Source organism: Salvelinus fontinalis, chromosome 28 (assembly GCF_029448725.1).
Source record: "Salvelinus fontinalis isolate EN_2023a chromosome 28, ASM2944872v1, whole genome shotgun sequence".
Taxonomy (NCBI): domain Eukaryota; kingdom Metazoa; phylum Chordata; class Actinopteri; order Salmoniformes; family Salmonidae; genus Salvelinus; species Salvelinus fontinalis.
The window spans coordinates 10311896-10372843 of record NC_074692.1 but is presented as its reverse complement, the minus strand read 5'-3'; the positions used below and the strand labels follow the sequence as shown (position 1 = coordinate 10372843).

The 60948-nt window shown below is 44.8% G+C and overlaps 1 protein-coding gene across 2 annotated transcripts; it reads right to left on the bottom strand.

Annotated features, from left to right (window-relative positions):
* Positions 1-220: 220 nt before the first annotated feature.
* Positions 221-45608, bottom strand: LOC129826112 (neurogenic locus notch homolog protein 1-like). Of its 2 annotated transcripts, none has more exons than XM_055886445.1 (34): positions 45337-45608; positions 40548-40629; positions 29138-29400; positions 28573-28911; positions 21855-21977; positions 21312-21545; positions 20884-21039; positions 20122-20307; positions 19820-19933; positions 17860-17973; positions 17497-17730; positions 17175-17285; positions 16228-16420; positions 15902-16047; positions 15644-15757; positions 14730-14849; positions 14418-14570; positions 13902-14130; positions 13407-13608; positions 12989-13142; positions 12608-12792; positions 12032-12164; positions 11212-11469; positions 10558-10670; positions 9835-10406; positions 9147-9578; positions 8711-8859; positions 7409-7622; positions 6936-7026; positions 6343-6508; positions 4621-4919; positions 4334-4481; positions 3957-4054; positions 221-3063 (listed from the first exon to the last, which is right to left on the bottom strand). In XM_055886445.1, exons 1-34 carry the CDS (start codon positions 45392-45394, stop codon positions 1681-1683), a joined length of 7566 nt encoding a protein of 2521 aa, XP_055742420.1. In that variant the 5' UTR covers positions 45395-45608; the 3' UTR covers positions 221-1680. The 2 variants fall into 2 exon arrangements, with proteins under 2 accessions (XP_055742420.1, XP_055742421.1); XM_055886446.1 differs by having other exon boundaries at positions 6343-6505.
* Between the last annotated feature and the right edge of the window lie 15340 nt (positions 45609-60948).

Below are 60948 nucleotides of genomic sequence, written 5' to 3'. Positions count from 1 at the left end.
CGAGTCCATATCGGTAAACTACAGCAGACGGTTTAGGAGACCAACGTTTCTATATTGACTACTTGGTATATTTTACAAGGAGGAGTTATTACCTCCAGTCAATTGATCTTCAGAACGCAAAGATCAAAGACGCAATGTCTTTTATTATACGATTTTTTGTATATCTTTTTTTTTTTTTTAAGTCAGGTAGAGGAAGAAAAATACTTTTTATGCAAATTGCAACTTTGCAGGAAGGTAACATTTTATTGCAGATACTACAGCCTTTAATGAATAAAATTGAGAACGTATACCATTCAGAGTGTCTCACAAATTATCAGGGAAGGACACACTATAGAAACCGGACACCTCAGTCTTCCTTTTTACATAGAGTAAAAATTCATCCAACATTTGTCCAAAATAGTAATCTGTGAATAATTTTGCATCACAGAAACAGTCAATAAATAAGTCCTCAATATTTCTGTTATTCTTTATCTGTAAGGGCTTAAAAATATCTATATTTATGTTGTTTGCATACATCTTTCAGACCTCTTTTCCTCAGTGATACGGAGTCAAATATATGTTCTGTATGTATATATATTTTTGAATTACTGTGGATCATTGTGAAACCTCTTGTCCGAATGGCATACTTAAGATTTTTGAAACAAAATCCTGTTTATAAGGGAAATGCATATTCATATTTACATTGAAACACCCTGCCACAGGCTCAAACAGTTGGAGGGCGAGGGTAAGTTAATTTCCAAATGATCCCTCAGAATAACATCTGAAACATTTTGACAACCCGGCCATTTCTTGAACGACTAAAAGTAACAAGGGACACAGACTCGAGCCCAGTCTATTAACTGCCAATCTCAAAGCTTGGGTTATGCTGTACATTACCCCACCCTGCTCCCTACCCCCAACACATACACGCTCCACACACATACAAACAATCCAATCTAGAGGCTTACGCTCCATTGATCCAAGAACTACCTACACCTACTAGCACCTAATTTAGCTGATTCTTGGTTTTGATCAGATGACCTGTTTGAAATGTTAACATGGAAACCAGCTAATGTAGTATATATAATATTCATACATACAGCATCCCTGACCACAGATGGGAAAAATAAGACTGACTTTTATGAATGTCGACAAATAAATGCAGTTCTTGAATTCGCAAGAGTATTTTACAAAACTCAAACACATTGAAATAACACTGGATTTAAGAATGTGCTCTATAGAATGACTTAAATCACGGTTGTTTTTACAAGATTATACCATTTAAAAAAAAATCAACTATAAACAAGATTTTGATGAAAGATATTATGAAAATTAAAAGGAAAAATTTCTACAAAAATAAATACCCAGTGTACGTCAGAATAACTTGGTATACTGCAGACAAAAGCACTACATTCAAAAAAATAAGCAAAGCTACAGTATGTCTATAAGTTTCACTTTCCCCTGACTATGGCCTGACACCTTGGATCCAACATTTCTGTAAGCACATGAAAAAAAGGTATAAATAAGACATTAATAAATAAAAACAGAATGAATAAAACATAGGTAATTCTTACTGTTAGTATAAAAGCATTTAAAAAGATCCTTCGGTCAAATCAGTTCATAGCTCTGTCTTTTTGTTCTGTTTTCTCGAGTGCCTTTTCATACAAAAATATCAAAATCAGTCCATCTTGTCATAACTCTCTACTTGAACTGGTCGGGGATATGTCCGATCTGAGACTGCATGCTGCTGGTTGGTGGACTCGAGATGCCCTCTGACCAGTCGGACATGTTAGAATGCGGGGAGGAGCTAGACCATTGGTCGGGAGACCCGGGGGAGGGGGTCAGAAAGGGGTGGTCGGGGACCTGTAGCTGGTGGTTCGGGGTGTTGTCCATGGGTCCGGAGTAGCTGTGCTGGGAGGGAGGGGTGAGGTACTGGGTGCTGGGCAGGTTCTGGCTCATGATCTGGGTCTCCTGGGGTAGGATGGTGTGGATAGGCATGGAGCCCTGGTTCCCTGTGCCCTGCTGGAGCTCTGAGCCACTCAGCTCGCTGCTGATGAAGTTCTGGCTGATGGAATGGCCACTGGTGCCAGTGTTAGAGTTCTGGTGCTGCAGCTGGATGCTCTGTTGCTGCTGCTGGAGCTGCTGCTGCAGGTTCTGTTGGTGCTGCATCTGCTGCTGCATCTGCTGCTGGGCCTGCTGCAGAAGGTGGGGCTGCGAGGCCAGCCGGGTGTTCTGCAGGCCCTGGTAGCTCATCATCTGGGACAGGCTGGTGGTGGGGAGCCCGTTGTGGAGGATTATGCCTTGCTGCCCGCCCCCCTGGTGCAGACCGCCCTGCCCACCGACAGGACCAACCCTCATGGGATTGAACTGGCTGGGCTGGCCCATGCTGGCGTGCATCCTGGAGAGCCAATCACACTGGCCATTCATGCCCCCCGAGCCGTTGGAACCTGACACAGGAAGGTGGGTGAGACGGGGCGGGAGTGGGTCGAACTGCATGTGTGCCAGCTCCTGCTTGTTGGGCATGCCCATGTGGTTGACCCCCATGTGGGGGTCGGACATCCCCTGGAGGTGGTTGAGCGACATGGACGGGGACTGCTGGAAGGGGGACGTCATCATGGGAGGGGACGCCACGTCAGAGATATACCCGTGTGGAGACTCCAGGGAGTCCACCGGGGACAGAACAGCTGAGCTATCCAGCACACTCCCTCCCTTCCCATCCTGGGAGGCTTTCTTCTTGTTCTTCATGTCCTTGCCGTCCTTGCAGCCGATGCCCTTGGCGCTGGGCTTGCGGGCCTTCTTGCCCTGGACCTTCATGCTGCCCAGGTAGCCATTGGGGGAGCAGAGAGGGGGGGACAAGGTCGTGCCCATGGAGCCTCCATGGCCATGGCTGTGCACGGGTGCACTGCGGACCAGGTTGTACTCATCCATGAGACGGACAATGTCGTGGTGCATCCTCTCTTGCGCAATGTCTCGGGGCAGCCGGTCCATGTGATCAGTTATCTCGCGGTTAGCAAAGTGCTCCAGCAGAACCTTGGCGGTCTCGTAGCTTCCTTCCCTGGCAGCAAGGAACAGAGGGGTCTCCTCCTGAGGAAGACACACAGTGAAAAACATGTTTACAGTGGGTCACAGACAGACAGCTCTCTCTTGCACAATTGATTGTATCTCAGTAACCACGTTTATATCCTTAGTTTTTATGCGAGCCATGTCACCATATTTTTAAGAAATCAAGACAGCTGTGATGGAAGTTTCAGGACAATTTGATAAACGCTGACAGATAATTTATTCGTTCGACATGGTGGGATGTTTTTGTGTCGGTAAAAGTAATTATGCGAGAAATGGTGGTGGAAACGCCAGAATAACCCTTATATAGAAGTAAACTCGTAGTCACGCGATGATATGGTTTATGGTCCTCCCACTACGACCCGGGAAAGCCTGCAGTTTATTAGGCTACAGATGAAATAACTTCTGATGAACTTTACAGGGTGGTGAACGTGCACGCTGATGAGCTTGATGCTCCTTTCCAATATTCTCACTCTTATCTATAATAATCTCATCATGTAGACTAGCCTACCTACACTGCATCTGTGAGCTGTTGGCTAGAGCACATGTGCCAAAACCAGATTAGGCACACTTGCTATTTAACACAACAGTTTTTGTGACAGAACTATCGGTAGAGTTGAAGATGCAATGGAAACACACTGAACTTCCGATTTGTATCCGGTAGATGAAGAAGTACTGTACATTTGTGTGCACTACGGCATCACGCACAGATTTGGAAACACACCACTGGTGGGAAAACGCGCATCTTTTTTTTTTTACAGATTTAAAAAAATATATTTGCATGAAAATGTCACCAATTGGATGGAAACCTAGCTACTGAGAATAACCTGCATGAATAACGGTTCAATAAAAAAGCAATGTAGCTTATGGAGACAGCTTATTCTATGGTGTTTTATCAGGCGGCAGAGACGCCTTACCTTGTTGTTCTGCATGTCCTTGTTGGCGCCGTTCTTCAGTAGTACGATAGCTGCTTCCACGTTGTTCACTGCTGCTGCCCAGTGCAGAGCAGATTTGCCTGGTGAAAGAGAGCGGGAGAGACAAACGTTCAGTACACATCAAGCCATGCCTGTCTAAACTGACCTAAAGAAACCTGACTATCATTTCTTTCCAAACCCCACATTATTTCAACATTTTGTAAAATAACATTTTTTATTTTATCCTGCCCATTTCCAATGACAAATGTAACTTTTGATTAAATTCATGGATCGAAAGTGCTCCACTTATAGCTCTGGTTGAAAGAGTACGATGACGCCAAGGAGCCAATAGAGATACAACATTGATATAAGAGCCCTACCGAAGTCATCGATAGCGTTGACGTCAGCGTGGCAGTTGATGAGCTCCTCCACCATGCCCTCCACTGCCAGGCGGGCTGCCAGGATCAGAGGGGTGGTGCCATCGTGCATGCGGGCATCCAGGTCTGTGGCACGATTCCTGATCAAAATCTACAGGAAGACACGAGCTGGTTAACCTTGTATGAGATTATCTATAGAGATACTAAGGAAGAAAGGTCACATTGCCAATCCAATACAGTAGATCTCTTTGCTACTCAAAACCACAAATGAGTCTGCATTTGACCCCAACCTGGAAGACGCCCTGAGCGTCGGCAGCCACGGCAGCATGTAGCGGGGTCTTGCCCATGTTGTCCTGGATGTTGGCATCTGCACTGGCCTCCAGCAGACGCTTGGCAGCGTCGGATCGGGCGTAGCGGGCAGCGAGATGGAGGGCGGTCTCCCCCGTGCGGTCCGTCTGACTGTGGAGTTTGGCACCCTGGTAGATGAAATCATTGATCACGTTGGCAGAGGCATCTTCCTCCTCCTCGCTGTTGCCGGTTTCCAGACCTCCACCACTGCAGGAGGCGATCATCAGGGGGGTGAAGCCATCTGGGCAGAGGGAGGGAGGGAGAGACCATACTTTAGGACCAGGGGAGTTGACTATACCTCAGCATTGGCAGTCAGTGCACTAGTGCAGGGTCAGCATGAGACGGAGCCCAGTTCCTGGTACAAACGGTAAGAGTCAGTACTTCAAAGCACGGGGAAGATCAAAACAAAACAACAAACAAATCGAATGTGGATTTGATGCGTTTGCCTGGGTGAATCATCACAGCTCTTTTCGATAACGGATTCTGATCAAGCCCGGCATTGGGGAGCTTGGGGAAACGGGCCAGGCTATGTGAAACCTAGGCAGCTGGAAAACTGAGCATTATCATCTCTGAGGGGAGGCTCAGCCAGTCGACCTGGATAGGTTTCTCCTCTTCAAAAGAATAGCGAGCCCCAGATCTCACAGATTCAATTCAGACTCATTGATCGGTTAGGGAGAGAAAACGTGTGTGTGCTGTGCTTTAGTTCGAGGAGCATGTTACTGTTGATTTTCTTAAAACACCCTTCAGGGGGTTTGACACTTAATAAAAGGGTGTTCTTGTATATTGGCCCGCTATTGGTTTGATTAATAAAGTATATGAAGAGATAGGCCTATTAGTGGTCCAATGATGAATGTAAGCAGGAATCAGGAAGGGAGTTTTCCCCTGGGCTCAGGGCTTCTAGCCGCATGCTTTGATCTGGATCCCCTTACCCTGAGGACACAGGGCTTTAGCTACTCCTACACACACACACACACACACACACACACACACACACACACACACACACACACACACACACACACACACACACACACACACACACACACACACACACACACACACACACACACACACACACACACACACACACACACATCTGAGGCAGAAAAATACCTTAAAATATGACCATAAGTTTAGTTTGACGTCTATACAAAGCAAGATTTTAAGGTAATATAATTCAGTTGAATAGGAATACATATTTTGTGAGTAATACAAATTATTAGAATGATCATATTTAAATACTTTGTTATTTTTTTCTTCAATATTTGTATCCACATTTTTCCTGCCACTTCTATTGACATCATTATGAAGACCTCTCATCTCTCCTTTTCTAACACCAGTACTGACAACTGAAATGTGACTCAAAAAAACTACTTGGTACATGACCTCTGCACCGTAAATATAAGAGTAGCTGGGGCAAAATACAACAATTCCATACAACAGTATTACTGAAGTCCTACACACCTGATACACACCAAATTAAATACATACATTCTATATTCACCAAAAAATAATACAATTTCATGAAATGTAATAATCAACTCAATCCTTGTCAGTAGACATTGAGGTAAAAAAAAGAAGAAAAAAACTCCCCAAAATCAGTCAAATCCACAGCTAAAATCTGTCTTAATTTCCCTAACGATGAAACAAGTGACTGAACACACCTGGTCCCCGTACGTTGACGTCCATGCAGTCGTTCTCGATCTCTCCCTGAGGGGGTGTGGGGGCGATGGAGGGGATACGGAGATCAGCCGCATCCAGGTGCTGCTGGGTCCACTGGCGGTGGTCCGTCTGGTCATCCAGGTCCAGCATCACCTGCTCCTCAAACTGCTGGAACCAGACCAAGGGGTGGACGGACAATCAATTAGCTCACACCGCATCCAAAGCATTTCATCTCAAACCTATTTGAAAACTAAGGTTTAATTAACCGACTTTTATATATTAAAATCCTGACATTCTGGACAATAAAACCAAAAGCCAATAGAAATGAGACTACATTTTCAATATCTTAATATTAAATTAAAGCGAATTAAATTCAATAGCTTATGTAAATGTATACATCTTGAAACGAAACTGAAATCAAGTGATATTTGAAGGCTATTATCAATGATGAAAAAGAGAAAATCCCTGACTGAATATATTTTCTTCATATATTTCTTTAGGTATTTCTTAAGAAATCCGTGTTCTACTCTTATTCCTGTCTTTCTCTCCAACAGTAGGTCCCAATGCCAGTATGTGGTGTCCTTAGACTTCTTACCCTAAAGCGCTTGGCGTCTGAAGGCTCCTCTTCTCCCCATTCATTCTGCTTGTTGTCCATCAGTGATATGTCCAAGGAATTTTTCAGTGGCCTGTGGTCAGACAGAAATCCCATTGAAAATCCGGATGCAGCACGTGAGCTAGCCAACTATCCCAGCTGAGCCCTCTTCCTCAGTGGCAGTGCACCAACACCGAAACAAAAGCATTGATTGAGCCCCCCCACCCTGTCCCGTCCCACCACTATCGCCCAGACAAGTCAATTAATACGCCCGTTACCTAAACCTGCTGCAACATTATCATTAATGATCCGAGCGAACACCGTTCACCCCTCTTTCTAATCGCCAACTACACCCCTCAGCCCCAAAAACTCTCGTTACCGCTCCACACCCTGCTACGACCAAATCCACGAAAAAACAAACTGTGACCCATGGTGAGAAAACAATGTGGTGCCGCATGGAAACCCGGGAAACTTACTTCAATCCCACCGAATCCTCCCCGACGGGCTCTCTCCTCTTCTTCTTGTTGGGCTCACTGGTCTTGAAGCCCTCCGGCAACCACAATTGGCCGTGCTCGCGACGACGCTTCCGTGAGGCGACCATCCCCACGCCCGCGAAGGCCAGGAGAGCCAGCCCGGCTAGGACCACGTAGATGGGATAGAGCTCCGACGGAAGCTGGGGGTCAACCTCACCTGGAGGGGAAAGGGACAACATGGTAAGGTGGACAGCAGCGGAGCCTGAGAAGCCAGGTAGGCAGGCAGGCAGGCGTTGGGTTGGTCGCAGGACTGCTAGTCCAGCTCCTCTAGTCTAGTGAAACCCCCTCCTGGAGCCTGGTCCTAGTTGTCCATGGCCAGAGCTACAACGGGAATGAGGAGCGCCGTTTGTAAAAAAAAGGTTGGTCCTATTCTGTAATCATCAGAATTGCTAACCACTTCTCATCAAATAGAGCTAGAGATAAAATAAAATATACAAAAAAACCACCACCTCCTCTCCCCTCTCAGCCCAGGGTACCAGGAGACAACTCTACCATTTCTTCTTTAAGGGGAAAAAAAGGGAGGGATTAATGAACTTCAAATTACTGCACGCGCTTTAAGCTGTAAAGACGAAGGATTTATTAGGATTTTCAAGATAACAAAGACTCCCAACTTCTAGCACACTCCCGATCAATTTTTCCCCTTCGCTTTTTTTCCACTAACGATTTTGAAATGATAAACTCTCCCAACCCAAACCCTTAGAGATGCATTAAGTCCTGGTATTACATTCAGCGAGGTGAAGGTTGCAGCAGCCTCACACTGTGGGATGAAGTGTGTGTGTGTGTGTGTGTGTGTGTGTGTGTGTGTGTGTGTGTGTGTGTGTGTGTGTGTGTGTGTGTGTGTGTGTGTGTGTGTGTGTGTGTGTGTGTGTGTGTGTGTGTGTGTGTGTGTGTGTGTGTGTGTGTGTGTGTGTGCTAGAATGGTGTGTGGATGGGGTAGGGGGGTGGATGAGTTGATTTACGGCAATTAACCATTTTGGAGCCTGAAGCCATTGGATTTAAACACAGACTGCTGCATTGATTGTTTAGTACATGTGATTCAAAAGTACATTTGTTTCATTGTTGAATACCAAATACACAATCAAAGAACACCCCATCATCACAGTGTGGTGTTGGAGGGTTAAGACCTAGGGGAAGAAAACCTTCACCGTGTGTGTGTGTGTGTGTGTGTTAGGGGTACAGTCCCGGGCTGTTTCAGCAGTACTCTTGGCCTGGTGACTGTTAGAATGGAAGAAGATAGAAACTCACTGTGAACAGCCTCTATGATGTAGGGAACGTTGAGGTTCCCACTGGAGGCCAGGGCCCCTAGGAAGGCTGCTACGTCAGTGGCACTCTGGAAGCACTCTGTGGACTGCTGGACGCACTGGCGGTTGTCAATCTCCAGGTACACTATGGAGCTGTGGAGGACAGAGTCATGTGACACACGTTAGACCTGATCTAAAAACCTCAGAGAGACGAAAGGATAGCTCAGTGGTTCCTGTTCAGGGAACTAGCAGCAGTTCTTCAAAAGATAGACACCAGTTTTCCATCACAATGGATGATTATACAACACATCGCTACCAAATACGTGAAAGGGCAGTTCACACAGAAACTAGCTCGACTTCCACGTAAATGGGAGGTTTGCATGAAAATTCCATTGAAATCCAGATTCCAAATGACGATTGTTCCCGAACATTTATCTCACCCTTTGATCTGCATGGGGTCCAGCTCCCTGCGTCTGCGTCTGCTTCCATTGGCTATAGTATACATGCTGTTCTTCATGGAGCTGAGAACGGTGTCAGGGATCTCTGTCCAGCCCACCGAGCGCTTCATGTTGTGTTTCTTCAGCTCCTGCTCACTGCCGTAATACGGGTAGATCATCGTCTGTCCCTTAGCGTCCTGCTGGAACACCACATTGGTGTGGATCACGCGGCTCAGCTCGCGCAGGAAGCCAAGCGAGTTGTTCCGGAGCTGGTCGGGCATGATGTGGACCACGATGACCAGGCGGCCCACCGCCAGCTTCTCTGGCATGTTGTTAGCACAGTCCAGACCGTCCCACTCACACTCTGCGTTGTTGCAGCCCTGGTCACAGTGGCCGTCCGCATAGTGATCTTTACAGTACTGGTCGTACAGAGGACTGGAGGGACAAGAGGAAATAGTATTATTCACTATGGCTTTTAATGGGATGTATATTGTTTAAATAGAAAGCTCAGACTGTTGTTCAGGCCTTGAACTGCTACTCAGACTTGATGTATTATCTACAGCATTAGCTGAATCAAGTGAGTTATAGTAGGTCTGGAGCAGAACCCTGCATAGCCAGTAGGTCTCAAGGTGGATTGGCCTCCCCTTATCGGGTATTGTATTCAGCCCCTGATGGCAAGCGTCTCACTCACTTGCACTGGCCCTCCAGGTTCTGACAGTCAAAGCCATCGTAGAGACACCCGGCGTTGTTGCACTGCTCGTCACACTTCCCGTCGTTGAAGTAGCGCCAGCACTGCAGGGACGACGTGCAGTTCTTCCACGGGTCGTTGAAGTTGAGCGAGCAGTCGCCCCCGTCCCAGCCACACGCGTGGTTGTTACACAACATATCACAGAACTTGTTCCCCTTCGTTTCCTCACACTGGGGGATCTCACAGCTCACCTCCACCTCCGGCGGGGGGGTGATGTCACGGCCGAACCCACCCAGGAAGCTGTAGTCCAGGATGTGACATAGCAGGCCGTTGAAGTTGGTGGGGCAGACGCAGTGGTAGTACGGAGCCTCTGAGCTGTACTCACAGGTTCCCCCGTTGTAGCAAGGGTTGGTGTTACAAGGGTTGTCTGTGGGGTATTCACACTCTGGCCCCGTGAACGAGGAGGTACAGAGACACTTCGGGTTCTTGTGTCCGGAGACGCAGGTGCCACCGTTACGACAGTGAAGATTGCCACAGGAGTGGGCATCGTACTCACAGGTGGAGCCAGTGTAGCCCTGTAGAGGGGAAGGAGAGGAAACGTGTCAATGTAGTAATACTATTAAATGTATTACAGGATGTTGAATGAATGAAAACACATCTGCTGAATGTCTCTTATACGGTGTCTTTGGCAGAACCACGGCAGCAGCCATGCTTGTGTGAACTTACAGGTGGACACTTGCAGATGAAGCCGTGAGGAGTGTTGCTGGCTACGGCACATGTCCCTCCGTTACGACAGGGTTTGCCCTTACAGCCGTCAAACACCGTGTCACAACGCTCTCCTGTAGGGTCACAGAGAGAGATGGTTACATCAAGGATATGAAACGTTCCCTTATCAATAAGACAATCACAGGTTAACGTTTAATGCCATGGAGCAGGAGTCTCCAACCCTGTTCCTGGTGAGTTACCCTCCTGTAGGGTTTCACTCCAACCCCAGGTGTAACTAAGCCGATTCAGCTTATCAACCAGTTCATTATTGGAATCGGGTCCACTAGAGTAGGGTTGGAGCGAAAACCTACAGGAAGGTAGCTCTCCAGGAACAGCATTAGAGAGTCCTGTCATATAGGGTAAATACTTATAATTTGGGACTATAGAAAAAATTAAAAGGTATTTTTGGGGGGGGACATTTCTCCTGCAAGTCCAAGGTGATTCGTCTCGAAAAAGACTATATAAAAAAAAGTCTACATTATTGTCCCCTAGTCTTTGCTTTCCCATACTCAACCCCATGAAATAACTGTTATTAACATGAAACTAAACCCAACCCTGCGCTGCAGTCACTCCAGCCAGATCCATCACATCACCCTCCTGCACGTTAAATATTACCTGTGTATCCAGTACGGCAATCGCAGCGGTAGTTGTTGGTGAGCTGGACGCAGTTGTGTGTCCCGCGGGGGTCACATGGGTTGGACAGACACTCGTTGACGTCACCCTCACAGCGCTCCCCTACGTAGCCGGCGGGACAGATACAGTGGTAACCTCCCACCCTGTCCACACACTTCCCCTTGTTGAAGCACTTGGGCTCATTGGTGACGGGGTCTGTGAAGGGGTTGCAGTCGTCTATGTTGATCTCACAGTGAACGCCTGAGAGGTAAAGGTCAGGAGGGAGGGAGGAAGAGGGGAGGCACAGTCAGCCTAAACACTCAGACGGGACACCATCAAGGCATCATAGGAGGATCCTACGACCTGCAATGGTTCAATACACATTTGTAATTTACCGTTTTGTGATGTTTGCTCTTGTTTGCTCCCTATATAACCACACTTTTTAGGGGGCAACATTCATTTCAACAGTACTTCAGCTGACCTACAAGAAACACACCCTTTGTGTCCAGGAGATAAATCAATCCTGCATTTGACGGGGAGGAGAGTTTCAGACATGTGCTGGACGCTGTTAAGCCCTAATTAATGAAGTGTGGTGGATTGAGAGAGGTAGGTAGAGAGAGAGAGAGAGAGAGAGAGAGACAAAGAGTGGGAGTACGGAGAGGAACAGAGGAGTGAGGGATAGAGAGTAAGAGAGAGTGGGAGGGTGGACAAGAGCAGAGGAGAGGAGAGAGGGATAGAGAAAGAGGGATCAGGCACCAGAGGAGAGGATGGACGGATAGAAGTGGGAGATGGTGTGTGTGGAGGTGGGTGGTGGGGCTCTGACCTTGGGTTCCCCTGGGACAGGAGCATTTGTAGGTATTGATCAGGTCAATGCAGGTGCCCCCATTCTGGCACGGCTGGGAGAAACACTCATTGATCTCGTTGGAGCAATTTGTACCGACGTATCCTGCCACGCACTGAGAGAGGAGAAAAAGCCAAATCAACGACTGACATGAAACAAGGCCGTTTCTGTTTACCTGGCTGTTTTTGCCAGTTTTCCACACAGGTCAGGAAATTCTCCTTCATCAGAGATCTCCACAAATGAGCAGTGTGTGGGTCTGTTTATAAACATCCTTCACCAGTCTAGACAGTGGGGGTTTAATAGGGAGAATCACTTAGAAAGGACACCATTACACTTATTTACACGACCCAAAAACGTGACGATCATTTCAAAGTGAGAATGTCTGACAATGTTTCTACTAGACCAAGACCAGGAAACACTTCAAAATAAACATTTCTGGGGGCGTAGAATCACTGTTCAGCCTAGGTATCGTTTCACCATCAGGTCACATTTGTTATGCGTTTCACCCAGGGCCTGAGAAATAAGTGGATAGTGCTGTGTTGCCAGTGAGCAGCCTACCTTGCAGGAGTACCCTCCTAGGAAGTCAGTGCAGGTGGCTCCATTCTGACAGGGGTTGGGGGTGCACTCATCCACCTGCTCCTCACAGTAGCTGCCAGTGTAGCCCGCCTGGCAGTGGCAGTAGTGGGTGTTCCCAGCGTCCAGACACTGGCCTGAGTTTCGACACAGAGCGACTACCTCCACACCTGGAGGCGGGAGGGCAGAGAGAGGAAGAACATGTAGTCAGGTGTTTATGTTACAGGTGTGAGATTGATACTAACACAACAAAAAAACACATCCAACCTCATACATGCAGGCGTTCACACACACACACACACACACACACACACACACACACACACACACACACACACACACACACACACACACACACAGTGTTACCTCTTTGTTTGGCTGCCACCTCGCAGGAGACGCTTGGCACATCGCAGTAGAGCCCTGTCCAGCCGGTCTGGCACTCACAGCTGTAAGTGGTGCCAGTCTGCCAACAGGTGCCCCCGTTCTTACAGGGAGACGAGTCACACCAGCGTACCAGATTCTGAGGAGAAACAGACACACCATAGACATAGTTAGTCACTAGGTGAGTAGACAGGTGAAAGTGACTGGAAATGTACACGGTTGTTTCGCAGCTACAAACATCATTATAGCGAACGTTTGTAGTGCGCGTTAACTTAAATGTATTCATACCACCTTCGTTTAGCCAAGTATTTGATTCCTAAAAGCACATTTTATTTGACAATAGCAACATGGTATATTGCCTACAGCCAGTATAAAGTCACATTTTACTGGGCCTACACTGTACCTGGCAGTTGAGTCCAATGTAGCCCTGGGGACAAGTACACTTGTACGTTCCATAGCTGTCCTGGCAGGTGCCTCCGTTCAGGCAGGGCCTGGAGTCACACTCGTTGATGTCGTGTTGGCAGTAGCTGCCAGTGAAGCCAGGTGGGCACAGGCAGGTGTAGGTGTTGATGCCGTCCAGACAAGTCCCACCGTTGAAACAAGAGCTGGGGATAAAAGACCATCAAAACATCAATAAAACAATACCAGACGTATCATGTTAAAGCCGGATTCAATGTTTTTATTAGTCCAATTAGTAAAGTGACTTAATAAGTGTGAACATCTTAGGCTATAACAGGATAGTCATTTAGTGTTATTAAACTTTCTGCCACAGGGGGCAGAAGTGGACAGGAGAAAAAAAGAGTTTGGTCAAAGCTATATTCATCGTTTGTGACAGAGACGCAACAGGCCATGTGAGGGAGATAAAACAGAAAGAAATAGGAGTCCGAGCTCTCTTCACCTCTCAGTGCAGTCAGGTGTGTTGTTCTCACAGTGTATCCCACTGAAGCCAGAGGGACAGGTGCAGGTGTAGCTGTTGACACAGTCTGTACAGTTGGCTCCATTCTTACATGGGTTACTGTCACACTCATTGATGTCTTCCTCACACTTAGTGCCACGGAAACCAGGCAGGCAGGTGCACACAAAGTTGTCCACTTCGTCCCGGCAGAAACCTCCATTGCTGCAGGGGTCTAAGGACGAGAGCGAGGAGGGAGAAAAGTTAGCTGATAGCTTAGCACACTGGCTGCGGCTCAATAGTCTCGATTAGCTTCCTTTCTTTTATTTTTTTCTCTCCTCCCACTGATCACAAGGCAGATGTTATAGAGATATTTTAGAGGCCTATCGAGTTTTTAACCTATCAGTCATAAAAAAAGAGCCCAGGAGAGGGAGCAACTTTACAGAATTGAGACATGGCCACTGTCTCATATCCACCTGTTTTCATGAGGAAGTCATGAAGATGAGAGGAAAGGAGACTTACTGGGCTTGCAGTCGTCAATGTTGGTCTCGCAGTTGCGACCAGCGTAGCCGGCCTTGCAGCCACAGCGGTAGTTGCCTTTGGTGTTCTCGCAGGTGGCCCCATTGAGACAGGGGTTCTTCACACACTCGTTAATGTCCACCTCACAGGTCTGGCCTATAGACAGTAGGGGAGAGGAGGGAGGGGCGAGGCTTACTACACATACATCACTGAGATCGTTGCCCATTTTTTTTAATAGATATTTTGTCTATTTTCATATGTGTATATAAATGCATAAGAATGACACAATCTACTATTAAGATATTGCTCCATCACCTTGCCAGCCCTCTGGACACACACAGGAGAAGTTCTCGTAGTCCTCAGACTCCTGACACACACCTGCGTTCTTGCAGGGTTTGGTGCTGCAGGGTGCCAGCAGGGTCTCACAGTTCTCACCTATCACACACACACACACAAACTTTTAGATAATGGACATTAACTATGCTCAATATTAAAATGCTCATATTATTATCATGTCTAATACTATTGTTTGTCGGAACCAGAGTATCATGACAGGAAGTAGTGGGTGTCTGGATAGACCGCCCTATGTAGATAATGCTTTCATTGGACATTTAAACACTTCATTCAGGAGGATATCAGGAGGCTTCTTGCCCACAAAGCTCTGTGAGTGTTCAAGAGCAGAGCTGTTTGGGCCTGCAGAGACAATTCCCTTTCTGTTTTCACGACACCCAGCGCGGACAGGAAGCAGGCTGACGTTTCCTGCTATTGTCAAGGCATTTGCTGTTCTGTGAGACAGGAAGTCTGCAAACAGGAAATGTGTCAAGCAGCCGGGTCGTTCGTTCCCAACCCCTATTATTTCAGGTCCCAACGCTGTGTGAATTTTTCCAAAAAGGCTGGGAATAAATAACAAATGTGCTTGCCCAAAGGCAGTCCATCATTATCTGTTTTTTCAAATAATACAACAAGGGAGGAAAGGAAAGGACGTGATAAAATATTGTGTTGTTATCAGGGACACTTGCAAAGTTGTCATGGAGGGCCAACGTCAACACACCAGACGCTGGAGTCTTTTAGCCAAGAGGAAGGATTGCTGCTGAACTTTCATCGACAGCTTGGTCTTCCTGAGCGTGTTTTTCCTGTATGTCCAATGCCGTAGAGAAGCAACAACGTAGAGCCCCACAGCAAGGGAATACAAAACAGCACACTTAGACAGACAGACACTCAGACAATACCGGTATATGGGAGTAGGCAGTTGCACTTGTAGCCAGCGACATCATCGATGCAGGTCCCTTGGTTCAGACATGGATTGGAGGCACATTCGTTGATGTTCGTCTGACAACTTGGACCTGGAATCAAAAGGTCAAGAAGATATGAAGCACATGAGTTGGAGTTTGAGTCCGGGTCAAATAGATAAAAACAGTACAATGTATTGAGGGTGGGAGTGCGATCTAGAGGACCACACACACAAAGACACACACACACTAACTCACCAGTGAAGCCCACTCTACATGAGCAGACGTATCCGCTGGTCATATCCTTGCAGGTGCCTCCGTTCATGCAGGGGTTGGACTCGCACTCGTTGTTGTTGATGTCACAGTTCTTGCCACTCCAGCCATTGTCACACAGACAGTTGTAACTAAGGACAAGATGGAAAAGCTCAGTATTAGAGAAACATACATTATCTTTCACTTTGATACTGTATATTCATAGTTCCATACCATACATGTAGGGAAGATTTCTAGATGTAAATTAAACACAATTATGTAGTTTCCTTCGGAGGAGGAGCCATGGAGACAGATGAAAGAGGCAGACTCACCCGTTGACTTTGTCTTGACAGTGGCCATGGATACAGGGGTTGCTAAGGCACTCGTTGACCTGGAAGAGGCAGGTGGTGTCATGGTAACCCTCTGGGCACAAACAGGTGAAGCTGTTGATGCCATCGATGCAGGTGCCACCATTGTGACACGGGTTGAGATCACACTCATCAATGTTGATGTTGCACATGGTCCCTGTGAAGCAGAACCCATGAACATGTTTACTTCTCTGACCACTCGTATAGTAGCGTCTCAACTTTACACCACTAGGAACGTTTGTGGTTTACAAACGCATGAAATTGGTTTAACAAAAATGATACAAATGAATAATGCTTTATGGTTAGACCTAACATAATATTATTTTGTAGTCTTTGGAGTTTGGACTTTGGTTAGATTTCTATGAAGATATCATTTTGAAGTAAAACACAAAGCACAACCCATACTACACCAGACAATGGACCACACAATGGGCTCTATGTCCCCAAAGTAAATGCATCCATCTCGAGAAACATGGGGTTTTTAAGTCTGCTTTTGTCAGCCAATTGAAGCACCGCAGCCATTCAGCATAGACCAACTTCTCCCCTTTTAAAAGATCAACTTTCAGGAATCTTTCAGGGGATCTTTTCTCCTGTGAAATCCCCGGTGGGTGTTGGTCCTTTCAGGGCCTGGCGAGAGAGGCCAGCTTGTGTGTCTAGGCAGCAGGTTGGGGACAGGGAGGGGCTGGAAAGTGACACCGCCACGGAAGGCCTCAAAAGGAGTGCGTTTGCTCACCATCTGTTACCCCTCCCTCTCTTCCATCCCTTCATGCTGCCCTCTACGCCCTTGTTGTCCTCCCCTCGCCTGAGGTCTGAATAGGAGACGCACACGCACAGCGGTAGGAGTACCCACTTCAAGTCTCCACCTGGGTTGCCACAGTCGGACAAACTGGTCCCCTACAGTATCTACTTACCGCTGTAGCCGGGCTCACAGGCACACTCGTAGCCGTTGATCTTGTCGAGGCATGTCCCGTAGTCACATGGCTTGCTCTTGCAGTCGTCCAGGTTGACTTCACAGTTTATACCTAGGGGCAAAGAAATTAGCATCAAAGCTTCTATCATTAACATTTTCACAGGTGAAAGTACATCTGGATGATTTTATTGTGAAGGACAATTTAGAGTTAAGAGGAGAAGTATTTGTGTGTGTGTGTGTGTGTGTGTGTGTGTGTGTGTGTGTGTGTGTGTGTGTGTGTGTGTGTGTGTGTGTGTGTGTGTGTGTGTGTGTGTGTGTCTGACCTGTGGTGCCCTTGGGACAGGTGCAGATATAGGAGTTCTCGCGGTCCTGGCAGATGCCTCCGTTCCGACAGGGCTGACTCAGACACTCATTAATGTTGGTCTCACACAACCGGCCCATGTAACCAGGGTGACAGTAACAGGTGAAAGAGGCCAGGCCGTCTTTACAGGTACCATAGTGACAGGGGGCTGAGAAACACTCATTGATGTCAGTCTCACAGTGTTGCCCCGTGTAACCTGGTGGAAAGAGAAGAAGTTGGTCGCTGTCTCATTTCTCCACATTCTATTCAGGATGCATAACATATTCAATCAGTGTTGGTGGATTTTTTTAAATCCTTGTTGGTGCTTTGTTGCTGCTTTGTATACCTTCAGTGCAATCACAGGTGTACTTGTTGGGGCCGTCCGTGCACTTGGCGCCATTCTTGCAAGGCGTGCTGGCGCACTCGTCAATATCTATCTGGCAGAGATTCCCAGCAAAGCCTAGAAATACAAGAAGGGGTGGGGGTGAGTTTGTGTGCACGTATGTGTGTGTGTGTGTGTGGGGGGGGGGGGGGGGGGGGGGGGGGTGATCTCACCAAGCCCAAACTATTCCCACTCTTGCCCCGGAACATACATTATGAGAGCCCGCAACGACAGAGGTGACTGCATATTAATCAACATCTCCGCCATACTACAAGCTTTCTGTTTTCCTTTATTTCTACTCCTTTTCACCACTTCTCCCCAAAAAAACTGCATCTGAGAAAGGGGGGGATAAAAAGAAGGGGAGAAAAACTTCCAAGGCCTCATGACCAGGGGTGAGAGACAAAGGGAGGACTGTCCGCTCAATGCAACGCGAAGCCGAGCCGGTTGCCTCTTTTGTCCACCAAAACTTTTCCATCACAATGTGCATTCTCCCGTCTTGCACCTCTCCCCACCCGCCGCGCCCAAAAGGGCCAGCTTGACCTCTGAACTCAGCTATTCAAATCCCTCGTCATTCAAAATCAACCAGCAGGCTCCCATTTTTTCTCTAGTTATTCTAATCTGTTTTAGTTTGTTTCTTCTTACAACTTCTGTTGCTGGAGCACATTAACATTCTAAGCGGTAAGAAGATGGATTCTGTTTGATAAAGAGATTAAGAGATCCCCCCCCCCCCCCTATTGGAACACAGGGGTCTAAGCCAAGCAGCCAGCCAGACATCCCAGTGGTCACTATCCCAGATAGGAAGTAGCTACATGTCTAGCTGTTTGCTCCGCTCCCAGTGGATTTTCACATTCACAACACAGAGTCCCTTTTGCTTTAGACTGCCCATGCTAACCTCACACACAACACAGAGAGGAGATTTAGCCCAGGCTCCTGGAATCAGACATTTCAAACCGCCCCAGTGGGGTTTCCATGGAGATGGTGTGTACAGAAATGAAAGGAGAGGACCCTACCCTACCCCAGCCTGGGCTTACACAGGAACAAATTTACATCTCAAGAAGGCAATTCCCCTCTCGCCCCCCCTTAGAGCATAACCGTCTATGTGTCTCAGTCCCCCCCAGTACCCCAACACCGCCTCCTACCCCTTCCACTTTCACCACTGTCTCATTCAGGCCTCTCTCCTGCCCTGTCCCATATACATGGGGTGGCTTTTCAGAAGCTAAGCTCTTGTGTTCTCTGCTGTACCTCCCTACAATTAATTCCTCAGCTTCCTAACTGCACTTTCTCAACACAAGGAGTCTCCTGCCTTTCTCTCTGAACGGTCTTTGATCCGAACCGACTGAGAACTGCACTATTTTCCTCCAGAAATTCTTCCAGCCCAGTAGCTCTGGCGGAAGAATGAAAACAAAAACACATTTTAGAGGGTGAGAAACCTTCCTCTGTGTCGGTCGGCCTCGCGTTTATCCATCAGAGCATTCCTCTGCCCACAAAACCCTCAATTTCTCTCGTCACATAGTCTGACCCCACTGGAACCCCTGGAGAAATACCTCATAAAATCATCGAAATTCAAAACTTTACTACACACAAAACTGAAAGCTCACAACAGCTTCTCCAACTATACAGAAATTCAATACGTGGAAACACAACACTATTTCAGCTGCTATTCTTAGTCCTTCTTTCCTTAGTTCTCAATTAACGTTATTGTGGCTAGCTACATCCAAACCAAGTTGAACTGCACACTCATCAGAGTTGAGAGTAAAAACTTGTTCAAAGTGTCAACTTCCTCATGGATTTTCCTCCTCGTCGGGAGCTGGCCTGGTAAAGCCTGCCTGAGGCAAGGATTAGAGTCCGCCTCCCGCGCCCGTCCTGTCCGGGGGGGGGGGAGTGATCGACCCCCCTCCTCCCGCTGCGACGCACCGGGGCTCACCTGTGGGGCACTGGCAGTGGAAGGTGTTGATCTTGTCGATACACTTCCCATTGTTCAGGCAGGGGTTGTTGGCGCACTCGTCCGTATTGATCTGGCAGAACAGTCCCTCGTAGCCTTTAACCAATTAGCAAGGGAAACAAGGCATGGTTAGTTAGTCTGTGTACAGTAACTTTGCCAAATTTCCTGACTTTATTAGGTTTAAAGTGTGGTCACCCTTTGATTAAAAAGGTGTCTTTAAACTTGCGAGCAAGAAGAACTTATACCGATGTTGGTAATTAACTGTGTGTGTGTATGTGTGTTACCTGGCATACAGATGCAGTGGAAGCCTCCTATCTGGTCGAGGCAGGTGGCTTCGTTCTGGCAGGGGTTGGAGAGGCACTCGTTGATGTCGTGTTCACAGCGAGCCCCAGAGAAGCCGGGCTGACACTTACACTGGAACGATCCCTTGGTGTTCAGGCACTTCCCTCCGTGCTCACAGGGGTTGCCACCTAGACACAGAGCGAGAGAGAGAGAGACATGGAGTGTACCTTAACGAACACATTGCAGGGCGTGCTCCTTCGTGCTGCTCTGTGCTGGTTGCTACCTGTCTGTGTCTCTGCCCTCTCTGGTGTTGAGCGATTCACATTTCTAGTTCAAACTAACCAAACCTATTCCTGTAGTGATCTAATGTGTGTTCATATCAAATCACATTTTATTGGTCACATACACATGGTTAGCAGATGTTAATGCGAGTGTAGCGAAATGCTTGTGCTTCTAGTTCCGACCGTGCAGTAATATCTAACAAGTAATCTAACAGTTCCACAAGAACTACCTAATATACACAAATGTAAATAAATGGTATAAGATACAGTATATGCATATGAGATGAGTGATGTAAGATATGTAAACATGATTAAAGTGGCATTTTTTAAAGTGACTATAGATCCATGTATTAACGTGACCAATGATTTGAGTCTGTATGTAGGCAGCAGCCTCTGTGTTAGTGATTGCTGTTTAACAGTCTGATGGCCTTGAGATAGAAGCTGTTTATGAAAAGCATCCGTCACTGGTCTGAGTCTACTTACCCAGCGAGCACTCGTCAACATCCTGGTCACAGGCGGCGCCAAAGTAGCCCAGGGGACAGGTGCAGATGGCCTTGCCGTTGACGGGGTTGGTATCACAGTTGGAGCCTTTCTGACAGGGGTTACTGATACAGGCGTCATCCAGGTGACACAGCAGACCTGGCACAGCACAAGAACAACAGGAGACGTTGATTGGTTTAGTTGTTGCAGTTATTTACTTCGTTAAAGTTATTTATGTAGCTGTTGCTTTTCAACCATGTAGTAACTATCTGTGCTGTCAAACACTGGACGAGGAAACACTACCTATTTAGTATCCCTAGTGACCACAAGAGATTAAGCATTAAGTAGTAGATATACAAGTGTGCAAAGCTCAGGGTCAGATAAATGGAAAATCTATGAGAAATGAAGAAGACCAAAGTCCATCGGCTCACCTGTGCGACCATGGGGACACTCGCAAAAGAAGGACGCCACACGGTCGTGGCAGACGGCCCCCTGATAGCAGGCCGCATTTGCGCAGTCGTCAATATTCTCTCCGCAGTCATCCCCCGTCCACCCGTTGACACACACACACTGGTAGGCACCGTAGATGTTGTGGCACGTTCCACCATTCTGGCATGCGTTGGGCATCAGTTGGCACTCGTCAACGTCCTCTGTACAGAACTGGCCTATAGGGGAGAACATGGGGTAAATGCCCTTATCAACAAGCCACAGTGCACACACACAAGTCAAAAGAGTCAAAGAGAGACAGAGATGAGTACTAATCATAAGAGTCAAAAGAAAGGAGGCTTCCATTATAGAGATCGGAGTAGGGTAAAAGTTACACCATAATCACTGACGCAAGGACAGATATGTTTTTATTAGCCCAATAGTCTTGGCTAGGATTGAGGGTTAGTAATCTGATCCTAGATCTGTATTTATGACAAACTTCTACTGTGAGTGTAGAAATTAGTGAGCGGGGGGGTATGTATAGTTACCTGTGAATTCAGGTTTGCATTGGCAGTTATAGGTGTTAACTCCGTCCACACAGGTTCCTCCATTCTGACACTCGTGTCTTGGACAGTCATCAATGTTGGCGTCACAGTTCTGACCTGAGAAGCCTAGAGAGCACAGGACATAATGTTAAGTACACACATATTAGACAGTGTAGTTTTTAAATAAGTCCCATCTCAACAGAAGGGGTCATGTTACATTTCCTTGGCTTCAAGTACCTTGGTGTCCTCATCACTAAGGACCTATCCTGGTCCAAACATACCAACACAGTCATGAAAAGGACACAACTCATCTCATGAGGGTGAAACGATTTGGCATGGGCCCTCAGATCCTCAAAAAGTTCTACAGCTGCACCATTGAGAGCATCTTGACTGGTTGCATCACCGCTTGGTACGGCACCTGCTCAGCATCCGACCGCAAGGCACTACAGAGGGTAGTACATACAACCCAGAACATCACTGGGGCCAGGAAAGCCCTAAAAGTGGTCAAAGACTCCAGCTACCCAAGTCATAGACTGTTCTCTCTGCTACCGCACGGCAAGTGGTACCGGGGGAACCAAGTCTGGGACCAAAAGGCTCTTTAACAGCTTCTACCCCCAAGCCATAAGAGTGCTGAACAGTTAATCAAATGGCCACCTGGACTATTTAAATTTACCCCCTTATTTTATTCTTATTTTTTGCTCGAACTCTTTTGCACAGGCTCGATGTACACTCACCGAATTCTAACCACACACACACACACACACACACACACACACACACACACACACACACACACACACACACACACACACACACACACACACACACACACACACACACACACACACACATTCCTTTGGAATTACCTGGATTTCCTCATAAATTGGTCAGCAAATTTGATTTGATCTTCATCTAAGTCACAACAATAAACAGACATAATGTGCTTAAACTAATGACACACAAATTATTGTATTTTTATTGTGTATATTGAATACATAATTTAAACATTCACAGTGTAGGTTGGGGAAAGTATGTGAACCCCTAGCCTAATGGCTTCTCCAAAACCTAATTGGAGTCAGGAATCAGTTAACCTGGAGTCCAATCAATGAGACGAGATTGGAGATGTTGGTTAGAGCTGCCCCGCCCTATAAAGAACACTCACACAATTTGAGTGTGCTATTCACAAGAAGCATTGCCTGCTGTGAACCATGCCTCGAACAAAAGAGATCTCAGAAGACTTAAGATTAAGAATTGTTGACTTGCATAAAGCTGGAAAGGGTTACAAAAGTATCTCTAAAAGCCTTGGTAAGACAAATTGTCTATAAATGGAGAAAGTTCAGCACTGTTGCTACTCTCCCTAGGAGTGGCCGTCCTGCAAAGATGACTGCAAGAGCACAGCACAGAATGCTCAATGAGGTTAAGAAGAATCCTAGAGTGTCAGCTAAAGACTTACAGAAATCTCTGAAACATGCTAACATCTCTGTTGACGAGTCTACAAAACGTAAAACACTAAACAAGAATGTTGTTCATGGAAGGACACCACGGAAGAAGCCACTGCTGTCCAAAAAAACATTGCTGCACATCTGAAGTTTGCAAAAGTGCACCTGGATGTTCCACAGCGCTACTGGCAAAATATTCTGTGGACAGATGAAACTACAGTTGAGTTGTTTGGAAGGAACACACAACACTATGTGTGGAGAAAAAAAAGCACAGCACACCAACATCAAAACCTCATCCCAACTGTAAACTATGGTGGAGGGAGGGAGCATCATGGTTTGGGGCTGCGTTGCTGCCTCAGGGCCTGGACAGCTTGCTATCATCAACAGAAAAATAAATTCCCAAGTTTATCAAAACATTTTGCAGGAGAATGTAAGGCTATCTGTCCGCCAATTGAAGCTCAACAGAAGTTGGGTGATGCAACAGGACAATGACCCAAAACACAGAAGTAAATCAACAACAAAATGGCTTCAACAGAAGAAAATACGCCTTCTGGAGTGGCCTGACCTCAACCCGATTGAGATGCTGTGGCATGACCTCAAGAGAGCAGTTCACACCAGACATCCCAAGAATATTGCTGAACTGAAACAGTTTTGTAAAGAGGAATGGTCCAAAATTCCTCCTGACCATTGTGCAGGTCTGATCCGCATCTACAGAAAACATTTGATTGAGGTTATTGCTGCCAAAGGAGGGTTAACCTGTTATTAAATCCAAGGGTTCACATACTTTTTCCAACCTGCACTGTGAATGTTTACACGGTGTGTTCAATAAAGACATGAAAATGTAGAATTGTCCGTATGTTATTAGTTTAAGCAGACTGTGTTTGTCTATTGTTGTGACCTAGATGAAGATCAGATCTAATGTTATGACCTATTTAATCAGAAATCCAGGTCATTCCAAAGGGTTCACATACTTTTTCTTGCCACTGTATCTCAATTACCTCGACTAACCCATACCCCTGCACATTGACTCGGTACCGTTACCCCTTGTATATAGCCTCGTTATTTTTATTATATTGTGTTATTATTTTTCCTTTAGTTCATAAAGCAAATTTTTTGTACTTAAAAAAAAAACACTGCTTTGTTAGTTAACGGCTCGTTAGTAAGTATTTCATGGTAAGGCCTGTTGAATACCTATTGTATTCGGCGCATGTGACAAATGCCATTTGATTTGATATCAAGGAAGCGTATTGTATATCTGAGTATATTTGTCTCTTTGCATCCCTCTCTCACACAGCCCCGCCAAAATTGCTTTGTTTTTCCTAGTTTCAAAATTGCCAGGTTGGTTCCTTTCAAAACAAGGGGAAACTATTTTACAGTTGAAGCAGTCAACGGCCTCATTTTTCAGAGGGGAATGAATGGCAGCGGTGGCATCCCTCCTTTGGTCTGTGTCAGTCAGAACAAACAGCCAGCCAGACCACAGCTTCCCTTCATATAACAGAAACCATCCTGCTCTGGCATTACACAACACACCACCACAGTATTGTCTGGCACCGTGGCTGCATAAGAAAAGAAGAGGGACATTCAGGAGGTTATACTGCCAATTTCACGTAGCTAGAATCTGAGCACCATTGGATTGTTGACAATTCTAGTACTTCTCTTGATTCACAATTATTTCTCTTTGACAGTTGCGTTTCGGTGAGAGCCATGTTTCACGGCCAAAACAGTGTGAGAGGCACAGAGAAAGTGGCGTGGTGCTTACTGGGAGCTCAGTGGAAGTCTAGCTCAACCTGGCTTTGGAGCAGGGCAGGGTGGAAGTGGTGACCTGTGGGGAGTAGGGAGAGGACAACCAGTCGCGGTAACCCTGTCTACAGGTCTAGCAGGCTCTGTTCCGAGGATGTTATAATTCAGCCATTTCCTCACGATAAGGCCCAATGCTGTCCTGCTCCCCTCTGTTCACACAACACACACATAATGCACTGTGGAGACACTACACACTGCTCACTAGGGCTGGGCGATATAACAAATCAATTTTGAATATTTTTTTTGCGCAATATTCCAAATGCCCGTATTGCAAAAAAATATGTTTTATGAGCATTTATGTCCACTTGTTCTCATGTTGTCTTTTTGGTCTTGTCTCCTTCGCTCCTTCTGTAGCATGTGCAATGACTGTAGGCTGTGTGCACCTTCCTATTTACACATGCACACCAAGCCCCTACGCCTGCCACTCAAAACAACAAACATGACAACTTCTTCCCCTCTGGCAAGTGGATTCAACTCGCTATTTGCATTTGAGGTTTGGTTCAACAGAATGGGTCCTATGGACACCGAAACACATTGAGACATTATTTTACTGTAATAAAGGAGACGTTAACCCTTCTAACGACACCTTTTTGTGTTTCAACTCTTCAAATTGCGCGCAGAGCAGACACTACTAAAACAGGATAATCAATGAACATTGATTCTGGAAAATGGATCCTCAGTTTGTTGAGTGCGGCATTGCGGCACCACGTACCGCTAGAAGCATTTTAGCCAAGGACTGTTACACTAGCTGTCTAGTCTGTGTTTTATAAATGTGCAATAAGCCTAAAACACAATTACATACGGAATTTGCAACCCATTCTTATTCTGAGAAATAAGGTAGGCCACTTGATTTCAACATCATAACAAAGTGGACATGCTAACATGCTGTTCAAACAGTTGGAGACGGACTTAAGGTTGTGTTCCTAACAATTCAACTGTTCTACCTTTGCCAATAGATCCAAGTTGGCTAAACTTGAGATATAAAGATTAGCTGGCTAGTCACTAGCATGTGGGCTTGTACTTGAGAGAGAGTTTATGAGACCTGTGTTCATCTTCTATAATACCCATTATAAGAAGTTGGTCATTATTAGTGAACGTGCATTAAGCATGGTTCTGGTTAAATTTGTAACAAAAAGGGCATTTTCATTGACAGACTTGAAAGCCAGATCGGGGATTATTGCAAAAAAAGCATGTTAAACTATTTTAATAAAATAATACTTGACCTTTAATTGTACAACAAAGCTTATTTAGAGAAAACATATCGTGAATCGATGGAAAGTAAAAAAGAATAATAATAAAGATATGATTTTTAGGCCATATCGCCCTACAGCTCACACACACACACACACACACACACACACACACACACACACACACACACACACACACACACACACACACACACACACACACACACACACACACACACACACACACACACACACACACACACACACACACACACACACACACAGCTGTTTTAGATGTTTGACCTATGATGGATAGACTGGTGGACAAAACACTTAAGCAGCCCCTAAGTGGAAATGGATTGCACAACCTGAAAGTTCATATAGGGTCAAATCCTAACTTAATATATAAAATATCACACAGAACTCAACATTCCTCATAGTTGAATGGCCTGATTGTTAATAATTCTGGATACAATCATCTGCTTAATGACCAAAACGTAATGTACAGTGCCTTCAGAAAGTATCCTCGACTTATTCCACATGTTGTTGTGTTACAACCTGAACTCAAAATGGATTCAATATATGTGTTTTCTCACCCATCTACACACAATACCCCATAATGACTATGTGAAAACATGTTGAAAATTAAATACAGAAATATCTCATTTGCACAAGTATTCACACCCATGAGTCAATACTTTGTAGAAGCACCTTAGGCAGCAATTACAGCTGTGAGTCTTTCTGGGTAAGTATTTCCACATCTGGATTGTGCAACATTTGCCCATTATTCTTTTCAATATTCTTCAAGCTCTGTCAAATTGGTTGTTGATCATCGCTGGACAACTAGTTTCAGGTCTTGCCATAGATTTTCAAGTAGATTTAAGTCGAGAAAAAAGAAGAAACCCACACGCTGCTCTTGCTACTATGACTGTTCTTTAATTATCTTTACGTATCGGCCTCAAGGACTTCCTCAAGCTCTGACGAAGGCCTCGAGGTCGATACGTAAAGCTAATTAAAGAACAGTGATACTAGCAAGAGCAGCGTGTGGGTTCCTTCTTTTTTCTCATCTTATTTAACTGTTACCATGCACCTGCAACAAAGATAGCTCAGATGTGCGAGTGCCTTTTGAATTTTGAAGTAAATTTAAGTCAAAACTGTAACTCAGCCACTCAGGAACGTTCACTGTCTTCTTGGTAAGCAACTTCAGTGTAGCCTTGTGTTTTAGGTTATTGTCCTGCTGAAAGGTGAATTCATCTCCCAGGGTCTGGTGGAAAGCAGACTGAACCAGATTTTCCTCTAAGACTTTGCCTGTGCTTAGCTCCATTCCGTTTCTTTTTTATTCTGATAAACTCCCCAGTCCTTAATGATTACAAGCATACACATAACATGATGCAGCCACCACTGTGCTTGAAAATATGGAGAGTGCTACTCAGTAATGTGTTGTATTGGATTTGCCCCAAACATAACACTGTATTCAGGACAAAAAGTAAATTGTTTTGCCACATTTTTTAGCATTACTTTAGTGCCTTGTTGCAAACAGAGTGCTTGTTTTGGAATATTTTTGATTCTGTACAGGCGTCCTTCTTTTAACTCTGTCATTTAGGTTAGTACTGTGGAGTAACTACAATGTTGTCAATCCATCCTTAGTTTTCTACTATCACAGCCATTCAACTCTGTAACTGTTTTAAAGTCACCATTGGTGAAATCCATAGGCGGTTTCCTTCCTCTCCGGCAACTGTGTTAGGAGGGACGCCTGCATCTTTGTAGTGACTGGGTATATTGATACACCATCCAAAGTGTAATTAATAACTTCACCATGCTCAAAGTAATATTCAATGTCAGTTTTTTTATTTGTACCCATCTACCAATAAGTGCCCTTCTTTGTGAGGCATTGGAAAACCTTCCTGGTCTTTGTGGTTCAATTTGTGTATGTGTGTAGTACAGAGATGAGGTAGCCATTCAAAAATCATGTTAAACACTATTATTGCACACAGAGTGAGTCCATGCAAATTATTATGTGACTTGAACGTATTTAGGCTTGCCATAACAAAGAAATTGAATACTTATTGACTCAAAAAATGTCAGCTTTTAATTTTTAATTAAACGTAAATCCACTTTGACATTATGGGGTATTGTGTTTAGGCCAGTGACCAAAAATCGCAATTTAATCCATTTTAAATTCAGGCTGTAAAATAACATTTTGAAAAGGGGTATAAATACTTTCTGAAGGCTCTGTAAATGTAGGCTTGGGCCCATAGGGGATCAGATGGGACAACATTAACAGAGCAGTACCTGGCACACAGGAGCATTCGTAGGTGGTGTCTCCCTTCTGGACGCAGGTGGCCCCGTTGTGGCAGGGGGAGGGGTTGCACGGTAGGTAGCGGGTATCGCAGTGCTTGCCCGTATACTCCTGGGGACACTGGCAGCGGTAGGTGCCCACCTCGTTCACACACACGCCTCCATTCTTGCAGGGTGAGGGGTTTTGGGCACACTCATTGACGTCCTGCTTGCAGGTCTGGCCATAGAAGAAGGGGGTGCAGGAGCAGATGTAGTGGGACTCGAAGGGGGTGCACTGCCCGCCGTTGGCACAGGGATTAGAAGCACAGGGGTCTGCCTGCTGGCACTGCTTACCTGAAAGAGACACACATCTTGTAAATTAAATCAGGATTTTGATCTTTATTTACATACATAGCACCTTGTTTCTTTTCATGCGCTACAATTAGCTGTAACCATGGTCAGCTTTAATATTTTAAAGAACATAAGACCGGTTAGTAATGTTATTTATTACTACTAGACAATGCAGCTTTCCCTCCAGTATTCTGACTACAGCGTGAGTAGTAAATATGACAGTGTTTACCAGACCAGCCAGGAGGACATCTACACTTGTACTCTTTGAGGTTGACCAGGTCGCAAGTGCCACCGTTACGGCAGGGTAAACTGAGACAGGCGTTGTCGATGGGCGTCAGACATAGGCGGTCTGTGAAGCCTGGCCGGCAGAAACATGTGAATTCCACTGAATTCCCCCGGGGCACCATGCGACACGAGCCGCCATTTTTACATGAAGAGTAAGTGCAGGGGTCCTGGTGCTGACACCGGTTCCCCACGTATCCATCCCGACATCTGGAAAGAGAGAGAGAGGCAGGTTGAGTCAGAAAAATAATAATAGCACTAAGGGATAAAGAAAAGTTGTATTCAACAGGTGCAAGTTAACACGAGTCAAGCATGTGTGGCCTGTACAATGCAACATGACTTAGTCTTGTTTTAATAGATGGAAGATATGGAAACACAGCAAGAGTGAAAGCAAATACCTACTAGTAGGCATCCACTTTCTTACTTTCACCTCTGATGCTTTCAGAGGTCAGTGCAAACAAGGAGAGGAAGCCACTGCGATGTTCCTATTGTGTGCTCATCAATATAGACCTTCAGCAGCCTGGGAAACAGGCTCAGCCTGACACTAACCTAAGTAACTAACTAGTCCGTGCTCTCTGTGAAAGATGCTCTGAGGGCTCAGTTAGGATGTTCTCTCTCTGTCCTGCCCACTGTTTTTACTACACGGCAACGCAGCCATGAGAAACTATGCAGCTAAACAGCACATTTGCCTTGTCACTGTCGTCCTTTTAGACAACGTGTTTTAGGCCATAAAACCCTGACTGCAGGATATGGGGGGGCAAGGGGGTGGGACAGGGGGCATCATCCACCCCTGTGATGTTTCTCACAGGTCCTCTTAGAGTCATAAAGTGGCCCCCAGCAAACGGTTCCCAGAGAGAATGAGGGAAGTGAAATTCCAGTGCCATCACAGCAGCAAGATTTGTGACCTGTTGCCACAAGAAAACGGGCAACCAGTGAAGAACAAACACCATTGTAAATACAACCCATATTTATGTTTATTTATTTCCCCTTTTGTACTATTTGCACTCTGTTACAACACTGTTCATAGCCATAATATCAAATTTGAAATGTCTATTCTTTTCAAATTTTTGTGAGTGTAATGTTTACTGTTCCTTTCTGATTGTTTATTTCACTTTTGTTTCTTATCTATTTAACTTGCTTGGGGAATGTAAACATATGTTTCCTACGCCAATGAAGCCATTCGAATCGAAATTGAATTGAGAGGGAACGAGAGAAGGAGAGGAAGAGAGCGGAGGTCGGCGGGGATGGATTCGCACATTTACTATTACAATGACAGGGCTTGGAGAGTCCCCCGAGGCAACACAAGGTCAACTCCCAACAAAGGGCCACACAGAGAGAGAGAGAGAGGTGGTCAGAGAGGTTTGTGCGATCAGTGAGGTGGTCAGGGTCAGTGGAAAGAGATAACCCACCACTCTGTCTAGGACCTCACTGCTACCAAATGCTCCCATTTGTCATCCAGGGGGGTTTGTGTACTGTTTTCCCAAATGGTTGGATGGTGAGGGTTGGTCATTGTGGACTGACTCCATTCATCAACACTACACAACAACATTGAGCTGGACTCTGACGAGCTGACGGAATTCTTGTACATAATCCGGTCTCATTTTTGACAAAGGTAGCCCCATGGCCCCCAACAACAGCTCTCAGCAAGAAATATGCTCCACTCCACTCCTTTTTCAGCGCTCATTCATTCAAAGGACAAGGCCGTGTCTATGCCCGTCTTTGAACTCAGAGCTAACATTATGGAGAGTTCAAAGCAGTGTTCCTTCACCTCATTGCCCTGTATTCTTCTACTGTATAGAGTCTTTCTCTCTCTCGCTCTCTGACAGCCAGAGACAAGGGATATAGAGAGATAGCGAACTCTAGAGCCACACAGACACTTTTGGTATCAGTTATCCCCCTAATGAAACTTTTGCTAATTCATTGTCAATTCCCCCAAGGCAAAACATAAAACAAAATGTAACACAAAAACAATGTTTTAAGTGAGAAGTAGGGATTGGTCTGAAGCGGAAAAATGAAGGAAATTCACATGAAAGTGAATCCCCAAAAAGCTGATTCCTTTCCATTGGAGGCTGTTGTTTTTTTTGTTCTCCAGTTGCAACTAGTATTGTATTCATTTACATCGTTAATAGTTGTTGATTATAGCTACTGTGTCTCATTCTGGGGGATTCCATAATGTAACAATGTTTCAACAACCTTTAAATACCGTTAAAAGTTCTGTCACTCCAACTATCACATAGTTGTCTATAAGTCTATTACTATTAGCCCTAAGGGGGCTAACTAAATCACCTCCCCAAACATTCCCAGGGGGCCGTTGGTTGTGTGAGCAGGGCTGGGGGCCCGGGGCCAAGCAGAGGCCCCCTGTGGGGACAGACGTGTGTTTAGACAGGGTCTCTCTCTCACAGGATTAGGGTGGCCAGGGAAAGAAAACATCACATGCTAGGCTGGGCACTAGCTACACAAACATGAAGGGCCTGATGGCATGTCACACTGCTTTAATGCTAGGCTAGGCTACCTCTGGTTTCCAATCACTGGGAAATACTAGAGAATCATCCGTCTTGGGTTACAGGGAGCATGCTTGTCAGGATGGTTTGTTCTAGAGAGATATAGAGTGCGAAGGAGGAGAAAAGGCCATCTACCAAAGTCCCAACATTGCCATATGCTATGTGAGGACTATTCTAAATCTAAACATGATCAAATGTATTTTCCTGTGGTGAGAAGAACACATGCTCGGTTCATCCTTGTTCTCCAGAGTTTCACTACAAGCCCTTTAATTGTTCAGATAATTCGCTATCTTTTTTAATTATGACAGAGATGTAGAAGCATTCTGCCTGCTAGCATTCATAGCAATGCAGTTCTGAAATAGTGGGGGTCTATAAGCCAACCCAGGTCTCCCGGAGAGGGGCACAGCGCAGACATAGTGGGAGCCTGGTGCTGGGGTCGTGAGGCGGGGCATGCGTCACACTCTGAGCCATCGTTCCCAAAAGGCTGCAGCGACTGAGCAGGTGCGCATGTAAATGAGGGGACGGCAGCTGCTGCCTGGCCAGCGCTCCCTCCATCCCCCCATTTATGTGCCCTCCATGTCCCTCTTCATCCCTTTATCCCCAGGAGAATGGCTGGGGCCTGGGCTTCAGGCGTCTGAATGCCCCCCCCCCCCCCCCCACACACATCAGCAGTGGAGGGGGTAGGATGAGTGGCTCCATTGTTTCTCCTCCCCATTCAGATCTAACCACAGGCAGGCCAGGCCGGGAGCCTCCAAGCTGAGAGTGTGCATTCAGCTGGTAAACCTTCTCCTCTCGGTTCCTTCTTCCCTCTGTCCACAAACAAGTTTTTCCTCTCCTCTCCTCTCCTCTCCTCTCCTCTCCTCTCCTCTCCTCTCCTCTCCTCTCCTCTCCTCTCTCCATTGGGCTCATCCCTGGTCTCTCTCTCTCTCTCTCCATCTGGCCTCTCTCTCTCTTTTTGGTCCTTAATTCGGTCTTCTTTATGGAGCTCTTTATGGAGCCTTCTTACGGCTGACCGTCCTTTACTCCCCCCTCCTCAATATACCTTCTTTTGCTCTCGTTCCCACCAACTGTTTCCCCCCACTCTCTCTTTTCATGGCGTCCATAGGGTTGTCTGCTTTTGTAAGCCACCATATAAGGATTTATGACTCTCTCTCGACTGGGCCTTGGCTCCAAAAACCTCAAAGTCTGGGCCTGGGTGTTACTTTTCACTGGTCAACCCAAACATACTTAAACGATGCAGAGAGAGACACAAACAAAGCTGTCTGAAAGAAAGGAAATTGAACTGGTTTTGGAGGAGGGGGTGGGATGGAGAGTTAGTGGGAAGCCAGTGAACAGAAGAGGTTGCTGGTTTGGAAGGAATGTTGGTGTTTACTCTAAAAAAGCCCCCCCCCCTAGTCTCCTGTCCCTATCCCTGAACCACAGTCCTCAATTGAGGCTCTTGGCAGCCTCACTTTACAGGGCTCTGCAAAAACTCACACCAGCTTTTTAAACCAGGCCCAGACCTGCCTGTTCATCACAAACAGCCCAATGTCTCACACTGGGGCCTCAAAGACAAATACATAAAGCACCCACTCCTCTGCCTCGGTCCACGTGGCCCCGCTGCTCAAACACACTCTGGCCCTGGCGTTTGAACAGAGTCAACCTCAGCACGCGCTAGCCAAGAATGCTAACCGTTTGCTCTTTAACTTGGCGAGAAGTCGACGAATAGGCCGTCAGCACAAAATACGTTTCACAGGACACCCACGGCTAACCGTCTTAAATGGCTCACACAGACTATAAAAGGGAAAAACAAAAGACACACAACTACTCTTCTAATTTGAACCGTTCAAAACAAACAGTGAAAGGCAGCTGCTACAACAGACTCCTGGCCACGTCATCCAGAGTACCCTAATCTTGGCAGCAGGTAAACTATCTGCTAGAAAGTTAAATAAAGAACAGTTGAAAAGAGGAGAAGAATCAGAAGCTGTTCAAATATCAGGTGTGCGGCAGGCCGGAGTGATGTTGTATAACAGGGGAACCTCTGTAATCAGGCTGATACTGTTGTTGTTATCCTGTGACTCTCGTCCCTCCCTGCCTGCCCCAGTAGCCTCCATTGTCCTGCTGAGATTGCTTTTCTTCCTGGCCACAAGTAGCCCGTGGCAAAGGGTCTGTGTGTGTGCTCATGTGTGTGTTTGTGTGCGTCTGTGCTGCAGTGTGCAGCGGGCGGCTGAGGATCAGCCCAGGCGGAGAGCAGATGTTGTCATGACACCTGACCTCGGGAGCAGACACCACTCTGGGGGTTTCTCCACTGTTGGGCCAATCTGCCATCTGTCACTCTCGGAGGTCACCATGCACAGAAAGGCACTGTGCTTTGAAGACACACAGGCACGCAGGCGTACACATGAACACACACACGCATATATAGACACACACACACAGAGACGTACAGGCTCCACTCTTCAATACAGCCTACCTATGTTCCCCATTCACCTACAGTATTGTAGTGTAGTTTCTCTAAAAGGGTCAAACACACAGCGCTGACTAACTGTAATTAGCACCCGGTGGCCGTCCTATCGCATCTGACCACTGAACATCAGCTGTCATTTTCTATTCAATTCCTGACGATTCGGGGAATGTTGAATCGCAAAACTCAGCAGATGATTAACTGCAGACGAGGGGTGTTTAGGTTGGTCTGTCTGCGCTATAAGACAAAAAGAACACTCGACTGTTCCAATTAAATGTTCACCACGACACCATGAATCATTTTGAGAATTGAACCTCTTCAACACAGTATCGAATATCGAGAAAGTGACAAACCATTTTGGGCCTAGAGCTAATTAAGTTTTTGGTTTTTCACAGTCCGTCTCTCTTTTACATGCCTCCTCCACCTCTCTCTAAACTGCCTCCAGCCTGGAGTCAAACTGTTCTAGGAACACTTTTTTCCCCTGCCTTGTTTTTCTCCACTCTCATTTCCTGGCTGTTTGGTGTCTGTGCCTCTGCTAAGTATCCTTTAGTCTTGTCTGATCAGTTTGAAAGCACTCCCTCAGGGCTTGCTGTGGTGCTGTGCCTCAGCCCCTCTCTCTCTCTAATCGTAGCTTCCCAGCCCACATCTGGTAGTGTTCATTAGAGGCCTGTTTATTTGGCCCCATTACTGACAGAGCCCATGGGAAAGGAACCGCTCCCCCAGGGACACAACACAGAGGGTCAGGAGGAGAGGCAGGGGATGCAGGGAGAGGCAGAAAGGAGATAGGAGGTGCAGGGGAGTTGTGGCGAGGCAGGAACAGGAACAGGGGAGGAGGCTGCCTGGGGGATTTCTGACTCATGCTGTCTTCTCCTAATGACTGGTGGTGGTGTTGCTACTGCCTAGCCTGCTGCTTTACGAGACTGGGAACCTCGTAAGTGATTAAATGTGGCTGAAGGTGTGTGACACGGAAGCAGACCCTGGCGAAGTAGTTACTGTACAGAGCTCAGTGTTGTGTTTGGTTGAGGTCTACCTATGAGAACATTTTATGAAGTTTAGGTGATTCAAACAGATGCTATTGGCTTTAGTTAAGACATCGTTTTACCCCATTCTTTTGCATTTTTAAAGGACCTCCTTATCACTCCATCCAGAAGAAAGCCATTAACTTATGTTTTGTGTGAATTTATGTGTGTGAAAGTTCATAGAACACCTGCCGCTGTGAGGCAGTCTTCTGTTTGGAGTTGAATGGGAAAACCACAAGTAATCATGGGTATTATGGAGTGTGCTGCCTTGTGGGTAATGCAAGTCCCTTTTAGTTGTTCAGTTATGATCCACAGACAGACAGGTGGTCGGGCTCAAATTCATCAAATGAGGAAATGCTCCTCTATTGTTGTTTTCTCTCCTGCCTCGCTGCACACGCGCACGCACACATGCACACACAGATGGCCTCGCTGTCAGTCATATTAGCAGGTGATCAAAATGTATGTGATTTTTCTTTGTTATGTGTCGCCCCTCAGACTCAAATATCTCTAATCCAGCGTTGAAGTTCCCCAACGTCAAGTCGCTTCAATCAGTCAGAAGTCAGAACAGAACAGTCAGCGGCTCAGTTCAGCCCCTCCTTCTCTCCACTGAGGTTTGTGCCAAAGGGAAGCCGACCCGGGCCCGGCGGCCCATGAAAGCCCAGGGCCCTGTGTGATGATATGATCACATACAATACAGCACCTTTTCTTCCCCCGGTCCTTCGAGGCGGTTTCCTGCGTCTGAATGAAAGGATGGGAGTGGGGGGTGGAGTGGTGGACTAAAATGCTGGGATTCATCTGCCTCGTAGCAAACAGAGGTTGCATTGAAGCATCATTGGCCAGGACAAGGGCTGGCTTTCATTCATGAGTTTCAAGTTCCTTGGTGTCTACATCACCAATGAACTATCATGGTCCAAACACACCAAGACAGTTGTGAAGAGGGCACAACAACACCTTTTCCCCCCTCAGGAGACTGAAAAGATTTTGCATGGATCCCCAGATCCTCAAAAGGTTCTACAGATGCACCATCGAGCGCATTCTAACCGGTTGCATCACTGCCTGGTATGGCAACTGCTCGGCATTTTACCGTAAGGCTCTACAGAGAGTAGTGTGTGCGGCCCAGTACATCACTGGGGCCAAGCTTCGCCCCATCCAGGACCTATATAATAAGCGGTGTCAACGGAAGGCCCAAAAAACTGTTAAAGACTCCAGACTGTTCTCTCTGCTACCGTACGGCAAGCGGTATCGTAGCGCCAAGTCTAGGACCAAAAGGCTCCTTACCACACCACACATGCCAGGGAATGAATGGGCCTGCTTCTTATTTCACTTCAGTCAGAGAGTTTTAACACACACGTAGCTAGGCCATCTAGCTAGTTATCCAAAGGGGAATTCATTAAAGCCTGGACAAACACTTGAGAGAATGATTATCCGAGGTTATATCAGTTCCAGCTCTTTGAATACAGTGCCTGCAGATTAGAACCTGTCATGGAAACCTTCGCCTCAGGCGCTAACTGGGCTATTTATGTCTTTCTGAAGGAGGGGAGACTGGCTGTTACTGCAGAAGACTTATTTCTCCAGGCAAGCAGGCTCACAGACAGGCAGCACAGGGGACATCTATGCTAAGGTTTGACTCTCCAAATACTGAGGCCTCAGCATGCATCATCACATCAAAGACTTCTCATCAGGCAAAATGTATGCACTACATAGGGAATAGGGCCCCATTTTGGACACAATCTGAGTACAGGACAGGTTGATGAGTGACAGACAGACAGCAATATTGCTCAAAATACCCTGGCTCAGTCTCATTCATACCACATCACCTCCAAATCTCCCTTCTCCAGTGGGGGACTAAGCCCTCCTCTGAAGCACAAGAGGTCACGTGACTCACTGTATCAATTGCCGGTCCCAAAAAAAGACAGATATTTTGAGGAGTCTCTTCTGTTTTCCTGCCGACTGAGGCACAGTATGTGAACCCTGGGCACGGCAGCCCTCTCCAGACAGTGCATCTCTCATCTCCCTGGCTGAGGCTCTGAAGCTAAGCCCCTTGATTCTAGCCATCCTAGAGTGTGGATCATATCTCTCTCTTGGGTTCTTATTGGCCCTACACTGCACTGCTTTCTGTTACTGTCATGTCAGCTTACTAGATGAGAGGCCTCCTTCAGATAAACTACCCTGGCCTGCCCTGATCCCAGTAGCTCTCATTCACCAGTCCAGATATGAGGGAGGACCTCAGTATTCATGGCATGGAATGTAAAGTAGGCATCCTACAGTACTACACTGAACAAAAATATAACCGCAACATGCAACCATTTCAACGATTTTACTGAGTTACAGTTCATATAAGAAAATCAGTCAATTGAAATAAATGAATTAGGCCCTAATCTATGGATTTCACATGACTGGGAATACAGATATGCATCTGTTGGTCACAGATACCTTCAAAAAAAAATAGGGGCATAGATCAGAAAACCAGCCCTTTGCCTCATGCAGCGCGACACATGTCCTTCACATAGAGTTGATCAGGCTGTTGATTGTGCCCTGTGGAATGTTGTCCCACACCTGTGTAATGATCATGCTGTTTGATCAGCTTCTTGATATGCCACACCTGTCAGGTAGATGATCTTGGCAAATGAGAAATGCTCACTAACAGGGTTGTAAACAAATATGTGCACAAAAGTTCCAGAGAAATAAGCTTGTTGTGCGTATGGAACATTTCTGGGATCTTTTATTTCAGATCATGAAACATGGGACCAACACTTTACATGTTGTGTTTATATTTTTGTTCAGTGTCTATAAAACTGAAGCATTGGATGGCACTTTACCTGGGAATACTACTTGTCTCGACTTCAGAGCAGTATTGTTTTAATTGAGGTGAAGGAAGTTCGTGATCCTGTCAGGAATGGGAACATGGCCGTGGAAATACACTTTCTGTATGCTCAGGGAAGGAATTTCATGGAGACCATCAAAACATATAACGTAGCCTATATTATTCAGACAGGTTGCAACACAGACAGACGCCACCAGACCTCACCAACCTGCTCTCTTCCGCTCTCTCTCAATTCAAAGGGATTTATTGGCAAGGGAAACTTATTTTTACATTGCCAAAGCAAGTGAAATAAACAATCAAAAATGAACAGTAAACATTACACTCACAAAAGTTCCAAAGGAATAGAGACATTTCAAATGTCTTAATATGGCTATATACAGTGTTGTAACAATGTGCAAATACTTAAAGTACAAAAGGGAAAATCAACATAAATATGGGTTGTATTGACAGTGTTGTTTGTTCTTCACTCGTTGCCCTTTTCTTGTTGCAACAGGTCACATCTTGCTGCTGTGATGCACACTGTGGTATTTCACCCAATAGATACGGGAGTTTATCAAAATTGGATGTGTCCGAGAATATTTTGTGGGTCTGTGTAATGTAAAGGAAATATGTGTCTCTAATATGGTCATACATTTGGTAGGAGGTTAGGAAGTGCAGCTCAGTTTCCACCTCATTTTGTGGCGGTGTGCTCATAGTCTTCTCTTGAGAGTTAGATCTGCCTACGGCGGCCTCTCTCAGTAGCAATGCTCACTGAGTCTGTATCTCTCTCTCTCTCTCTCTCTCTCTCTCTCTCTCTCTCTCTCTCTCATCAAACCCCCAATATGAGGCCTTGGGTCTACTGTATCTTATGGGTTCATGGGTCTTCATTAGGCCTAATTTATAACCTGAAAAGACTGAAGGGATCATGCCAATTAACCCACCTGGATGTGGTGAGTCCTCCAGTCATTAACTTATGTTGTCAACAATTCAGTAGGACCTGCCACACAATTCTTTGATTTTGAAAAGACAAAGCAAGCCAGTTTAGCCTACATGGTGAGAAACGCTTGAACATTCAGTGGAAGATTGTGGAAAGAAACTAGCAGCATTGTTGACATTAGGCCACGGTTTTAGAATTGGATTAATCTGATAGGGTGCACTTAGCTTGCTCTGTTGAATGTTCCCATTTTAGTCATCATTTCTCACATCACAGCCCTGTTTAAAGTTTGCCCAAACATACTGTATACCCATAAACAAACATTTCCAACATTGAACACTAGAGAAGACACAACACAACCTCTGACCTCTGCCTGTACATTCCAGACACATTGTGGGATTGTCAACTCTTGTTACCGTGGGATAATACAAAAAATGAAGGCATAGTAAAAGATACACAAAAGGAAGGCGTAGTAGAGAGAAAATATCAGCCCTCTCCAAAAAATAGTCTAGCAGGCCACTAATCACAATCTCCATGTTTAATTAGGAGAGTCTGAGGACAGTGACAGGCACAATGATGGCTTTGTGGCCCAACAAGGGGGGCGAAACACTGCCAGACACAATTAAGATGTGGCCCAGAGCCAAAATGGCTGCCTGGGCCTGCAGGAGCCAAGAGCTGACCTGCCCTGATTGAGCCTCTGCACCAGCCCAGTTTCATCCCACTCCACTGCAGCTCAGTAAGGCAACACTGGCACTCAAATAACAGGCTGGAAACAGAGCCAATGTTCAAGTAGCCTTTGTGCAACAGGGGGTAAGAGGGGTCAGGGAACAATCGAAGTTCTACATGTCATTGATGTGGAAGAGCTACTGAACGCTTTGTATTGACCTGCTCATTTCACTTTAAAAATGGAAAACAGCAACAACAACCTCAGATATGCATTACAACTTGTTTACTAATTTACAGTCTCTTTATGTATCTGTTCACAATTATGAAACCATCCAGTCTAATTACCCTCTACTTCCATCTGTCCTTCAGATGAAAATCTCTCAGAGAGAGAAAGCCCATTCAACAATCAACAGGGGGACAAAACCCCTTGAGCAGGGGGCGGGGGGAAGGACAGGGGCTGCAGCCAGAACTCACTGGGAAGCATCACCCAGATTAGTCACACAGAATTAATCTGACTGGAGAACAATGGCCGCCGAGCTTCTGGCAAAGCCCAGCTGTCGCTCCGTGAAAGAAAAGAGAAACAAGATTTAGGACTAAGAGTGAGTGTCTCCAACAGAGACTTCTGCCGGAGAGAGGGGAGAGGGAGCCTTCATTCAGTAGCAGTGGGCTGGGCTGAGCAGGCTTCGAGACACACAGACACAGCGACCCCCCCGGTGCAGTCCTCTTCAAAACCCACACATCTCATTCATGCGCTGGCCCAGGCCTAGGTTGTAATTGTCTTCCAAGAATAGGCATGTGCTACTCTCTTAGACAACTGAAAATGCCTTCAGAGGCCCAAGCTAAGCCTCAACTCAACATGATAAAATTAAACAACTTCATGTTCTTGGATATGTCATTTACTAAACGCTCTCTGGAATGTATAATATGTGTTTCATGCAGGTGTTTGCTGTGCATATGTATCTCATGTAAAATAAAGGGATTTGAAACTTACTTGCACTCTCCATTTCCATCAGCCGTGGCCTCACACCTCCCCAGGTTCAAACACGACTCGGTGGACATAGAGCATCTTAGGCCTGCAAACAGAATGAGTCAATACACCACACACACAACCTCAATTCTTTTCACAATTGAGGAGAGGATTTTGATATACAGTCATCAATGGATGGTTTTGGAAAAGCAACAAGACGTGAACAAAATAACATCCAAATGCTTGAGTGTTAAACAACAGAAATATCCTTCATGATGATGATTGTATGGACTAGGTGTGACTACTGCCACCTTGAAGTGCAGTTTGTGGTGAATGAGACTTGACACACCGGTAGGCGCATTCTTCCCTTTGCAGCTGTCCCAAAGAATGTACAATATTTGGGGAGTAACATAGCGCTGCAAAATGGTTCTGTGTAACTCGACTCAAACCTGCCTCAATGGTTAATGCTCGAGTTTTCATATTCCTGTGAAGTTATGGGCTGAACAGTGAACTTTCTTGCAAACGCAGAGCGAATGGCGCAAGCCGCATCTGTGAGCCGAGAGCACAACGGTTAGTGCTATCCAGGATCCTATGATGACAATACAATATCCTGCCTGGCTATCTGTAAATACAAGATAAATGTGAAGGTGCAATATGCAGAAATTGCTCCACCATTTCCTGGTTGCAAAAATTCTAATTGTTTGCCTAATTTCAGTTTATGTGACAAAACAAGAATGTATAGTGTACAAAATCATTGTACCACCTAAAGCACTGCGAAATATATTTTCAATAACCAAAAATGTTGTATTTTCAGCTGTTTGAAGCTGGTGTACAAAACCGAAAGTAAAATGCAAAAACTAAACTTAAGAACTGTAATTATAGAAATAGCGCACATAGAAGAGATCTATCGCGTCTTAGACTTGCTTTCATTGAGAATGACAGATCTATAACTCACATTGCTATGTCAATTTGGTGGGGTCACCCACAAAGTTACATATCCTCCTGAGATCCATCATTTCTGTCCTCTAGTGGACATCAGATCTTGGTCCGTACCTGAGGCCATACAAGCCACTGTATTGAGTCCTGCTGTCCCCTTGAGAGGACATCCTTGCCAACTTTATCTTCCTGGTTCTTAAAATAATGTCTGCTTCACATTTTATGGAAATTTAAAAAAGTGTGTGTAATTATAATTTATCATTTTTGTGAGTTTGATATTTAAATTGTTTCTAGTAAGTGAACATCTCAGGAATAGTTACGTGAGTAGTCAGGACTGTGTCACATTAAATAATAGTTCAATAAGAGCTTATCAGGAAATGTCCTCTGTAGTGGACACCCGGATTCCGCAACTATGTTTTTCACCTACTGTACCCACTGACTAATGTAAATGTTATCATATTTACGTCCTAATGACCACTAAAGAGGGCAATTTTACACTTAAAATAACTGATAAAAAACATTTAAAAATAATAATAATAATGTTGGTAACATGTTTTCTTTCTTCAGCTCAAACACTTATTTGATGTAAAAAATGTTTATATATATATATATACACAGTACCAGTCAAAAGTTTGGACACACCTACTCATTCATGGGTTTTTCTTTATTAAGACATCAAAACCATGAAATAACACATATGGAGTCATGTTGTAACCAAAAATGAGTTAAACAAAATTAGATTCAAATTCAAATTATATTTTAGATTTTAGATTCTTCAAAGTTGCCACCCATTTCCTTGATGACAGCTTTGCACACTCTTGATATTCTCTCAACCAGCTTCATGAGGAATGCTTTTCCAACTGCCTTGAATGAGTTCCCACATATGCTGAGCACTTGTTGGCTGCTTTTCCTTCACTCTGCGGTCAAACTCCTCCCAAATAATCTCAATTGGGTTGAGGTCGGGGGATTGTGGATGGCAGGTCATCTGATGTGGCACTCCATCATTCTCCTTCTTGGTCAAATAGCGGTTACACAGCCTGGAGGTGTTTTGGGTCATTGTCCTGTTGAAAAACAAATTATAGTCCCACTAAGCACAAACCAGATGGGATGGCGAATCAAGGCATAATGCTGTGGTAGCCATGCTGGTTAAGTGTGCCTTGAAATACATAAATCACAGACAGTGTCACCAGCAAAAGCACCCCACACCATCACACCTCCTCCTCCATGCTTCACGGTGGGAACCACACATGCGGAGATCATCCGTTCACCTACTCTGCGTTCACAAAGACACGGCGGTTGGAACCAAAAATCTCAAATTTGGACTCATCAGACCAAAGGACAGATTTCCACCGGTCTAATGTCAATTGGTCGTGTTTCTTGGCCCAAGCAAGTCTCTTCCTATTATTGGTGTCCTTTAGTAGTGGTTTCTTTACAGCAATTCGACCATGAAGGCCTGACTCACGCAGTCTCCTATGAACAGCTGATGTTGAGATGTGTCTGTTACTTGCACTCTGAGGCATTTATTTGGGCTGCAATCTGAGGTGCATTTAACTCTAATGAACGTATTCCCTGCGGCAAAGGTAACTCTGGGTCTTCCTTTCCTGTGGCGGCCCTCATGAGAGCCAGTTTCATCATAGCACTTGATGGTTCTTGCGAATGCACTTGAAGAAACTTTCAAAGTTCTCGAAATTTTCAGGATTGACTGACCTTCATGTCTTAAAGTAATGACGGACTGTCATTTCTCTTTGCTTATTTGAGCTGTTCTTGCCATAATATGGCCTTGGTCTTTTACCAAATAGGGATATCATCTGTATACCACCCCCACCTTGTCAAACCACAACTGATTGGCTCAAACGCATTAAGGAAAGAAATTCCACAAATTAACTTTTAACAAGGCACAATTGTCAATTGAAATGCATTCCAGGTGACTACCTCATGAAGCTGGTTGAGAGAATGCCAAGAGTGTGCAAAGCTGTCATCAAGGCAAAGGGTGGCTACTAATATTCTCAAATATAAAATATATTTTGATTTGTTTAACACTTTTTTGGTTACTACTTGATTCCTTATGTGTTATTTCATAGTTTAGTGTTGATGTCTTCAATTATTTCCCATCAACGAGGAATTCCCAGTAAGGCAATGTAGAAAATAGTAAATATGAAGAATAACCCTTGAATGAGTAGTTGTGTCCAAACTTTTGACTGGTACTGATATATATACAGTTGAAGTCGGAAGTTTACATACACTTAGGTTGGAGTCATTAAAACTTGTTTTTCAACAAATCCACACATTTCTTGTTAACAAACTATAGATTTTGCAAGTCGGTTAGGACATCTACTTTGTGCATGACACAAGTAATTTTCCCAACAATTGTTTACAGACAGATTATTTCACTTATAATTCACTGTATCACAATTCCAGTGGGTCAGAAGTTTACATACACTAAGTTGACTGTGCCTTTAAACAGAGATGAATGTACTTTGGTGCGAAACGAGCAAATCAATCCCAGAACAACAGCAAAGGACCTTGTGAAGATGCTGGAGGAAACAGATACAAAAGTATCTATATCCACAATAAAACGAGTTCAATATCGACATAACCTGAAAGGCCGCTCAGCAAGGAAGAAGCCACTGCTCCAAAACCACCATAAAAAAGCCAGACTACGGTTTGCAACTGCACATGGGGACAAAGATCGTACTTTGGGAGAAATGTCCTCTGGTCCGATTAAACAAAAATAGAACTGTTTGGCCATAATGATCATTGTTATGTTTGGAGGAAAAAGGGGTAAGTTTGCAAGCCGAAGAACACCATCCCAACCGTAAAGCACGAGGGTGGCAGAATCATGTTGTGGGGGTGCTTTGCTGCAGGAGGGACTGGTGCACTTCACAAAATACATGGCATCATCATCATCCACATTATGTGGATATATTGAAGCAACATCTCAAGACATCAGTCAGGAAGTTAAAGCTTGGTCGACAATGGGTCTTTCAAATGGACAATGACCCCAAGCATACTTCCAAAGTTGTGGCAAAATGGCTTAAGGACAACAAAGTCAAGGTATTGGAGTGGCCATCACAAAGCCCTGACCTCAATCCTATAGAAAATGTGTGGGCAGAACTGAAAAAGCATGTGCAAGCAAGGAGGCCTACAAACCTGACTCAGTTACACCAGCTCCGTCAGGAGGAATGGGACAAAATTCACCCAACTTATTGTGGGAAGCTTGTGGAAGGCTACCTGAAACGTTTGACCCAAGTTAAACAATTTATTAAAGGCAATGCTAGCAAATACTAAGTTAGTGTATGTAAACTTCTGACCCACTGGGAATGTGATGAAAGAAATAAAAGCTGAAATTAATAATTCTCTCAACTATTATTCTGACATTTCACATTCTTAAAATAAAGTGGTGATCCTAACTGGCCTAAAACAGGAACTTTTTACTTGGATTAAATGTCAAGAATTGTGAAAAACTGAGTTTAAATGTATTTGGCTAAGGTGTATGTAAACTTCCGACTTCAACTGTGATATATATATATAAATAATCGGGTCTCATGAGCATATTGCAAAGAATGAAAACTGATGCTGGAATATATTCTTAACTGTCACATTTTAAGACGCAATTTTAAGTAATACCCTCAAAAATAAGATGCCTTTGAAGTTCGAATGCAACAAGTGCAACATTCTGAGATCGTTCTACAATCAATGTCACTTCTTCCCATTTGTTCTTCCCTGCACATCAGCAGTTACTGTGCACTAATACGATTTTATATGAGTGAATTCATGGAAAACATCTACGTAATAAATGTACAATTTCACTTATTTTATGAAATTGTATCCACTGTGTATCGAACAAAACACGGTTGAATATTGTTATTGCGCTTACCTCGTGTTAGAGCAATAAGCGGCAACAGGCAAGTTAGTTTCACAAAGAAATGATGCATTCCTTCTTTTCGGATTTAAAATTGATGTATAATTCCAATTGGAGTTATCATAGATCCTGTTAATTTTCCTCTTCGACAGTTAAAAAAACTTCCAATTCATCATTTCATAGATCCAAAAAAGTAAACGTTTGCGGCGTGTCTCTAAACTTCGTACATGCGATGTTTTCACTCCAGCTTCGGAGTTGTAAATGACTCAATTCCCGTAACCACATATAGGGGCGTCATGGTTCCGCGCCACTAGGTCTACTTCGCCCACGACAGCTATTCATTATTTTATTTAATCTAGAAATGTTCTGAGGAGGAGTGGGAAAATACGCCCACCCTGTAAAACTATAAAAGTATCACATTTAAAATATATATATATATATATATATATATATATATATATATATATATATATATATATATATATATATATCCCATGCGTTTCCTGTTGGTAGATTTAGCAATCACTGACAAAACAGACACTTTAAAGCGAGAGTATATAGAATTTCCAGTAAATCTAGGCTAATTTCTATTAATAAAAACATAAATATAACAGAATGAATCTTCAATTAAACCAGGTTAAAACAGTTAACCCTTAGTTTGGAAGAATATGTAGTTTGTGTTATGTATGTCTTATGTCATAACCAATTTATAACCAAATTAAGGACATATTCCGACATTGTTTATATTTTTGTTGGTGGCCCACACTTTTATTGTATGCTCATTTTACAGTATGGCTTTCACATCACTAAAATACAGATGTAGAAGCCAGTCTTATCTTTAAGTAGCCCAAGTGAAGGTGTTCTCTGGTTACTATCATTTCCACATACTCAACATACAGACAAAATCATTCTGTTTTGCTCTCATACTTTTGGAAAATGTGTTTGTTTTTCATAGAGCTATTCATGATTAACATATGTTATCTAGCATGTGAACCATGATAACAGATCTAATCCTCCATAGCTGGCAAGTAAAAGCTGACAGTAGGCCTGAAACAGATAAATACATTCTGGGTGTGCTTAATCAGCAAACACAGAGCAGGTCAGATTTCACATTTATTCCATCCAATAACACGTTGACATATAATCCTTTGTATCTTTTTTTAAATCCTTTGTTACGGATATGGGCTTTGCAATGTCTAAATATCATGGGTAAAAATCAAGAAGGCCCTTAATGAGAATGTTTTAGTAGTTTTATGGTGACTTTGGTTTCTTAGGCTGGTATGTGTATCCTAAAGGGGTCAGATCACAATCAGATCGTCAGTACAAATGTCAACTTCCATTCCCAAACAACATTCATTCATTTCTAAATTTAGCAATAATTAATTTGGAACTAATCATAACCAAAAAGAAGGGAAATATTTGCAACTGGTGTTTTTTATGCCTGCAGGGCTTAATTTGTTCAGTGGTGAATCCATATTTCTGTATGACATTTAAAGGAGCTGCATATGCAACAGGACCTCCAGGTAGAACATCAACCCGGAGTGTGGCATGAGGAAGACTGAAGCAAACGTTGTGGCCCTGGAGCCTGAGAATGGGGAGAAGGGTTGGAAGAGGAGATCATGGAGAGAATGGTAAAGGAGTGAAGGGTTGTGGGAGAATATAATGGAGAGAAGGGAAAGTGGTTGATGAGGTGGCGATGGTGACAAAAAACAAAAAGAACAACCTGTTTTTCTAACTTTTACAGAAAAACAGATAAAAGCAACGCAAATTATATAATCGGTTATGGCTTTATCTCCAATGTGATACAAATTTACATTTGTATTGTGTCACATTCCAAGGCTGAGTGTAAACAGCATTTGTGTTGCCATTTCAATGGCCTCCATTCCAGTAGCTATTACAGATCCAGGACCATAATATTCCACTTAGAAAATGGTTTTATCCAAAGCAATTTACAGTTCAGTGAGTACACATATTTTTATTTCAAGTTTAAATACGTAAATGGGGAAACAGTGCCACGGATTGTTTTGTTGATGAAACGGAGGAGAGGAGTGACCGGCAGCATAAAAAACAAACAAATCGCAGTACATATTCTGCTTTTCTATCGCGTGTGTAATGATGTCTGAGGGGGAAAAAGCTGTGTTTGTTGTTTGAAGTGACATCTTTGTTGTTATAATATCCCAAACGGACGTGGCGGTTTCACCAAGTATGGATTCCATCTTTAAGTATATGTGATCCCTATGGGGATTGAAAGCACTACCTTGAGCTTCCTAGAGCCACGCTCTTACCTAGAGCCACGCTCTTACCAACTATCAACCCCACTGAAAACACAGTGTAGAATCTCACTATTTTGATCACTCCCTGGAAATGAATTGTGTTTTTCTACCTGTTTGTGCCTGTCCTGTCTTGACTTGCCTAGTTAAATAAAGGTTAAATAAAAAAATATATACATGTAAAAGTTGGCTTTGTTAGCACTCCAAATTGAGTTTATCACCGTTGGGAGAGGCACTAGTTTCAGTTTGTTTTAGGTTGAGATTGACTATTTCTGAGTTAATCTCAGAGCAATCACTGGTTGACTAAACATTGACATGGTTTATCTAAACAACGTGGTCTCAGGGCAATTCGTTTATTCTGTAATTAAATCTGTGGCACTCATTAGGTTACATTGTGAATGGAAGTGGTCATACATACAATATTATCCAAACTATAGAATGTATAGTATCATACGTTTTACCCGGTCGTACAATAGCATATGAATCGCATGACGAAATGTATCATACGTCTTGGTAGCCAGCAGAACCGACACTTTAGGCTTGCTTAGCAGTCACTCAATCTTCTCAGTGTAACAGTTGAGATAACGGGACAATTCGGAGTACAAAGCACTTCTCATCCCTGGATTGAGGTATGTTTTCAGAGCCTTATCTCGCGGCGGCTCTGTGGTGTCTTACTTTAAGCAAACATCCTCTCCGACCCAGTAGTACAGCTGTAAGCAAGCCTAAGGTGTCGGATCTGCTGGGTAACATCTTGGAGGACGTATATTATTCTGCATGTTTCTCTGAGACCAGGTTGCACCATAACAACAAAGGAGAATTATGGGGAGAATTTACGTTGGCGGATAATTTACATAGAAAGTTAGGAGAAGTAAAACGACAAAGGGCAGGTGAATTTACGTAGCAGGTCAATTGGGTTACGTTTAGAATAAGGGGAAGGGTTAGCTAAAATGCTACAGTTGTCACCAGACCTGACTCGAACATGCAAACTTTGGATTGCCAGACAATCACGGATTACACCCCCCATCTGTATTATGCCCACCCATCCTCACCGACCAACTTCCTTACTTTTGTTTCTGTCAAAAGTAACTAGATCATTAGTAGGTATCATACATCTTGGAGGTGCTGAGAAATACACTACATGACCAAAGGTGAACACCTTCTTGTCGAACATCTCATTCCAAAATCATGGGCATTAATATGGAGTTGGTCCCCCCTTTGCTGCTATAACAGCCTCCGATCTCAACTTACCATTTCTGTATGGACCTCGCTTTGTGCTTTGGGATCCTGAGTGGCGCAGCGGCTAGAGGCGACACTAGAGACCCGGGTTCGATCCTGGGCAGTATCACAACCAACAGGGTCGGTAGTCCCATAGGGCAACGCACAATTGGCCTAGCGTCGTTAGGGGACGGTTTGGCCGGGGTAGGCCGTCAATACTGACTTACCTGGTTAAATAAAAAATAAATGTGAAAAGGGGCATTGTCATTCCTCAAACTGTTGCCACAAAGCACAGAATTGTTTAGAATGTCATTGCATGCTGTAGCGTTAAAATTTCCCTTCAATGGAATTAAGGGGCCTAGCCCAAACCATGAAAAACAGCACAGACCATTATTCTTCCTCCAACAAACTTCACATTTGACACTGCACATTCGGGCAGGTAGCATTCTCCTGGTATCCACCAAACCCAGATTTGACCGTCGGACTGCCAGATGGTGAAGCAAGATTCATCACTCCAGAGAACGTGTTTCCACTGCTCCAGAGTCCAATGGCAGCAAGCTTTACACCACTCCAGCCGAAGCTTGACACATGGTGGTCTTAGGCATGGGTGCGGCTGCTCGGCCATGGAAATCTATTTCATAAACCTCCGAACGAACAGTTCTTGTGCTGACATTGCTTCAAGAGGCAGTTTGGAACGCGGTAGTGAGGGTTGCAACCAAGGACAGATGATTTTCACGCGCTTCAGCACTCAGCGATCCAGTTCTGTGAGCTTGTGTGGCCTACAACTTCGTGGTTGAGCTGTTGTTGCTCCTAGACGTTTCCACTTCTCATTAACAGCACTTACAGTTGACCTGGGCAGCTCTAGCAGGGCAGAAATTTGGGAAACTTACATGTTGGAAAGGTGGCATCCTATGCCGGTGCCACGTTGAATGTCACTGAGCTTCAGTAAGGCCATTCTATTGCCAATGTTTGTCTCACAGAATGGGACCGCCGAGTGCTGAAGCACTTAACGTGTAAAAATTCTCTGTCTGAGGTTGCAACACTATCGAGTTCCAAACTGCCACTTGAAGCAACATCAGCACAAGAACTCTTCGTCGGAAGCTTCATGGAATGGGTTTCCATGGCCGAGCAGCCGCACACAAGCCAAATATCACCATACACAGTGCCAAGTGACGACTGGAGTGGTGTAAAGCTCACTGCCATTGGAATGAGATGTTAGACGAGCAGGTGTCCACATACTTTTAGATATGTAGTGTATGTTCAATGTACAATACCAGTCAAAAGTTTGGACACACCTACTCCTTCAAGGGTTTTTCTATATTTTTACTATATTCTACATTGTAGAATAATAGTGAAGACATCAAAACTATGAAATAACACATTCATTCATTTATTTTTTTAAATTGAACGTTTAAAGAGGAGCTGGTTTGGAGAAACCTATGTTGCCATCTACTGTAGTAACAACAGATCCTGATAAATAAGAATACACCATTTTCCCATTTATCTCAGCACATGGACCAAGAAGGCCATTTTCGAATGTTGAATTGTACTGTACATGGTGAAAAATACACATTCATTTCATTGTATATCCCACCAGGATTGTTTTTAGATTGACTTCAAGCTTTATTAGCTCAAATCCAGACAGGAGCCATTATTTTAGAAAAAGATGTTCATATGATTGCGAAGATATTCAAAACCTTGCCGAGTGCCTATCCAACTGACAATCTCTTAGAAAAAATTAACTGTTGGAACCAAGACTTAAAAGAACTCAAATGTACGCTTAATCCAGTATACTGTAAACTAATGTATAGAATGTATTATACAAGAGACAAAATTCACAAAGTCTACAGCACAATTGCAGTCTTGTCTTAAGTGTAAAACGAATAATGACTCAATAATCCATGCTTTCTTTTTATAAAAGATAAAGTAAATGTCTTTTTTATTATTTGAATTCCTCCATTATAAAAGCTTCAAGTCTTTCTCTCTCTCTCATTACTTGTTACTTAGATGAATGTGTTTTTTCCTAAAACCAGAGTGCCATCCATCCCAGTTCAACAATCCTAAACTAGTCCAATATGATCCATATCTCTAGATCTATTGTTGTTGAGATGAAGTGTGCAGTTAGTCCAACCCACCCAGACCATGCAGCACTTTGAGCTGCAGAGAAACATACAGTGATTGTTTCTGCCTTATGAAAACCAAAACCATCCCTCATCACCCCTCCACATACCCATGGAAGAAGTGATCAAAAGTGAGTTTTTGGGCCTGAATGCCATAATTGACGATCAAAGGTTAAAAAACAAATGTATCCCCATAAATTATCAAATAGTTTGACAACCCTGTTTGTAAGCTTTTAAATGATATCAACCTCAACCCTTTATCTTTTCCAGTGATGAAGACATGGATGTCTCATGTCTTCATTTCTTGTTATTCTTAACATTTTGGTTAATGTGTGTATTGGTGTTGTATTGCTAGATATTGCTGCACCGTTGGAGCTAGAAACAGAAGCATTTCACTGCACCTGTGATAACATCTATTTAACTGTGTACATGACCAATAAACAAAACAAAACATATATTATTGTATAGTGGGGTATGCAATATGGGTCAACTTTGAGCACCTGTATCTCTTGAATGTTTTGGCATGCAGGTCCAAAAAGTAACTTTCTGAGAATTTCTACAATTAACAAAGGTTTTGTTCAAATCAAAAGAGTTGCTGTCAAAAAGTGATTGAAATTCAATGCATTTACCTGTATGATTTACTGTACATGTAATTGGTTCCAATGTTGACTCATGGCACTCCACTGGATTATATAGCAATGTGGTGAAGTGTGAACAAAAGAGGAACTTGTCACGCCCTGACCTTAGAGATCCTTTTAATTCTCTATTTGGTTAGGTCAGGGTGTGACTAGGGTGGGCAATCTATGTTTTCTATTTCTTTGTTGGCCTGGTATGGTTCCCAATCAGAGGCAGCTGTCTATCGTTGTCTCTGATTGGGGATCATATTTAGGCAGCCTTTTCCCACCTGTTTGTGGGATCTTGTTTTTGTGTAGCTGCCTGTGAGCAGCCGAAAACGTCACGTTTCGTTTTCTTCTGTATTATTTTGGTACTGTGCTGTTTAGCCCTACTAAACTTTACGTTTTGTTTGAATTATACATTTTTTTCCGGTGTTCATTGAATAAAGTAAGATGTACGCCTACCACGCTGCACATTGGTCCACTCATTCCAACAACGAGCGTAACACAACTAGCAAAGTTTGTTGAAGTGTGAAAAAAGAACAACTTTCTCTCCTGCTACTCTCCTCATCTCCGTCCATCACACACACACACACACACACACACACAGGTGTGAGTATTAATTTTACACTATTTGTTGAAACACCTTCTGTGTAGCAAAATGCTTGTGCAAGGAACACAAGCATTTTGCTACACCTGCAATAACATCTTCTAAATATGTTTATACAACCAATACAGTTTGATTTGATGTGTCACATTTCCCATTGACAGTAAAATGACTCTAAAAGGCAATTGATCTATCTAATCCTTTGAACGATCAACTGGTCAGTTTCCTCTTGTGACCATGGGCGCTGATATCCACACCAGTCGTGTTGTGTCAACTTCTCTCACCTGTTTGTCTCTGAGCTGCCCTGTTACACCAAGAGGAAACATTTAGGCTGTGGGGGCAAGGAGGGCCAGGAGACTCTGTCGCCTCGGTTACACCACACAAAGTGCAAAACCTTCCAACCCAAACACCCAACTCCCCACAGAACACCTCAAAGGGCTCCAAGGGATCCAATGAGGCTGTTTCAGGGGTTGTTTGGTTTGGCGGTTCCCACCTAATGACAGCCCTACCAACCTTTTGTCCTGCTTCTTGTCTTGGGGACACTGGTTAGGTTAGCCTGGCAATTATCATGTTGAGTGCGCACCAACCTCCTGTAAGAGGCTATAGGATCTAATCAAATCAAATCAAACTTTATTTGTTACATGCTCCGAATACAACAAGTGTAGACTTTACCTGTGAAATGCTTACTTACAAGTCCTTAACCAACAGTGCAGTTCAAGAAGAGTTAAGAAAATATTTACCAAGTAGACTCAAATAAAAAGTAGTAATAAAAAGTAACACAACAAGAATAACAATAACGAGGCTATATACAGGAGGCACCAGTACCGAGTCAGTGTGCTGGTGTACAGGTAATTTGTATATGTGGGTGGGGGTGAAATGACTATGCATAGATAATAAACAGCGAATGTAAATTGTCCGGTGGCAATTGTATTAATTGTTCAGCAGTCTGAAGGCTTGGAGGTAGAAGCTGTTGAGGAGCCTTTTAATCCTAGACTTGGCGCTCCGGTACCGCTTGCTGTGCGGTAGCAGAGAAAACAGTCTATAACTTCGGTGACCGGAGTCTTTGACAATTTTATGGGCTTTGCTCTGACACCGCCTATTGTATAGCTTGACCCAAGTGATGTACTGGGCCGTTCGCACTACCCTCTGTAGTGCCTTATGGTCAGATGCCGAGCAGTTGCCATACCAGGCGGTGATGCAACTGGTCAGGATGCTCTCGATGGTGCAGCTGTAGAACCATTTGAGGATCTGGGGACCCATGCCAAATCTTTTCAGTCTCCTGAGGGGGAAAAGGTTTTGTCGTGCCCTCTTCACGACTGTCTTGATATGTTTGGACCATGATAGTTTGTTGGTGATGTGGACACCAAGGGACTTGAAACTCTCAACCCACTCCTCTACAGCCCCGTCAATGTTAATGGGGGCCTGTTCGGCCCGCCTTTTCCTGTAGTCCACGATCAGCTCCTTTGTCTTGCTCACATTGAGGGAGAGGTTGTTGTCCTGGCACCATACTGCCAGTTCTCTGACCTCCCTATAGACCATCTCATCTTTGTCGGTGATCAGGCCTACCACTGTCGTGTCGTCAGCAAACTTAATGATGGCGTTGGAGTCGTGTTTGGCCACGCAGTCGTGAGTGAACAGCGAATACAGGAGGGGACTAAGTACACACCCCTGAGGGGCCCCAGTGTTAAGGAGCAGCGTAGCAGATGTGTTGTTGCCTACTCTTACCACCTGGGCGCGGCCCATCAGGAAGTCCAGGATCCAGTTGCAGAGGGAGGTGTTTAGTCCCAGGGTCCTTAGCTTAGTGAAGAGCTTCGTGGGCACTATGGTGTTGAATGCTGAGCTGTAGTCAATGAACAGCATTCTCACATAGGTGATCCTTTTGTCCAGGTGAGAAAGGGCAGTGTGGATTGCGATTGAGATTGCGTCATCTGTGGATCCTAATCAATGTAACATATGACATGACTGTTATACCACCTCCAGGCCACCGAGCTTCTGAATCATCCAACCTGAGAAAATCTGAACATCTAATTGATCATCTTGCATATAATAAAACAGGGAGTTACATGCCATGGACAGTGAAATCAGAATAAGGGAGATAATCAACATGATTACTATTACATTGATTTGGGAGTTACATCAGCACATATAGGATAGTGGACCCTACGTGGTCTTGTCAAAGAGTGTGAAGAATCAAAAGTCATATGGAATCAGGTGATAAATTGTGGTATTTACTTAGAGGTGCAGAAGGTAAGCTGAAACTTTGGAATATGGAAGTATTGAATATAAGAAGTGGACGAACACTGACATGAACTTTCAAAATAATAAACAATAATCTAAGTGGCCAATTCACTGAACCTAGCTGCTTCTAAGGCAGATTGCCTTCAAACTAGGCAGAGTACCAATAACTTTGACAGTGTCAATAATTCCTCACACAGCTGAGGTTAAGAGAGCCCTTGGACAATATGTCACTCCTGCCTAAGCTCTCCTGAAATGAACAACCTGAACAGGTTAAATGCCCAACCACTAACACTGGGATAATCCAAAATGCACCTTCCCAGTTAACAATTCTTGAGAGAGAAAACGTTTTTGTAATTTTACCCGTAATGTTCCCCTGATGTTTGAGTGTCCAGTTTTCCTTTAGTTATAGGAACATGATATGTATGTTAGCAAAAACCTCCTGAGAACCTATTTAGCATGTTTTGGCGTTCGAGTTAGGAGAACATTCCTTAAATGTCAAACAGAACGAACCCACAACGGGGTTTCCAGGTTCTCAAAATATCCCAAATGATTGTTCTAGACACGTTTCATGTGGCGTTGCAAGAACATTAATGTATCGAATGATGTTTAAAACATAGGAAGATTTGTCATGGTCCCCTAGAGGTTTTTTGAATTAGCGAAGGTACATAAAAAGGGCGTCCTCCATGCGCATAAAACAAAGGCCTTGTTTGCTAAGTTCAATGTATTGTACATTGCTCTTCGTTACCTCCATTAGCACAGTATACATTATCCAAACTGTGTACAACAAATCCCATTGTTAGGGCAGAGACATTCTTTTTATAATTTTGTATTATTATATATTTTTTTTATTGTGTTATTGACTGTATGTTTGTTTATTCCATGTGTAACTCTGTGTTGTTGTTTGTGTCGCACTGCTTTGCTTTATCTTGTCCAGGTCGCAGTTGTAAATGAGAATTTGTTCTCAACTAGCCTACCTGGTTAAATAAAGGTTAAATAAAAAAATATATAAATCAAAAAGGCATACAGATAATTCGGAAAGTGTTCAGAGGCCTTGACCTTTTCCACATTTTGTTACGTTACAGCCTTATTCTAAAATGGATTAAATCGTTTTTCCCTCATCAATCTACACACAATACCCCATAATGACAAAGCAAAACTTTTATTAAATTATTACATTTATTAAATAAAAAAACTGAAATATCACATTTACATAAGTATTCAGACCCTTTACTCAGCCCCTTTGGCAGCGATTACAGCATAGAGTCTTCTTGGGTATGATGCTACAAGCTTGGTACACCTGTATTTGGGGATTTTCTCACATTACTCTCTACAGATCCTCTCAAGCTCTGTCAGGTTGGATGGGGAGCGTCGCTGCACAGCTATTTTCAGGTCAGAGATGTTAGATCGGGTTCAAGTCCGGGCTTTGTCTTGGCTGTGTGCTTAGATCTGTTTCCAAGATGGCGTAGCAGTGTAGACGTCTTTGTCCTGTCGTGTCCCGTGTCCCTTGTATATATCTTTTTACATCTTTTTCTTCGCATATCTTTTAAAAATACTTTCTTAAACCTCAACTTCTAAATACTCTCCTGCAACCCGCCTCACCCAATGTGGCGTGGATCTGCTTTTTTCTAAAGTATTTCTATTTACTTCTGATCTGGAATCCATCTACTGAAGATAGCCAGCTAACTGCCTACCAGCTATCAGTTAGCAAACCATTGCTAGCGGTCATCAGCTAACCTTTAGCTCGGAAAGCTCTCGCTAGTTCGAACAACGTGACTAAAACCAGAGCATAACGGACCTATTTCTCTCCATATCCCCGGATTCCTACCGCAAACTCTGAACATTTTCATCTGGATCTTCGCAACTAGCTAACCACAATCCCGGGTGACCACTCCTGGCTAGCGTTTACATCCCGGAGCAAGCACCAATTAGCCTGAAGCTAGCCCGGCTAGGGCTCCTGTGCTACCACTGAAGCCCACTCCTGGGCTACAATATCCGGACCCCTTTACTGCCGGTACGGAGCACGGTACCCCGCCGATCCTCTACGACTGGAATACCGACATAATCTGCCCGAGGACTCCAACAGGCCCCTCAGGCGTGACGCCCGCTGAAGGCCCATCCTGCTAACCTACTAGGCCTGTTAGCTACCTAGAGCTACCTGGAACCCTGCTAATTCCACGACTGGTCTATCGACGTCACTGCACGAAGAGGCAAAAACAGACTTCCCCCCCCATCGCGACGTCCCCCAAAGGCTAACTTGCCTGCCCCGGTCTGCTAACTGCTAGCTTATCTTGCAGCTAGCGCAGCCAGGAAGCTAGCACCAGTTAGCAAACACAATTCGACAATTCACAACCTCTCTTTCGCCATCGCTATCCGGCTTGGATTCTCTGTCGACACGACCACGTCTGGTCTGCAGACGTGCCCTCAACCGGCCTCCGTCTGAGCAGACCCCCTCCGTCTGAGCAGACCACCCGCCGGGCTACTAACTTTAAACGCGTGCTAGCTTAGCGGAGGCCTCACTGCTCCATCTACGGCTGCCCCCTGGACACTATGATCACTTGGCTACATAGCTGATGTCTGCTTGACTGTCCATTAATTCATGGTACTCCATTCTGTTTATTTGTGTTTTATCTGTCGGCTCTGTGCCTTAACTCAGGATCTGTGTGTAGTTAATTCGACCCTCTCTGCCCAGTCGTCGCCATTTTTACCTTCTGTTGCTGTGTTAGCTGACTAGCTGCTGTTATCTCACCTGTTGTTTTAGCTAGCTCTCCCAATCATGACCTGCAATCACTTTATGCCTTATTGTATGTCTCTCTCAAATATCAATATGCCTTACATACTGTTGTTCAGGCTAGTTATCATTGTTTTGGTTTGCAATGGACCCCGTAGTTCCACTCTCCGTACCTCTGATACCTCCTTTGTCCCACCCCCCACACATGCGGTGACCTCACCCATTGAGACCAGCATGTCCAGAGATACAACCTCTCTTATCATCACCCAGTGCCTGGGCTTGCCTCCGCTGTACCCGTGCCCCACCATACCCTGGTCTGCACATTATGCCCAGAATCTATTCTACCACGCCCATAAATCTGCTCCTTTTATTCCTTGTCCCCAACGCTCTAGGCGACCAGTTTTGATAGCCTTTAGCCGCACCCTCATCCTACTACTCCTCTGTTCCTCGGGTGATGTGGAGGTAAACCCAGGCCCTGCATGTCCCCAGTCACCCTCATTTGTTGACTTCTGTGATCGAAAAAGCCTTGGCCTCATGCATGTCAACATCAGAAGCCTCCTCCCTAAGTTTGCCTTACTCACAGCTTTAGCACACTCTGCCAACCCTGATGTCCTTGCCGTGTCTGAATCCTGGCTTAGGAAGGCCACCAAAAACTCTGAGATTTCCATACCCAACTATAACACTTTCCGTCAAGATAGAACTGCCAAAGGGGGAGGAGTTGCAATCTACTGCAGAGATAGCCTGCAAAGTTCTGTCATACTTTCCAAGTCTATGCCCAAACAGTTCGAACTTCTAATTTTAAAAATTAATCTCTCCAGAAATAAGTCTCTCACTGTTGCCGCCTGCTACTGACCCCCCTCAGCTCCCAGCTGTGCCCTGGACACCATCTGTGAATTGATCGCTCCCCATCTAGCTTCAGAGTTTGTTCTGTTAGGTGACCTAAACTGGGATATGCTTAACACCCCGGCAGTCCTACAATCTAAGCTTGATGCCCTCAATCTCACACAAATCATCAAGGAACCCACCAGGTACAACCCTAAATCCGTAAACATGGGCATCCTAATAGACATTATCCTGACCAACTTGCCCTCCAAATACACCTCTGCTGTCTTCAATCAAGATCTCAGCGATCACTGCCTCATTGCCTGTATCCGCCACGGGTCCACGGTCAAACGACCACCCCTCATCACTGTCAAACGCTCCCTAAAACACTTCTGCGAGCAGGCCTTTCTAATCGACCTGGCCCGGGTACCCTGGAAGGATATTGACCTCATCCCGTCAGTTGAGGATGCCTGGTCATTCTTTAAAAGTTACTTCCTCACCATATTAGACAAGCATGCTCCGTTCAAAAAATGCAGAACCAAGAACAGATATAGCCCTTGGTTCACTCCAGACCTGACTGCCCTCGACCAGCACAAAAACATCCTGTGGCGAACTGCAATAGCATCGAAGAGCCCCCACGATATGCAACTGTTCAGTGAAGTCAGGAACCAATACACGCAGTCAGTCAGGAAAGCAAAGGCCAGCTTTTTCAAGCAGAAATTTGCATCCTGTAGCTCTAACTCCAAAAAGTTCTGGGATACTGTAAAGTCCATGGAAAACAAGAGCACCTCCTCCCAGCTGCCCACTGCACTGAGGCTAGATAACACGGTCACCACTGATAAGTCCGTGATAATCGAAAACTTCAACAAACATTTCTCAATGGCTGGCCATGCCTTCCACCTGGCGACTCCAACCTTGGCCAATAGCCCCGCCCCCCCCGCTGCTACTCGCCCAAGCCTCCCCAGCTTCTCCTTTACCCATATCCAGATAGCAGATGTTCTGAAAGAGCTGGAAAACCTGGACCCATACAAATCAGCTGGGCTTGACAATCTGGACCCCCTATTTCTGAAACTGTCCGCCGCCATTGTCGCACCCCCTATTACCAGCCTGTTCAACCTCTCCTTCGTATCACCTGAGATCCCCAAGGATTGGAAAGCTGCCGCTGTCATCCCCCTCTTCAAAGGGGGAGACACCCTGGACCCAAACTGTTACAGACCTATATCCATCCTGCCCTGCCTAGCTAAGGTCTTCGAAAGCCAAGTCAACAAACAGATCACTGACCATCTCGAATCCCACCGTACCTTCTCCGCTGTGCAATCCGGTTTCCGAGCCGGTCACGGGTGCACCTCAGCCACGCTCAAGGTACTAAACGATATCATAACCGCCATCGATAAAAGACATTACTGTGCAGCCGTCTTCATCGACCTGGCCAAGGCTTTCGACTCTGTCAATCACCATATTCTTATCGGCAGACTCAATAGCCTCGGTTTTTCTAATGACTGCCTTGCCTGGTTCACCAACTACTTTGCAGACAGAGTTCAGTGTGTCAAATCGGAGGGCATGTTGTCCGGTCCTCTGGCAGTCTCTATGGGGGTACCACAGGGTTCAATTCTCGGGCCGACTCTTTTCTCTGTATACATCAATGATGTTGCTCTTGCTGCGGGCGATTCCCTGATCCACCTCTACGCAGACGACACCATTCTGTATACTTCCGGCCCTTCCCTGGACACTGTGCTATCTAACCTCCAAACGAGCTTCAATGCCATACAACACTCCTTCCGTGGCCTCCAACTGCTCTTAAACGCCAGTAAAACCAAATGCATGCTTTTCAACCGTTCGCTGCCTGCACCCGCACGCCCGACTAGCATCACCACCCTGGACGGTTCCGACCTAGAATATGTGGACATCTATAAGTACCTAGGTGTCTGGCTAGACTGCAAACTCTCCTTCCAGACTCATATCAAACATCTCCAATCCAAAATCAAATCTAGAGTCGGCTTTCTATTCCGGAACAAAGCCTCCTTCACTCACGCCGCCAAACTTACCCTAGTAAAACTGACTATCCTACCGATCCTCGACTTCGGCGATGTCATCTACAAAATAGCTTCCAATACTCTACTCAGCAAACTGGATGCAGTTTATCACAGTGCCATCCGTTTTGTTACTAAAGCACCTTATACGACCCACCACTGCGACCTGTATGCCCTAGTCGGCTGGCCCTCGCTACATTTTCGTCGTCAGACCCACTGGCTCCAGGTCATCTACAAGGCTATGCTAGGTAAAGTGCCGCCTTATCTCAGTTCACTGGTCACGATGGCTACACCCACCCGTAGCACGCGCTCCAGCAGGTGTATCTCACTGATCATCCCTAAAGCCAAAACCTCATTTGGACGCCTTTCCTTCCAGTTCTCTGCTGCCTGCGACTGGAACGAATTGCAAAAATCTCTGAAGTTGGAGACTTTTATCTCCCTCAACAACTTTAAAAATCTGCTATCCGAGCAGCTAACCGATCGCTGCAGCTGTACATAGTCCATCTGTAAACTACCCACCCAATTTACCTACCTCACCCCCATACTGCTTTTATTTATTTACTTTTCTGCTCTTTTGCACACCAGTATCTCTTCTTGCACATGATCATCTGATGATTTATCACTCCAGTGTTAATCTGCTAAATTGTAATTATTCGATTAATTGCCTACCTCATGCCTTTTGCACACATTGTATATAGATTCTCTTTTTTTTCTACCATGTTATTGACTTGTTTATTGTTTACTCCATGTGTAAGCCTACCTGGTTAATGTGTAGCCTACCTGGTTAAATAAAGGTGAAATAAAATTAAATTAAAAAAAAGGTCCGTTGCCCTGTTGGAAGGTGAACCTTTGTCCCAGTCTGAGCGCTCTGTAGCAGGTTTTCATCAAGGATTTCTCTGTACTTTGCTCCGTTCATCTTTCCCTCGATCCTGACTATTCTCCCAGTCCCTGTCTCTGAAAAACATCCCCGCAGATGCTGCCAC

Excerpts from the sequence above, each read along its gene's own strand:
- LOC129826112 (XM_055886445.1), bottom strand. The coding sequence starts at position 45,394 with ATGCATCATTTCTTTGTGAAACTAACTTGCCTGTTGCCGCTTATTGCT. Across the intron at positions 4,482-4,620 it reads ACGCTCAGGGCGTCTTCCAG|ATTTTGATCAGGAATCGTGC; the intron begins GTTGGGGTCAAA and ends GTCTTCCTGTAG. Across the intron at positions 4,055-4,333 it reads CAACGCTATCGATGACTTCG|GCAAATCTGCTCTGCACTGG; the intron begins GTAGGGCTCTTA and ends CTCTTTCACCAG.